This window comes from Callorhinus ursinus, unplaced genomic scaffold (assembly GCF_003265705.2).
Source record: "Callorhinus ursinus isolate GAN/ISIS: 27379988/994484 unplaced genomic scaffold, GSC_fseal_2.0 scaffold26, whole genome shotgun sequence".
NCBI lineage: Eukaryota > Metazoa > Chordata > Mammalia > Carnivora > Otariidae > Callorhinus > Callorhinus ursinus.
In genome coordinates this window covers 3672990-3744159 of record NW_027397088.1, presented here as the reverse complement: position 1 = coordinate 3744159, position 71170 = coordinate 3672990, and the positions used below count along the sequence as shown (strand labels likewise).

The following is a 71170-nucleotide window of genomic DNA, read 5'->3' as shown; positions in this document are numbered from 1 at the left end:
CTGTTGATGGGCACTTAGGTGGTTTCCAATTTGGGTCTCATATAAATAACGTTGTTAGAAACATTTTTGTACATATTTCCAGGTGCACACGCTCACACACATTTTCCTTGGGTATATTCCTGGGGTGAAATTGCTGGATCACAGTTAGGGTAAGCATGCGTTTGAGTTCAGTAGATATGCCAAACATTGTCCAAGCTGGCTGTGCCATCACCCATGTGCGAGGGTATCTCTGTATGACCTTTGATGTGGCCATGCACAGTTTAAAGCCACAAGTAGGACACTCCAATGTCATTCAGCCGAATAGTTACTTTGTCTTGACCTTAGACAATAAATGTATTGATTTAAGAAATGGTTTCATTTTATATTCGACCCAGATTACTAACTCCAGGTAAGCACAAATGCAAAATGTCAGGAGAAAAAAATAAAAATTCAGAACACTTTTCTTTTTTTGGTTTATGTGTCTCAGATTTTAATTTAACACATTTTCAGCGCAGCATTGTACTCTTGACTTTCTCACATTGACCTCTTAGCAGAAGCTACAGAATAGTTCTCTAGCTCTATGAGAAGTGGTGGAGAGTTTACCAGATTTGATCAAACCGCTTCAAGTTAATTGTGATTGGCTTTCCGTAAGTGTTGATTTCTTTATTTTAATAAACTGTAAAGCACTCTACAATCCTAGTTATTAAACCCTTGCTGCTTTTTTTTTATAACTATGGAGAGTCTTTTTATTACTCATTACTGTGCTCTTTTTTGCTCCTTTTCATTATAAATAAGTAATCACAGTTGAAAGAAATCCACTAATCCATTCACACTATATTATCCATACTAATAAAACAATAGGATTTTTTCCTTTGTCCCCCCCTTACATGTTGAGATTAAAAAAAAAAAAACAGGGGAGAAGTTTCATGGACTAAGAATTATTTCATACCCTCGAACACCATAAATTTTGGTGAAATTACATACCTGGACCTTTAAAGGGAGAAACAGACAAAAAACCCACAGAAATAGTTATTGCCTTTACTATTCAACCACAGTCATTCTATTTCAAGAGTACCGGAAGAAAAACTGGTGAGTCTACATTTTCGTCTAGTGGGTAAGCAATCTTTCATTGCTCACAGATGTGAGTTATCATGGCGTGTGGTGCGTGATTTGACTCAGCTGGTGTGGTCATCACCTGTGAGGGAAGTATTGGAGCGGAGTCCACTTTGGTACCTGAAAGATAGTGACGGCAAGGATGTTGTTTGGCAGGAACTTTGTTTTCTCTTATTCTGGAGGCCCTTTTGTGCCCTATGCAAGAGTCCCAAATTAGTTTCCCCCACCAAAAGATAAATAAACAACCTCCGAGTTTGGAGTATATCATACATAGATGGGACTCGAAGGGGCTAGTTTGCCCTGTAAGAGGTGACACTATAATCATAGCAGTCATTCACATCTTAGTAAGAAATATTCCATCAGATCCTTCCCAGGGATCTGACTTTGCCTAGAACTCAGAAAGGGGCTGAAAGGAGGACGCTGTGCGGAGCCCCCATTCACCTCGGCCTCACGAGGCCAAGCCTCCAAGCCCAGACTCCCAGGAAGTCCTGGGGGGAAGGGCCAAGGCCCTGCCCGCCGCCCGACCGCGGCCTGCGTGGGCGACACTCCTTTTCCGCAGCTATAAGGGCCTCGGGCCTCAGCGCTTCTTCCCACACCTCGCGCCACCCGGAGCTCGTCCAAGCGCGGAGCCGGTAAGGCGGGGCCCGGGCGCAGTGGGGAGGTGGGCCGGGCGGGACAGGCCAGCCGGGGCTCCATCGGCGGCGCCGAGCCGAGCCCCGAGTGCCGAGAAATCACCGCAGCCCCGGGCGGTGCGCGCGGACTGCTCCCTGCGCGCCCCCCCTACCCTGCGCAACCACCGCCCCCCCCGCCCCGCGCCTCGCGACCCGGACGCCGCCGCCTCCGCCGTGCGCCCCGCGTCCCCGGGAGCCCCGGATCCCCCGGCACAGCGTCCAGGGCGCTAGGCAGGGCGGGCCTGCGGGGGACCGAGGTCCCTCGGGGCGTGGCGCCTGGAATCAGTATGGCCCGGGATCAGAATGTTTTTCTTCCTGTTCTCCCTTCTTGCCTGAGCTGTTAGTGGCAGTTTCCAGGCAGCCCAGGCCCAGGCCGGAGGAGCCCGCTCCTCCTTTCTGCGATTGGAGGAAGGGAAAGGAGGCCAGATGAGAGAGAGATTTATCAGCAACAATAATGTAGCTTATTCCTTACCCGCTAAGTAGCCAGCCCAGCTAGTCGTCTTACCGGCCTCTCTGTGGGGACATTAATTAAGGCTCTGGGAGGAGTCACGAGGGGTAAGGGGTGGCTGAGCTGAGATGGAAGGCCAGGTGCACTTAACTGTTGCAGGGGTGACCGAGAGGATGCTGTCACCTTCTCCCTGTCGGGCTGCCCGGACCTAACCCTGGGACCTGCGTTGGGTTTTTAAGCTCTCACATCCAACACTAGCTAGAGAGACTTGGGACTCTTAACTTTGGGAAGGGTTAGACTGAATCTCAATAATGAGGACAACTGCATTCACTTTAGTGGAATTTGCTTTAGTGCCTAGGTAGGTAGTTATGATTTTCTAGTAGAAACATTCCTATTTCAGGTAAATATGGACAATGGATTCATTGCCCAGATGAATCATAGACTTAAACCAAAGGCGCACAGAAAGTCGTGTGCTCCTAAATTTAGCAGGGGAGGCTCAGTGTGGACCCCCCTGCGAGGTCAGAGCCCTTTAGGATGTGGTCCTGTGTCCCTGCTAAACCCTGGCCAGTCATTCCTAGTCCCACATTCGTGTGCATGGGAAGTGTCTTGCCCCCCTGAAAAGAGAGGCAGAGAGAGTACAAGTTCTAGGATGTTTCAGGGTGTTCAAGGGTGGCTGGCAGCAGCTGAGGAAGAGATGGGGACATGTGGGTTGCCTCGTTTGCTGGTGCGGGCAGTGGGCAGCTCGGGGCCTCTGTTCTGTGTTGTAGCCTTCACCATGGAGCAGCTGAGCACAGCCAACACCCATTTCGCCATGGACCTGTTCCGCGCTTTGAATAAGGACAATCCTACTGGGAACATCTTCATCTCTCCCTTAAGCATTTCATCAGCGCTGGCCATGATCTTTCTGGGGACTCGAGGTGATACTGCCGCACAGGTGTCCAGGGTCAGTAGAAACGAACAAAAACAGCCTGCTTTCCCTGTGTCTCCTTGCTAATGTCAAGTCTGTACTGAGAACTTGTGCCTTTGAGCTCTTATAGTGTGTGTGTGTTTAAGATTTTATTTGAGAGAGAGCGAGCGAGGGTGGGGGGAGGGCAGAGGGAGAAGCAGGCTCCTGGCTAAGCAGGGAGCCCGATGAACAATCCATTCATATGCAGGCTTTCCTTCATGATCAAGTCTTTACCGAGCACCTGCTATGTGCCAGGCAGTTTTTTGTGTGGCTGAGGGTAGGGCAGTGAGGAAAGCTGACGAAACCCCTGCGGTGTGCCTGTCGCTTGACAGTTTTCCTGTAAGCCATAGCATCTCTTCCTGGACGAGGATTTTCCAGTATCTGCTTTGCATGTGATGACCCGCCACTGGCAAATAAAGCCTGCCTATGGAATGCTACTTTTGAGCATAATGACACATAGGAAACGCACCACCGCGGAGAAGTTGGCAGTGGCGCCCTTTGGAGGGGACAAAGCGGGTGTGTGATTGCGAATTGCCCCCGCCTAGCCCTGGGCCTGGCACTGAGTGTGGTTGTGAGGGCTGTGACAGGGCGTGCCAGTGTGAGCGGGAGGGCCCCGCAGGGAGGGAGCGGTGAAGCCCGGACGCTGCGGGGGCGGGGCCAGGCCCTTGGGGGTGTGGCGGCAGGAGGAGAAGCGTGATGCCCAGCCTTCCTTCTGTCCTTGGTGGTTGTGGTGGGGTGGTGGTGCAGGGCACTTCTATGCTAGGTATTCTTTACTTCTGAGAGGAGAACTCTGGCTTTCCTTGAAATCTAGGGAAAAGGAGTACCAAGAGTGAAGGGCTCTCTAAGGTACCAGTCATAAAGTATATGGCACCTGCCACTAGGGAAGATCCAGACTTGGATTCTAGTTTATGGACTGTTCCAGGTGCAGAGCTTCTATTACTGTACTTGGTGGAGAACCAGCCCTTTTCATCATTGTAGATATGAAAGCATTTTAAAATTTTCAAGAATCTCTCTGTTGGGCTGCCCAGGCCTAACCCTGGGACCTGCGTTGGGTTTTTAAGCTCTCACATCCAACACTAGCTAGAGAGACTTGGGACTCTTAACTTCCGGAAGCATTAGACTGAATCTCAATAATGAGGACAACTGCATTTACTTTAGTGGAATTTGCTTTAGTGCCTAGGTAGGTAGTTATGATTTACTTTTTTTTTTTTTTACCCCCTGGTACTAATTGTTAGTTGCTCCTTGCAGGGTAATACCAGCTTCTATTTATTTATTTATTTGAGAGAGAGAGAACGTGCAGGAGCAGGGAGAGATGAAGAGGGAGAGGGAGAAGCAGACCCCCACTGAACAGGGAGCCCTACTTAGGGTTCAATCCCAGGTCTTCAGGATCAAGACCCAAGCCAAAAGCAGACACTTAACTGACTGAACCACTCAGGGACCCCCTATCAGCTCCTATCTTGAGGCTTTCTTTATGCCTTCAGCAAAGAATAGTTTTAAGGTCCTCCCCCACCCCTGTTTCCATTGAAGCAGATCAATCATGGCAACTATGCAAACATTCCATATCTTGGTGAGTAACTGAACTTTGTACACTGTATAGGTTTGTTTTTTGTGTCTTACAAGCAAAGAACCAGCCCAGGCCTCATAAAACCATAAAGGGACTCTTGGTTTGTAACTGATACATGAGGAATTAAACTTTTGCCAAATGTTAACTTTAAAGAAGTTATTTTTAAATAAGCGAGTTACTGATGCTAATAGTATAATAAAAAATCCCTCTACCTGTAATATCTTTGTGTTCCTGCGTAGGTCATGATTCTTATTTTTACTGTTTATTTCTGAGAACTTTCAGTGAAATTATCTTAGATGCAAGATAAGCACACGAACATACCATTTATGATTTTCTTTGGGACAAAAGCAGACTTGTATAAACATTTAGTTTATTAACCACTCATATTGTAGAACTAGAATTATAACAAGAAGTGGTGTAAAAGCAGTTCCTAATGTTGTAATTATTGTGTCTCACAAAGCTACACATTTTGGATTCTCTATTATTTGTTCACCTATGAGAAATTAATAAAATATTGGGCTACGGATCATGAATAATCGGTAAAAAAAAAACCACATTAGCTTAATTTGATGGAAGCCAATGCCAAGGAATCACCTTATAATTTCAAAATAAGTGGTTATAGAAAGAATGTTTTCTTTATTTTAGACTCTTCATTTTGATACGGTTGAGGAGATTCATTCAAGATTTCAGAGTCTGAATGCTGATATCAACAAACGTGGAGCTTCCTATATCCTGAAACTTGCTAATAGGTTATATGGAGAGAAGACGTATGATTTCCTCCCTGTAAGTACTTTGCACTTCCTGTTCAAAAACTCACTAGACAGCGCAGATTTTTTTTCTAGCATAACCAAGTCATAGAAATCAGTTTTAATTTTTATAAGAATTCAGAAAAATATTACAGAATGAAAACATAAGACAGACAGGACTCCCATTAATTGACGTGGCTTCATTTTATAGTCTTCACAGTGAAAAGATTGATCCTGGCTGTTTTACTAAAGCAAGACTGAATTCCATAGTTCATTTCCAAGTACAATCAGTATTTGCTTATTTATGAAAATGTTAGCCAAACGTTGGAAAAGAATTGGTAAATTTTACACCTAAACTACTGAACTATACATTAAAAAATGGTTAGGATGGTAAATTTAATGTTATATGGCTTTTTTACCATAATAAAAAAGTATAAAGTTAGAATTTTTTTGTTATCGTGCAATTTGTACCTTTTAGGACCATTTCTGCTTTAAAGAAACTATCTCTGTATGTAATAGGAGTTATTCATGACATTCCCCCCCCCCCTTTTTTTTAAACAGGAGTTCCTAGCTTCAACTCAGAAAATGTATGGTGCTGAACTGGCCAGTGTGGATTTTCAGCAAGCCTCTGAAGATGCGAGGAAGGTGATTAATGAGTGGGTCAAAGGGCAGACGGAAGGTAAGAGACCAGGTGGAAAGTAATTATTACACACTGATGTTCTCCTGCCGGGTTCCCCACCTGCATCTGATTGCCTTCCCCTTTTTCCTGTTTCCTCATCCTGACCCTGGGAATCCTGGAGTTCACCCTGGGAATGAACTCTGCACCGTCCAGTTGGACAGTGTTCACATGTAGAAATTCTTCACAGAGGAAACATCAGCATGATTTAACTGAAGCAGCTAAATATATTTCCCCCCATAAGTTCCCAAAACTACATTGTAAAATGAAAGCTCACCTTGAATGTAGAATAAAAGGAATAAGAAATTTGAGGGAAATCCAGCCTGGCCCCGATTATTTCACATGTTCATGGAAAGAAATACCCTAATACTTGTGAATGAATACTCATGAATCGCTGTAGTCATAAATAATTTTTGTCCACTTCTCATCTAAGCAATCAGGGATGGTAGCTGGGACTGTTGAGCACACCTGTCTCTAACCTAGTCGTGGGAGGAGTCAGGGCACCTGCAGAACACCTGTCTTCCCTACAAAGAATTGTTCATGGCCATGTTCTGGTCAAGGGTGGATCCCGTGTTTCAGGGGAGTACGTGTCCTACCTTTTGCATATTTACTAATTTTTGTGTGTGTGTGTGAGAGTAGGCTTCTACTTAGAGGATTTGAAAAAGTGATTTACTAGTGACTAAAAATATTTTGTATTTTTACAGGATATTTTTTTTCCTGAAAAAGAATGGTCATTCACAAAATAAAGCTCACTGTTTACCATACACTCCAGAAAAGGAGAAATTTCCTGTTTTAGCCCCTTGCCCTTTACTTGGATTATTTAAAGTAGAAACGCGCTGATAGGGCTTTCCTAACTTAATACTATGTGAAAGGAAAATTAAGTACAGAATATGCTTTTGGATTGCATTTCAGTGCTAATCAAATGTCAGTTCCAATTTGGAATTCTGATATGTGGATTTTTATTTTTATTTTTTTATTTTTTATTTTTTTTGATATGTGGATTTTTAAAAAAGCTAACTTTATCATTTTAGGGAAAATTCCGGAACTGTTGGCCACAGGTACGGTTGACAGCATGACTAAACTCGTGCTGGTGAATGCCATCTATTTCAAAGGCAGCTGGGAGGATGAGTTCATAAAGGAAGCCACTGCCGATACACCATTCCGGTTGAATAAGGTAAGGTGAGGTAAATGCCTAAACTTACTCTTCACTCGAAGAGAATGCAGATAAAAATGTGATTTTTTTTTTTATTCAACTGTTCAGAAAAACAAAAAAACCGTGAAAATGATGTATCAGAAGAAGAAATTCCCATTTGGCTACATCCAGGACCTTAAGTGCCGTGTGCTGGAACTGCCTTACCGGGGCAAGGAGCTCAGCATGATTATCCTCCTGCCGGATGACATTGAGGATGAGTCCACGGGTCTCAAGAAGGTAACAGCTCCCAGCTTCGCACTTCATGTCTTCTCCTGCTGTACCCATTCTGCCTTGTGTGGTAGTGGTTGGTGGTGCTAGTGGTCAGTACTTTGTATGTGTTTATGGATGTTACTTTCCTTTCCAATGCTCTGTCATTTTTTTGTCAAGTAGCTCATGGACATTACTACTCCAAAGCCCTAAGTTTACATTTTCAGCTACTGTCAGGGAACAGGTGTGGTAGAGAACATCTAAAGATGTGTGCTACATGTAACATGGGTCAGTGGCAGCTCATGGAAACTCTCTTAGAAGAACTTTAGGGGAAAGTGCAATAAAATGAAGACTATTTTATTAAAACAAATTTTTTTAAATTAAAAATCCCAAAACATTATAATATCTGAGTTTCATCGTGTACTATAAAACCCTATTACATTGCTCATCCTTGCTGCAATTCATATAGGTTGTGAATTAAATTTCCAATAGTTACAAAATAGAAAAAGACTCATGTGACATGTTGGCTTGAGCGCTCAGGCTGTCTCCTAACATGAGCCTTGTATGAGGTTCCTAGTCTGTGTCATTTAAGGGCTATGTCATCTCTTGCCAGGGCTCAGACTAGGGAAAACCATGAAGATTATGATTTGTCAGTGTGCCCAAGTGGCTCAGTCGGTTAAGCATCTGACTCTTGGTTTCAGCTCAGGTCATGATCTCAGGGTTGTGAGATTGAGCCCTGCGTCAGGCTCTCCGCTCAGTATGGAGTCTGCTTGAGATTCTCTCTCTCCCCCTCCACCCCAACCCTCTAAGTAAATAAATAAAATCTTTAAAAAATGATTGTGGTTTTTCTTCATTGTCTCTAGGCTGCTGAGTGTTTTTTCTCTACCCTGTCCCTGATCAAACTTGCTTTCAGGAAGGGGTCTGATATTAGCCATTTCCATGTATAGAGTATGTATTAGAATCAGTGTGTTCCTTCTCTTTGTCTCTTTCTCTGATTATAAAAAGAAAGTCTGTAGCCTCCTGAAAAGGAAACTCAGCATCAGTAGAGCAAGTGGGTAATGGTTCTGCTCTAGTCCGACAGCAGTAATGGTAAGAGCAATGAGAACAGCTGCTATTTATGTAGCACCTACTGTGTGCCCAGCGCTTTATATATGTCGACTAAGTTAATACACAGTGCGATAAGGTGGGTACTCATATTACTCCCTTTTTAATGAGGTACGAGGTCTTTGTTCTATTTTTACCTAGGAGCTAAGTCTACTAGAGATTTCTTCTGCTCTGTGAGGTTCACAGATAACCACTGTGATCAGTGGGGTTCATAATAAAAGGAAGAAAGCTTTCAAATTCTCCCTTGTACCCCTTGACTAATTAGGTAATACAGTCATCATGGCCTATCACAGTAAGCTGGTGTGGTAGGGGCTTAGTAAGTCCTGGGAAGATGGATCGGTGGGTGGATGAGTGTATGGTAGGGGGGAGGATGGATACTTCATGGACCCAGTGTCCAGAGTCCCTGCACTTGGGCCCTTGATGGCCTGGAACACAGCTCTGTTATATTATCACCAATCACTGGAAAGAAATGACATCTTCCAAATGGAACCTTTTTGGCACAAGACACAGAGGAGACTAATTAGCAACTGATATAATGGGTCCATTCATTTCAATAATCCTTTTTAGTTTACTTACGTAAAATTGTTTTCACCTCTTCTTTTTGCCCATTGGCATTCCAGATTGAGGAACAGTTGACTCTGGAAAAACTGCATGAGTGGACCAAAGCTGAGAATCTGGATCACATTGAAGTCAACGTCCACTTGCCCAAGTTCAAGCTGGAGGAAAGCTACGACCTCAACTCCCACCTGGCCCACCTGGGTGTACAGGATCTCTTTAGTCGCAAGGCTGATCTGTCTGGCATGTCAGGAGCCAGGGATCTTTTCATATCAAAAATTGTCCACAAGTCCTTTGTGGAAGTGAATGAAGAGGGCACAGAGGCGGCGGCTGCCACTGCAGGTATTGCCACCTTCACCATGTTGGTGCACGAGGAGAACTTTGTTGCCGACCATCCATTCATTTTCTTCATTCGGCACAATCCCTCATCTAACATCCTGTTCTTGGGCAGGTTTTCTTCCCCTTAGAGACTGGAAATACAAGGTCAAGCTTAGAGCTTTATTACCTGCACTTTTAATGGTGACAGTTTTCACACATCTTTGCCAATACCACTACCATCCCTAAGCAGATCTTTAATTTCCCTTGTAAGTTCAGCTCTTTACTGTTTACATACACCCATGATCTTTGGCACAGGTATCTATTTTCCTATTTTTTTTTATATTGACTAAGTCCAGTGATTTACTTTTGAATGCAAGTCAAAAAAAAAAAAAACCCAAGAAATCAGATGTGTAGATTCTTGACAACATAGTAGTGTATGAAGTAGCTATGCTCTCCTGATAGCCAAAGGAAACATGATAATTCTGTAATTTATTTTACAGATAAAATTTTGGAAGCCCAAATAGATATGATTATAGAAGGGAGGCTTAAAAACGGATATTCAATTGAAATATAGAGCCTCAATTAAGGGCCTGGGTTGTGAAGACAAACTTGCCTTGGCCAATATTTCTCATCCCTTATTCTACAAGATCAGTATTTTTGGTTGTTCTTATTCTTTCAAACTGTTGAAGAGCCATATGGTGATAGCCTGCCTTCCCCTTTTTGTTCTCCTTTATCCTACCTGATGTGGCGTTTGTGTGGGATCACCTGGGGTCAAGAAGTAGGTGTCTTATAATAAAAGATGCCAAGAGATGACAGAAAGAATAATGTAGTGGGAGAGACTGTTAAGCAAAGAGGGGGGTGCCAAGATCTCGCTTGTTAACCATCTTCTTGCATGTTTTCTGATGAAGGTTCTTGACTTCCATCATGTGATACAGGTTTTTGTGGCAATGGATGGCTTTATGCAGTGCTGTGGCGGGAGGTGGGGGGTGGACTCTGATTAATATACGTGTACTCCTTGGAATGAGGCTTGAAATGCTGCATTTTCTTGTTCCCACAAAACTAGTGGGCTGGTTAGTAAATTTTCCTAAGATTCTACAAGCCATATACTGGTCTCAGTTCTCTTCCTGTTCTCTTGGATCTTAGACAAGCCAAGAATAAAACAGGTAGTTCTTGGCCTGAGAGTACTGATGTCTGTGATGAGAGCAAGATAGTCCTCAGAATAAAAACAACATTTTGGCAAATCTGTTGTGGGAAAGCTTTTCTTCCTTCTTTTCTTCTTCTGGAAGGAAATAGGGTAAAAACTCTAAAGTCCTTGCCTTGTCTGGGAAGAGAAGGAAAGTACAATTACAATTACATTCTATTCTGATAAGCAAGGGTGCATGTTGTATAGTCTAAGGTAACCCTAGAAGAAGAGTGGAAGGATTTATAACTTTGAAAATAAACCAAAGAGAAAAAGGGAATACCAAAAAATAATCAATCCAAAAAGAGGAAAGAAGAAAGGGGAAAGGTACACAAAGCAGGCGTGACAAATAACCAAGATGGTATATTAAACTCCGAATATCTAAGTAACTACCTAAAATGCAAATTGGCTAACAGTGCCAGTTAAAAGACAAAGATGGTTAGGCTAGATTGGCAAAATACTATCTGGTATTTACAGGAAATATGTCTATAACATAAAAATAGAGTTTGAAAGGAAAAGACTGGAAAGGATATATAGTACAAATACCATAGAAACAGATATAAACTACAAATATTTTTGGTGGAACATGGTAAGTGGTTCTAGTATTTATACAACAATGTAAATGACCAAGAATATCTGAGACAGTCTTGCAGAAGAACCAGGTGAGAAGACATACTTCACTGAATTGAGACTTATTCTAATTAATATCAATGCCCTCTTTTACTCTGAAAATTGAATCAATTTGGATAATAAGTCATATGGTCATCATAGCTATAATGAACGTGGCACTTCAAAGTTGAGAGTGAAGGGAGAAAATTTTCAATCAGTTGTTCTGGGATATTTGGGAATGTACATGGAAAACAGTTCAAGTTGATTCCTGCCTTGAACCTAAACAAATATTAATACCAGCTGGACTTAAACTATGAGAGCAAAACAATAAAATTTTTAGAAGGTCATATACAAATATATGTTCGTGAACTTGTGATTTCCTAACAGGACACATAGACGCACACAATATTTTTTTTTAAAGATTTTATTTATTTATTTGTTAGAGCGTGGGTGCGAGAGAGTGAGCGAGAGCACAAGCAGGGGGAGCTGCAGGCAGAGGGAGAAGCAGGCTCCCTGCTGAGCAAGGAGCCCGATGCGGGACTCGATCCTCGGGCACTGGGATCATGACCCGAGCCGAAGGCAGCCGCTTAGCCAACTGAGCCACCCAGGCGTCCCGACACACACAATATTTGGTTAAATTCATTTCTAGGCACTTGGACATTTTTAATGATGAACTGGGCCAAGAGAAAATTAAGAACTTTAGTCCTGTATCATACACCACCGAGGGTGAAAAGCCAAGCCTCAAGATAGTTGATGTAGGCCAGTGCCCCAAGGAGGGAACATCTTAGTAGTGGTCAGAGAATGTCCCCAAAGGCAGGGTTCTAAGTCTGGAGCCTGTCCCTCTTTATCTCCCAGGCTAGAACTAAAAAAATACTGTTAGGGCAGCCAGACCTTGTGAAGGTACCAGCTTTGGAGAACAGGCTTCCAAGTATCTTCAGAGTTTTAATATATCAGAAATGCTGTCTTAGATTACCCAGAGAAACTGGCAGCCCATCTGGAGGAAGGAAAGAAGGGGAATCTGGTTGGATATTATAGAATCAAGAGGGCTTTTAACATCATTAAAAGTCAAATCGGTCAGGTGATTTCTACACTGGTCTGTTTCTTTAAACAGATTACTGCCCTGTTCTTGCCACCCTCAATTCTTCCTCACTCAGAAACAAATCATAAGATTGTAACCTAGAACTCTCACCTGCCCATAACTACTCTTCTAGTTTAGGTCAGGGAGAGACTCACTTAAACTTCATGAGGAATGACATGGGGCAGCCTCGGTGCTCCGTACATGACATTCGTATTAACGCCACCCCCGTGAGATAGGTGTTACTGCCTTCGTTCAATAGACAAGAAGCAGAATGGGGATTGTGGCTCAAAGCTCCACAGTGCTGAGATCACCCTGATTCATCATGAGCTGAAAAGTCCCATCGAGTCTCACCCAGAGGGATGAGAAATGCATTCTAAGTGAGATTTAGAGATTCTGCCTTTCAATATTAATGTTACAATTCCACTCTCAGCTGCCAACCTCAGCCACTGAAAAGGAAATCTCCAATAATTTTACAGTCTCAAATAAACTCGCTCTTGAAAAGGCAGAATATAACCTGGAATTGCTTGGAAACAGGAGTTAAAAGGCATTTCGGTAGAATGTGCTGAGTTACCATTTTTCCATGGCAGGAATTCTGTACCCTGTTCACCTCCAATGTCACTGCCAAAAGCTGAGATCACTACAAAAAATGCTCTGGTTGGGGACAAGAAATATACTGGAGGAAGAATTTGTCATTTGAAAAAACAGTTGGGGACTGAAGAAGCATCTGTTACATTTCAACGTGGAGAGGTGGATGTCTCATAAACATGTACAGCTATAAAGCATTTCTTCATCTAAATGCTCAGGGTTCTAATTACATAGAACTTGACATCAGACACTTTCTGATCTGAAAAAGATAAAGTGCTCATCAGCTGTGGTGACAAGGGCCCAGTCTACAGGGTGTGAATGGAGAGATGTAGGGTGAATGAATCGGTTCAAAATTAGACTGCCAAAGAATAATCTGTAGTGTGAAACCGCATGTGTGTCATGGAACAAAGGTGATTTTCTAGTACACAGGAGGGACAATAAAAAAGAAAAAAAGCAATGCATTGCAAGAACAAGAGGAAGTTACTGAAAGAGGTTTTCAAAGAGTTCTTGCACAAGAGCCCTTCCTTCATTTTGTAACTATGTTATAACAAATCCTGGTAATAAGATATTTTGCTTCAGCGGATAAATGAGTTTCCCTGTTAAGTGAACAATTTAAATATTTTATCGCTGTACAATATTTTAAAAGGTCGGTTTTCAAAGACTGAATATGCACTGCAAATTTTAGTTTTCTATGCAAAATTTGATATATTAGCTGAAATGTTTAGGAAACTGGGTAAGATTTTCCCCTCTATTTTCAGGTAAACCTAGGTGTTTTCTTTCAAGGCAAAATAAGAGATATTTAAAAATTTCAATTACTTTCACATGACATAACTATATCACTGTAAGGACTTATATACTTTTATTATTATTATTATTATTATTATTTTAGAGAGGGAGAGAGTGCAAGTGGAGGGGTTGGGGCGGAGGGACAGGGAGAGAGAGAATCCTAAGCAGGTTCCACAGGGGTTCGATCTCATGACCCTGAGATCATGACCTGAGCCGAAATCAAGAGTTGGATGCTTAACCGACTGAGCCACCCAGGTGGCCCAGGACTTTTATGCTTTCAAAACTCATTACTTTGTTATTATCATTCATGTCCTACATTACTTGCTGAACTACTTTTAAAAAATTAATGTTTTTTGGGCGCCTGGGTGGCTCAGTTGGTTAGGCGACTGCCTTCGGCTCAGGTCATGATCCTGGAGTCCCGGGATCGAGTCCTGCATCGGGCTCCCTGCTCAGCAGGGAGTCTGCTTCTCCCTCGGACCCTCCCCCCTTTCATGCTCTCTCTCTCTATCTCATTCTTGCTCTCAAATAAATAAATAAAATCTTTAAAAAAATAAAAATAAAAATTAATGTTTTTTAATCATTGTGGGTTTTTTTAAAGTAAAAATATATTAACTCCAGAAAAATTATTAGTCTAAAACAGGTAAAGTCCTTCATATTCAAGGTTCACCATCTTCTACTGAACCACGACAATAGCATGACATATCTCTTAAGAGTGTTCGAATCAATTCTCTTTGCTCTAATTTCATTCACTCATTTTTTGAATTAATTTTCCTTCTCTCTTTATTATGTGCTAAGCTCTGGCCTAGGCTCTAAGGATGCAACAATGGACAACGAAGCCAGTAAGACCCCTGCCCTGGGATAGTTTATGTCTAGTTCATATAAGAGTTCTCCAATAACTCATTTGGTTAACTGACCCACTGGATAGCAATGGTACCAATTGGGTTGCTCGCACCTTAATCCTGTGCTTTTGCTCATATTTTTCCCTTTATTGCAACCCAAGGGGTTATCTTTGATAGAGAGTGCCAACATTCTGGGAAGCTTTTTCTTCTACATTATTTAGTAAACTGGTAATTGGCTGGTCTGTACTTATCTTGTTATCAGTATATGTATTCTGGTATCTACTCCCCCTTCTGGATATACTTACCCCTGGGCGTATGGTCGAAACAGAGGTGTGGATACCCAAAGCACAGCTATTCCAGGAGCAGGTAGGTGCTCCCCTTGCAAAGGGAATCAAAGGCACAAGGTTAGGGAAACAAAATCAGGATGGTGTGACTGGAGACGAACAAGTAAAGGGAAGAGCAAGGGGGATGTGTCTAGGGAGTGGAGAGCTTGGATCATTCAGAGCACTGAGGGCAAGGTGGACCTGGGGATTTCTATCCTAAGTGCAACTACTCCATTCACCCTAGTAGGTCCCATACCCTATTTTAGGTACTAAAGACAAAACGATTAAAAAACAGAGTGAAAAGTCTATGCCCTCATGGCTATTGAGGTGTTTTAAAGCAGATAGGTCATGAGCAACATTTACTGTGCCTGGCATGTGAAGACACACTGGAGGGTAGCCAGGAGTGGGAATCTGAGGGCTACTTAGGGGCTCTTCCAGGAATGAGAGATGAGGGTGTCTTCTACCAGGGCCAGTGCGTGGGTATCAAGAGATGGATTTGAGACATACTTGGAAGAAGCCACTTCTCAGGAGGTAAAGAGTGGAGGGTGAGAGAAAATGAATTATCACAGCTTTCTTCCTGTTTCTAGCAACTGGGTGAATGGACAGAGATGGGAAGATGGGAGGAAGAACAGTTCTGGTGAGAAAGCTGGGAGTCTAATCACGGAGGTTCGATCCATGTTTATCATGGATGAGGCTGCCTGGTGTGAAGCGAATGGAGAGGAGAGTGCCTGAGGTTGGGGGTGAGCCCAGAAGTGCTGACATTCAGGGCCGGCCAGCAAGTGAGGACGAACAGGGGTTGCCTAAGAGAAGGAGCCTATGAGATGGGAAAGAACAGGCGAGGGAGTGGTCAGCAGACCCGCAGGAAGGGAGAGCTTCAAGGAGGAGGAAGTGGACAAACTGCATCCAGTTCAGGAGAGGTCAGGGAGGTGAGAACTGAACTGCCCTTGTGATTAGCAACATTGAGGTCCCTGGGGACCCTAGCAAGGGCATGTTGACACAGTGGTGACAATGGAAGCCAAAAGGAAGTGGCTCCTCAGGGAGTAAGCAGCACAACTTTTGGCTGCAAGACTGCAGCAATAGCATAGATTTTTTTTTCTTATTTATCAACCTACTGAAGCATAGTTTACATATAATCACCTGCTCAAAGCATAAAGTTCAAGGAATTTTGACAATGTATATATACATGAAACCACCACCCCATCAATAGATAGAACACTTCTGCCACCCCAGGCATCCACTGATTTTTTTTTTTATGTCACTATAGATTACTTTTGTCTGTTCTAGAATTTAAAATAAATGGAATCATACAATAGGTGCTTTTGGCTCTTTGACTTTTCACCTGGCATGATTTGGGGATTCATCCATGTTGTCACATGTATCACTTCATTCCCTTTTAATGCCAACCAGTATTTCATTGTATAGATAAACTACAACTTAATTACCCACTCATTTTTTAATGTACATAACTAAGGTGGATCTATGCTTATGAAAGCAAGAACACTTCAGCATTAGACAACCTAGTAATACATGTCATAATGACTCAATTACTAATCCCAAGAAGAAAAATAATATAAGAAGAAATATAGTAAAACTGGTATTAAATCAGAATAAACAATTTAAGAGAAAACCTACAAGAATCCCAAAAAGAAAAAAATATGTATACTTATTTTGATAAATAGAAAAAAGCATTTAGTAACATTTAAAATCCTAACTTGATAAGAAATTTCTGCTAGAAACCCACAACATCATGCTTAGTGATAAAATATTATAAGCATTTCCATTAAAATCAAGAGCAAAGCAAGGATACCTACTACCACCAGTGTTATTGTACATTTTTCTAGATATTCCAGTTAGTAAAATGGGTCAGGAAGGAGAACTAAAATATGATCAGAAAAAGAGAAAGAAAATATCTAGAAAATTAGAGAATCAATGAGCAAACCATGGTAACTTCTTAGTTATAACGAGACCAACAGGATAGCAAGATTCCAGGTAAATTTACAAAAATTAGTAGGTTTCTATTTAGCCATAAGAGTAAGTTAGAAATTATAATAAAAAATCCCATTTACCATATCAACAAAATTAGAAAATATCTAGAAATTAATAAAGGTGCCAGAGTAGAAAGAAAACTGGGGTGCCTGGGTGGCTCAGTCGGTTAAGGGTCTGCCTTCGGCTCAGTTCATGATCCCAGGGTTCTGGGATCAAGCCCTGCATCCGTCTCCTTGCTCAGCAGAGAGCTTGCTTCTCCCTTTGCCTGCCGCTCCCCCTGCTTGTGTTTTCCCTCTCTCTCTCTCTCATTCTGACAAATAAATAAATAAATATATAACTATCTTAAAAAAAAATAAAGAGTAGAAAGGAAACCATGAAACTTGAGTGAAAGACAGGAAAATGATGACTTATAGCAACCGTATTATAAGACAGAATTAATGTGGTAAATGCGTTGAATTTCCCCAAATTAATCCATAATTCCAATCAAAACCCTGATTTGACAACTAACTCTAAGGTTTTCCTGGAGGAGTAAATGAGTAAAACAGGAAAATTTTTTTTTTTGAAAAGAGGAAAAAATGAGAGAAAACTCGGCCTATAGTAAAGGAAACAGTGTGGCTCTGGCTCAGAAATAGACAAATAAATCAACAGAATAAAACAGAGTGTCGAATAATGAATCTGTGAGAATATGTGGGAGTTTGTTATACGATTAATGTGGTGCCTTAAATCAAAAGGATGGACTAAATGGGTGTTGGGACAATTGGCTGACCTTTGGGAAAAAAATGCATTTCCACTTCATACCTGAATGAATCTCAGATTAAAGGCCTAAACTGAAAAAATAAAACTATAAATTAAGAAGATAAAGTAATAAAAGTACTGGAATAAAATATCAGAGAACATATTTAAAATCCTTGAGTGAGAAAAGACTTTGTAAGACAAAAGATCCAGAGTCATAAAGTAGAAATCTACATATTTGATTTCATAATTTTTTTCTACCTGTAGAAAGTATTTGCAACATATATGACTAAGGTAAAATATCCCTAAGATGTGTGCCACAAGAGGTAGTTATGACGTGTCCAGGCATCAGGGACAGAAGCTGGGTGAAAGACCTGTCAGGTGCCATTGGCCCTGTGCTCCTACAATTCTACCAGGACTGGAAATCTCTCCCACCAGGACCCAAATGGAAAGTCCTCTGTCCTCACAACCATTTAACAGGTGGAAAATGAGCACCGTGCGTGTGTGTGTGTGTGTGTGTGTGTGTGTGTGTGTCATTGCCCTAGGTGCTAAAGATTAAAAGATAAATAAGACAAAGTGATTCTTTTGGAAGGTGACTATCTATTTGGGAAGACGAGTACCAGAAGCAAATTACCACAATAAAGCATGAGAGGTGCAGGACAGAGGGAGGGACTAAGCATTTTCAAAGAAAGAACTGATTTATTTTGGCCCAGGGGGCCGGAAGGGGGGTGTGTGAAAGGAGGTCAGTTAATCCTGGAACTGGGTGATTTTTCCACACATTATCATTCAGTTCTCTTTTGGATTATATATATATATATATATAATATATTTTATTTTATATATATATATATAATAATATATAAATATTGGTTCAATCATTGCAACCATCAAATTTCCTAACTAGGGATCACCTTTATTTGACTTTATAATACTTATAAAACTCTTTAAAAAGTCTATATTTTGATAAATGACACTTTCTAAGAACCAACTAGTGTTTTATTTTTTTAAGATTTTATTTATTTAGTTATTTGAGAGAGCGAGCATGGAGCAAATGAGAGAGAGAGAGAGAGAGAGCGCAAGCATGAGTGGGGGCAGGGGCAGAAGGAGAGGGTGAAGCAGACTCCCTGCTAAGCAGGGAGCCCAGTGACAGGACTCCGGGCTTGATCCAGGACCCTGAGATCATGACCTGAGCCAAAGGCAGATGCTTAACTGACTGAGCCACCCAGGCGCCCCGATAAATCTATTTGAATGACCAACTTATCTTGTGAAGAAAGCAAAATCCTTTAGGACTGAAGCTCTGTGTTTGGCTTTTATGTGTCCAAGTGATAATAAAGATTTCTCACCCTATTTGGATTTTTCTTTCTCTAACCTGCTCTTTTCTCTTAGGATGTTAAGAAAGCCTTCTAAATATGAGCAAATTTGTCACCCGTTAAGCAGGAAAGCTTTCTTTTTCTGAGCAGTTCAACCACTTTTGTTACAACAATGAGTACAATTCTTGGTAAACTTCTTTGCTGGCTACTCTTTAGAAGAAATAAAAGTAAATCAAAATCAGCATTGACATGGAAAATCCAGTGAGGAAAAGCCAAATTATCGCTTAATTTATATTGCTAAGAATCACCAACCCAGCAATCAAGTGGCTCATGTAGTAAATTGAAAACGCTAAAGAAAAGAAAAGAAAAGGTGCTTCCCTTCCCACCACGGCCTCTCCCAACCCTGCACCCTGCCCATTGGCACACCCCTTCTGGGTTCCAATCCATAACCCTGGGAGAACTGGCCTTGCAATGGTCAACGATATTGACATAGATCCAACTCTAAAAAAAAGAAGGTAATATCTCATACTACAAAATGTTTATGTGACAGGAACTTTTCTAAACTTACTTATTTACTTAGAGCTTGTTTACTCCTTTCAACAATCTGATGAGTTTAGGTATAACCAATATCCTTGGTTTACAGATGGCAAAACTGAGGCACAGAGTCAAGTTGTCAAGGGTCACAAAAAGCCAAGGTTCAACCTAGACAGTTTGGCTCCAGAGTCTGTGTTCTTAGCCATGGTATTGCATTCAATAGAATATAGGGATGGGCATGTGTTTAAGACACCCTCTGGCTGATTATGATTAACTCCTTGTCTTGAAGATCATTGCTCAGGTTGATATATCAATACTCCTTTGAAATGATGTGTTAATGTGCTGTGCCAGTGACTGGCAACCAGGGATGAGTAGAGCAGAATCTTCTGTCAAAGAGTCCTTTCATGGAGGAAAATGACAGGATGGACACATCTGCAGAGGACTCTAAACATAAAGACCGGGTTCTATTTGGAATGGTAGACTCAAAGAGCAAAAGGAGATGGCCATTAGTATATCAATCATAGAAGCCACATTCCTCACCTGCGAAAGTGAAGAATGTGGCTCCAATGTCTTATAAGTTTCCTTTAAATCCTAACATCCTACAGTCTTCCTGCCTGCTCATGGTCCTGTTTATGAATGGGACTCAGTGGCCACATGTTGGTGGTCAAACCAGCAAGACTTTGCCAGGCTTGCAAAACAAGATATTGGGCACAATTTGGGTGCATCTTGTAACTGCAGTTCATTGTGCTGAGTAAAAATATTGCATACAGCTGGGGATACAACCATAGGAAAAAGCCACAAAATGTTCCACTTACCAAGGACATTACACTCCTCAGATGTGCATAACCCCAGGGCCTTATATTTACAGCATGGTTCTTATTATGGAATGGAATGGAATAGCTGGATGCTTTGGTTCTTTGGAAAAGTATTTGCCTTAACCCACTCATGACATCGACATTTTCTAGCTCAGAGATTTATGAGCCATTATTGAAGATTGCTCATGGGTTATTATGGAAGAACATTCTATCTCTTTGACAACCAAGCATGTTGCCTGGCAACAGTTTCCTTGTTGATTTCATATCTCCTCTTATCATTGTTTGTATAACTTCAGCAAATCTATCCCTATTTTGTTCCCTCCTACACAGAATAAAGTCCCTTTATGTTCCTGAATGACCAGGCAGCAGAAATAGAGTGATAGATCATCAGGGTTTATTATAAGATAAGGGGCTGGGTGTTTCACTGTTATAATTGCATCTCAACTTTGGTTTACATTTGAAGTATTATGGGACAAATTACTGTTGAATTTAAAAAAATACAACCTGTAAGGCCTACAGAGCACGTGGTTATATGGGGAGAAAGCACAGGTGAAAAACTTCAGATTCACATTCATATGCTGTAAAGAATTTGGTCAGAATCGGGTTTTCCTGGAGAGCAGGAAGAGTGTGGTACTTTGAACACAAAGCAACAAGGCATGTTTCCTTTTTTAAGTTGTAAGAATGGTGGAAGATTCTTAAATAGTTGTAATTCAAACGTGGAAAACACTTAGCACTTACTGTACTTGAAACCAGGCTGGTGTAAGCCAAGTAGAAACGTTGATAGCCTACAGCTGTTCCTTGAGGATTCCAGCTCCTCTGACTCCAGATTGCTTATCCCCTGATTAATGCCTGAAATTCCATGACTAAGCTACATCCTGTTACCTTAAAAATTTAAGTCCTCTTTAAAATAAAAATCCTTACTAAAGGAATAATAGTCTTTAGCTACTACCATTTACATCTTAGTGAAGATCAGTCCTTTATATCTTTGTTGGATTGAGGACCTGAGAACAATATATGAGTGGGAGAGAGAGCTTGGGAACACTGGGCTCTGAGTAAAATGAAAGGACAATGGACCTGAATCACAGACTTCAAAGAAACATTGGCCTGGGGTTGGTCCTGACTATGGTGCCCTTGTCCAGTGACTTACATAAATACCTGAATGTACAGATACCAGACAAGTACAGGCTTATTCCGATTCCTCCTTCTTCCTCACCAACTCTCCCACCTTGACTCGCCACAGAGTTGTAAAGAATTATAGATTTCCCCCCAAAACCCATTTCTGTTTATGCACATAACAGAAAATAAAAATACATTGAACAATAATAAACTATTGTAGTTAGAGGTTGTAATAGAATAAGTATGCAGAAAATCAGTAAAGATACAGAAGACTTGAATAACACTATGAGCCAAATTGACCTAGTTGACATTTATAGAACACTCCATTCAACAACAGCAGAATATACATCCTTTTCAAGACACAGGACACATCGATCAAGATAGACCATATCTGGAGCCATAAAACAAGGCTCAATATATTTAAAATGATATAAATCATATAAAGTTTTTTTCTGACCACGACAGAATTAAATTAGAAGTCAATAACAAAAAGATATGTGGGAAAATCTCTAAATATTTAGAAATTAAACAGTGCACTTGAAAGTAACCCATGTGTTAGAACAAAAATAAAAAGAGAAATAAAAAAGTATGTTGAACTGCATTTCATTTTGAAACGGAAAAAAATGATGTATTAAAATTTATGGTATGCAACCAAAGTGCTTAGAGGGATGTTAATAGCATCAAATGCCTATAATAGAAAAGAAAGATCTCAGATTGATGACCTAAGCTTCCATCCTAAGAAACAAGAAAAAGAAAAACAAAATAAACCCAAAGTAAGCAGAAGAAAAGCAATACAAGAGCTGCAGTCAATCAAACAGAAAATAGAAACAAAAATAGAGGAGGGGTGCCTGGGTGGCTCAGTCAGTTGAGCATCTGCCTTTGGCTCAGGTCATGATCCCAGGGTCCTGGGATTGAGCCCCGTGTCAGGCTCCCTGCTCAGCCCCCTGCTTGTGCTCTTTCTCACTTTCTTTCTCAAGTAAAATAAAATAAAAATCTTAAAAAAATAGAGGAAATCAATAGAGCTAAAAGATAACTCTCTGAGAATATAAATAAAATTGGTAAATCTCTAGCCAGGCTGATCAGAAAAAAAAGAGAAAAGATGCAGATTATAAATACCAATAATGAGCAGAAGACATCACAACAAGCTCTACAAATAATAAGGAAATACGAAAAATATTGTATTAAAACATTCAATCACTTTGATGAGATGAATAATTTATTGAAATTTTAAAACTACCAAAGCTCATCAGTAACAAACTGATAACTCTACTACACTGTGTCAATGAAAGGAATTGAATTTGTAGCTCAATACTCTATCCCCAGATGGCTTTCATTGCTGAATTCCATCAAACAATTATGGAATAAAAAACACTAATTATATACAAACTGCCCCAGAAAATTAGAAAGAATAAAACACTTCCCACTAGTTCTATGGGACCAGAATTACTTTGATATTAAAATCAGAAAAGAAATTCCAAGAAAAGAAAATTAGACAAAGATATCCCTCATGATGTAGATGCAAAAATGATTCATCAGATTTTAGCAAATCAAATCCAGTAATATATTAAAAAGATAATATATCATAATCAAGTGGGGTTTATCCCAAAAATGTAAGGTTGGTTTAACATTCAAAAATTGATCAATGCAGGGCGCCTGGATGGCTCAGTCGTTAAGCGTCTGCCTTTGGCTCATGTCATGATTCCAGGGTCCTGGGATTGAGTCCCACATCAGGCTCCCTGCTCAGCGGGAAGCCTGCTTCTCCCTCTTCCACTTCCCCTGCTTGTGTTCCTGCTCTCTCTGTCTCTCTCTGTCAAATAAATAAATAAAATGTTTTAAAAAAATTGATCAATGCACAATAAAAAAACAATGTAATTCAGCATATTATCAGATTAAAAACAAAATACTATGTTCATGATCATCTCAGTAGATACACAAAAAGCATTTAAAAATTAAATATCTATTCATAATAACACACAACTCTCAGAAAAATAGAAATGGAAGAAAACATCTTCAACTTGATAAAGGGCATCTACAAAAAACAAAAACAAAAACCCGTACAGGTAATATGAAATGAAAGATAATAATAATGAAAGAGTGAATGCTTTCACCCTAACATTGAGAATAAGACGAGGATGCCTGTTTGTAATCACTTCTATTCAACATTTTACTGGAGGTTTTAACCCATGCAATAAAGTCAGAAAAAGGAATGAAGGCATCAAAATTGGACATAAAAGATGAAAATTGTCTTTATAGACAATATAACCATCTATGTAGAAAAAACTAAGGAGTATGCAAAAGCTACTTGGAACTAATACTTAGCAAAATTTCAGGGTACAAGGGCAATACACAAAAATCAATTGCATTTCTATATATTCACAACTGAACAATCAAAAATAGAAAATTTTTAAAATACCACTTATAATAACCAATACAAATTACTTATGGATAAATTTGACAAAATATGTGTGAGATCTGTATACTGAAAACTACAAAACACAGCTCAAAGAAACTAAAGAAAACCAAAATAAATGGGGAGACCTACTGTGCTTATGGATCAGAAGATTCGCTATTATTAATATGTCAGTTCTCCCCAAATTGATGTATTGATTCAATACAATCCCAATAAAAACCCCAGCAGGTTTCCTTGTTTGAAAAGCTAGCCAAGATTTATATTGAGATGCAAAGGACCTAAAATAGCCAAAATAACTTTGAAAAAGAAGTACAAAGTTGGAGAATTTAAACTACCTTATTTTAAGACATGAATAAAGCTCTAGTAATAATCAAGAAAGTGTAGTATTGAGATCAAGGAAGAAAAAATACATATTTATATCATATATATATCTTCCCTGTATATATGTATTTAATACATTTAAATAAATAATGTTATATGATAGGTATCATGTCTCTACATTATACACATATATGAAACAGAATTGAGTCTAAAAATAGACACACACACATATGATCAATTGATTTTCAATAAATGTGCCAAGGCATTTCATGGGAAAAGTACAATCTCTTCAGCAAATTGTGCTGGAACAATTTGACAGTAATATTAAAAAATATGAATCTCAACACTTCTTTCTTATATATAGTTTTTCAGCTTTATTGACATGTAATTGAACATAACATTGTGTTAAAGTATACAATGTGTTGATCTGATACACTTACATATTGTAAGTGATCTGATACACTTACATATGATTACCACAGGAGGATTAGTTAACATCTCCATCACATCACATAATTACCATTTCTTTTTTGTGGTGAGAACATTTGAGATCTGCCTTAGCAATTTTCAAGTATATCATACAGAATTAACTGTAATCACCATGTTGTTCATTTGATCCCCCCAAATTATTTATAACTAAAGGTGTGTACCCCTTAAATAGCATTTCCCATTTTCCCCACCCCCCAGGTCCTGGTAAGAACCACTCTTCTTTCTGTTTCTATGAGTTGAGCTTTTTAGATTCTACATGAAAGTGATATCATACAGTACTTGTCTTTCTCTGTCTGACTTATTTCACTTAGACTATTGTCCTCAAATTCAGTTCATGTTGTCTCAAATGGCAGGATGTCTTCTTTCTCATGGCTGAATAATATTCTTATATGTGTGTGTGTGTGTGTGTGTGTGTGTGTGTGTGTGTATCCATTCATCTTTTGACTGACACTTAGGTCATTTCCATATCTTGGCTATTGTGAATAATGCTACAGTAAACATGGGAGTGCAGTTATCTCTTCAAGATCTTGTTTTCACTTCTGTTGGATATATACTAAGAAGTGGGATTGCTGGATCAAATATTTTTAATTTTTAAAGGAAACTCCATACTGTTTTTTCATAGTGACTGCATCATTTTGGATTCCCACCAACAGTGCACAAGTGTTCCTTTTTCTCCACATCCTTACCAACACTTGTTATCTCTTGTCTTTTTGATGACAGCCACTCTAACAGGTGTGAGGTGATTATCTTGTGTTTTTTTTTTAAGATTTTATTTATTTATTTGACAGAGAGAGAGAGAGTGAGAGAGAGAATACAAGCAGGGGCAGAGGGAGAAACAGACTCCCCACTGAGCAGGGACCCCCCCCCCCCCATACAGGACTTGATCCCAAGACTCCAGGATCATGACCTGAGGCAAAGGCAGACACTTAACGACTGAGCCACCCAGGCGTCCCGATTATTTCCCTGATGATTTGCATTTCCCTGATGATTAAGTGATGTAGAGCACCTTTTCATGTACCTATTTGGCCATTTATATATATATATTTTTGAAAAATGTCTGCTCAGTTTCCCTACCCATTTTTATGTTAGATTGTATTTTGGTATTGAATTATTTGAGTTTTTAAATATATTTTGGATATTAACCCTTTATCAGATATATGATTTTTCAAACATTTTCTCTCATTCCCTAGGTTGCCTTTCCATTTTGTTGTTTCTTTTTCTGTACAGACTTTTTACTTCTTTGTAGTCCTACTTACTTATTTTTGCTTTTGTTGCTTGTGCTTTGGTATCATACCCAGGAAATCACTGCAAAAACCAATGTCAAGGAGATTTTCCCCTATGTTTTCTTCTATGAGTTTTATGGTTTCAGGTCTTATATTTAAGTGTTTAAACCATTTTGAGTTGATTTTTGTGAGTGGTGTAAGATAGGGGTCCAATTTCATTCTTTTGCATGTGGTTACCCAGTTTTCCCAGTACTATTTATTGAAGAGACTAACCTTTCTCCATTGAGTATTCCTGGCTCTCTTGTCAAATATTAGTTGACTGTATATGCAAGAGTTTGTTTCTGGGCTTTTGATTCTACTTCATTGGTCTATATGTCTGTTTTTATGCCAGTACCATACTGTTTTGATTATTACAGTTTTGTAGTATATTTTGACATCAGGAAGTGTGATATGTCCAGATTTGTTCTTATTTGTCAGGACTACTTTAGCAATTCAGAGCCTTTTGTGGTTCCACACGTATTTTTTTTTTCTTCTATTTCTGTGAAATATGCCATTGGAATATTGAATTTTGATTGATCCAATGATTGAATCTATGGATGGCTTTGGCTATTATGACCATTTAACAATATAAATTCTTCTGATCCATGAACATGGATATCTTTCCATTTGTTTATGTTTTCTTCAATTTTTTTCATCAAAGTCCTGTAATTTTCAGTGTATAGATTTTTCACCTCCTTGGTTAAATTTATTCCTAAGTATTTTATTGTTTTTGATGCCATCGTGAATGGGATTGTTTTCTTTATTTCTTTTTCAGATATTTTGTTGTTAGTGAATAGGAATGCAACTGGTTTTTGTATGTTGATTTTTTTAAATTTTTATTTATTTATTTGAAGGGGAGAGAGAGATAGCGAGAGAAAGAGAGCACAAGCAGGGGGAGAAGCAGACTCCCCGCTAAGCAAGGAGCCAGATGTGGGGCTCAATCCCAGGACTCTGGGATCACCACCGGAGCTGAAGGCAGCTGCTTAACCGATTGAGCCACCCAGGCTCCCCTGTTGATTCTTTATAACTTTACTGTAGTCATTGATTAGTTCTAACAGTTTTTTAGTTGAGTCTTTAGGATTTTCTCTATATAAGATCATATCACCTGCAGACAAAGAAAATTTTCCTTCTTCCTTTATGATTTGAATGGATTTTTTTTTTCTTGTCTGGTAGCTCTGTCTAGGACTTCCAGTAATATGTTGAATTGGAAGAGCTGAGAGTGGGCACCCTGTCTTGTTCCTGATCTTAGAGGAAGATATTTCAACCTTTCACCTTTAGAGTGATGTTAGCTATGGGTTTGTCATACACAGTGTTTATTATGTTGAAGTGTGTTCCTTCTATATCCAATTTATTGAGTGACTTTATTATGAAAGGATGTTGTATTTTGTGAAATGCTTTTTTTCATCTATTGAGATGATCATATGATTTTTACCTTTGATTCTATTAATGTGCTATATCACGTTTATTGATTTGCAGATGTTGGTTCCTCCTTTCATTCCAGAGGTAAGACCTACTTGATTGTTGTGTATGATCCTTTTAATATGCTCTTGAATTTGGTTTGCTAATATTTTGTTGGGAATATTCGCATCTATGTTCACCAGAGATATTGGTCTGTAGTTCTCTTTTCTATAATTTTTTTAAAAGATTTTATTTATTTATTTGATAGAGACACAGCGAGAGAGGGAACATAAGCAGGGGGAGTGGGAGAGGGAGAAGCGGTCTTCCCGCTGAGCAGGGAGCCCGGTGTGGGGCTTGATCCCAGGACCCTAGGATCATGACCCGAGCCGAAGGCAGACACTTAACGACTGAGCGACCCAGGCGCCCCATCTTTTCTATAATTTTTTAGAAAGATTTTATTTATTTATTTATTTGACAGAGAGAGAGAGACAGAGAGATTGAGAACAGCAAGAAGAGGGGCAGCGGGAGAGGGAGAAGCAAGCTCCCTCCTCAGCAGAGAGCCAGACATTGGGCTTGATCCCAGGACGCTGGGATCATGACCTGAGCCCTAAGGCAGATGCTTAAGTGATTGAGCCACCCAGGTACCCCTGTAGTTCCCTTTTCTTAGAGTGTTCTTATCAGGCTTTGGTATTAGGGTAATGCTTGCTTCATAAAATGAGCTTGGGAGTGTCTCCTCTTCAATGTTTTGGAAGAGTTTGAGAAGAATTGGCATTAATTCTTTAAATATTTGCTAGAACTCAGCAGTGAAAACTTCCAGTCTCATCTGTGGGTGATTGGTCTAAGACAGTGTTTTCCAGGGGTTCCTGGACCATGGCCAAGAGGGGCTGGAACTGGTTCCTGGGCCATTTCAGGGTCAGCAGTAGGAACCAAGGTCTTGCTGCCTATTACTTAACTGACAGGTGGGTGGGACTTTTCCTGGGTCCCTTGAGTATGGTCATGGATCCCTAAGCTCCTACAAAGCCACTTTTGTTTGTGGATAGATGCTGATTTTTTTGTTGTTGAGAGGGGAACAAAATGAGGGTCGGCTTATGCTGCCATGATGCTTATGTCACTCCTCTCATATGTAATTTTAATGTGCAAAAATTAACTACAAACAGAAACATAGACCCAAATGTAAGAGCTAAAAAGAAAATAACATCTAGAGTAAGACATAGGAGAAAATCTTAGTGACATTGGGTTTGGTAAAGGTATCTTTAAAAATACATAAAAAGATCAAAGTATAAAAGAAAAAAATCAATATATTGGATCTTATCAAAACAAAACAAAACAGAAAAACCTTGCTTTTCAAAAACAAACCATAGACCAGGAGAAAATATCTGTAAGACACATATTTGACAAAAGACATTATCTAGAATATATAAAGAATACTTAGTACGTAATAACAAGACAAAAACTCAAATTTTTAAAATAAAAGATTTATACAGATACTGTGCCAAGAAGATATATGGATGCTAAATAAGCACATGAAAAGATGTTCAACATCATTAGTCATTAGGGAGATGCAGATTTAAACCACAATGAGGCACATAGCCACTAGATTCGTTAAGTAAAAAAGATTGATGGTACTAAGTATACACTGCTGGTGGTGATGTAAACTATGACACCAGTTTGGAAAACAATTTCTCAAAAGGTAAAATATGTACCTCACAGAGGACCCAGCCTTTCCACTTCTAGGTATTTACCAGAAAAGAAAGCACATGTCCACACAAAGATTGTATGCAAAAGTTCATAGCAGTTTTTTTTTTTTAAAGATTTTATTTATTCATCTGAGACACAGAGATAGAGAAAGCATGAGCAGAGGGAGAGGGAGAAGCAGGCTCTCCGCTGAGCCAGGAGCCCAATGTGGGGCTGGATCCCAGGACCCTGAGATCATGACCTGAGCCGAAGGCAGACGCTTAACCATCTGAGCCACCCAGGCGCCCCAGTTCATAGCAGTTTTATTTGTAATAATCAAAACCTGAAAACAGCTCAAATGTCAATCAACAGGCAGATGAATGTACAAGTTGTGGTATATCCGTATGACAGAATACTACTCAGCAAAAAAATATCAAATTATCGATACAATCAATAACATGGATGAGTCTCAAAATGACTCTGTTGAATGAAAGAAGCCAGACCAAAATAAAAGCACACTCTGCATGATTCCATTTCTATAACGTTCTAGTAATTGTAAACTGATTTAAAGCGACAGAAAGCAGATCAATGGTTGCCTGGGGCAGGACTAGGGGTAGGGAGAGAGAGCTTGCAGAGAGAATGAGGAAGTTTTGGGGGCCAATGGATACACTCACTATCTTGATTTGTGATGGTGATTTCTCAGGTGTATATGTACTTCAAACTCAGCAAATTATACCCTTTAAATAAGTGCAGTTTATTGTATGTCAATATAGCTCAATAAAGCTGTTTAAAATCTCTCTCTCACGGCCATTCCTTCTTTTCCGCTCTCACGGAACCACCTATGGTCAGGTCCTTATTATATTTTGCCTGCTCTACAGTTACGCCGTCAGAGTTCTCCCTGCTTAGTACCCTCCAATCAACCCATTCTTTGATGCTAAAAATAATAAAAAAAAAATCCAGCTAGAACATACCAACTTCTGCTCTAAAATCCCATGACCAACTGACTTAAGGAACGATAATAACGATGTGCCAAAGACTTGACATACATTATTTAATCCCAGCAATAATCTTTTAATGCAGACATTATTACCTTCATTCCCACTTTCAGACAAGTCGAAGGATGTGACTCAGTCCAAACAGCAGCGTAGGACAAAAACTGTGTATGTGTGTATGGATGTGTGCATCTGCATGTGTATATATTCCCCACCAGGGTTCTCAACGGAGATGATTTTGCCCCCCATCCCCGGAGATATGTGGCAGTATCTGGACACATTCTTGGTTGTCATGACTGGGAGCAGGTGCTGCTGGGAGGAGCAGGGGGAGGCCAGCGAGGCCGCTAAACGTCCCAGTCTGCACAGGACAGCCCCCACAACAAAGTTATCTGACCCCAAACGTCAACAGCGCTGAGGCTGAGAATCCCTTTTCTACACTGAAGCAGAACGTGTGTGCCCCTCCCTCTTTCTGGAATGCTGATTTCTACCCTCTGTACCTGCTGAAATACTACTTAAACTTCAAGTCTCCTGTCACCTTTGCCTCTGCCCCCTGAATCTTTTCCTGGTGATGCGGTGTTCTTGCGCACACCCTCTCTGTTCCTCTTTGTGCGGACCTCCTTTAACACTTACCAGATACGTCTTGGAATGAGTGCTGGTGCCCTGTCTGAAAGCTGGTCATAGACTATAAACAACTTGAGAGCAAAGACCCACTTTCTGCTTATTTCTTTTTATCTTCTTCAGATCATAGTCATTTCACTAACATACAAAACAGACCACAGAAATTACTATCTTACCAAGGATGTTGTACCAGCCCTGTTAGAGGGTGAAGAAGAGAAAGATGAATGCAGATTAAGAGATTTCCAAGAGAGGGCATCAAACCAAACTTGCCTGTTCCTAGCAAATATCCTATCTGACACAAAGTACCAACTCTTTTACAATGATATATGAAAGTAATTTAGTTGTGTGTATATTTATTCTGCCAGGTTAACTTGGAAGTTCTCTCACTGATTTTTGTATTCCCAACATTGAATCTTTGTTAAACCAGTGAGGGAGGAAATGAATGAATGAATGAGTGAGTGAGTGAATGAATACAATGAGGTAACCGTGTCCAGTGACCAGATAGGGATTTAAATGGAGATGCTATGCTGTCAGGTGGAGCTTCTGAAATGACATGGTGACCTCCCACTTCTTCCTTTTACATTCAGTTCACAGGAAAACTTTCTAGACTGTTCTCCAGCAAACCTGGAACATCCATAAAAACTAGAGAAACGGAATGATGTCATGGGCATTTGTCTAAGTGCACAGAGCCAGTAGGGGAGTTAACTTGGCCTGTTAAGCACATACTCACCGAAAGGAGTCAGGTCTTAAGTAAAACTCTCCCTTACGATAGCCTACTCTTTTTTTTAATGTGTTATATTTTGCTTGCAGGAGCAAGTATTATCAAGATGATTAATTAGGGAATGGTGTTTGCTAGGTATATTAATGGAAAAGTTATGATTGAGCAAATGCTCCATCAAAATAACTGTGATTTTGATCTTTTCTTTTTCTACCACAGTCAAGTGTCTGTCACATGGGCAGTGGGTGGTGCTGTAGGACCTGGATTAAATGACTCAGAAGTTCCTTTACAGTCCTATGATGCCATGTGAGACAGCACTGATTATCTATAAGTGATCTATCCTTTTTTTAAAAAAATATTTTATTTATTTGAGAGAAAGAGAGCACGAAGGGGCAGGAGGGAGGAGGGGTAGAGGGAGAAGCAGGCCTCCCGCAGAGCAGGGAGCCCAACTCGGGGCTCAATCCCAGGACCCTGGGATCATGACCGGAGCTGAAGGCAGATGCTTAACCTGAGTCACCCAGGTGCCCCTATAAGTGATCTATTCTTAGGGCCGAATCCGAGATGGACATCCAGCTCAATTTATTTGCTCTAACAACACAAGGAAAAGGATCCCCAGGAGTAAATCACAGAGGGAATGTCTGGCACACCTGGCTTCACGGGTCGAAGGGAAAATCATACCTGGACTGGTCCTGGCACCCGGAAACAATATTGGCCCCTTTTGAAAATACCCAGGATCAGAAAAAAAAAAAAATCTTTACTTTCAGAAAGGGTATTACATAGGGGTCTTTCAAGATTGATAACAAAACACCTTCTATATGCCGGGCATTTTATAGGCATGATTTTGACTCCTCTCTGGCCATAGAAGTAGGTGTCATTAGCTCAATTATACCAGTGAAGAGACCAAAGTCCAGAGCGTAGGTCTAATGAGCCAGGATTCGAACCAAGCTTGACTCGAAGCCCCGGGCTCTCCTCACCACCCCTGGGCACCTGTCAGTGAACAACTGTGGCAGCAGGGCATGGGGTAGGGACAGATGAACAGGCCCGGGGCGAAGAGGGGCAGGTGGGAGAGGGGAACAGCCGACAACCCTGGCTGCTTTTGATCTCAAAGAACCATAAAGGACAAGGATGTCCCCACCAGACTTCGGTAGCTCTTGGAGACAAAGGTCCTCTCCTTTACCTCCATTTCAAAATAAAGTCGGAGCTTTTTCAGTAGGAAATCTGACAGAGCAAGTTACCCATAAAAACGGGCGTGAGGTTTCGAGAGCCGCCCTCGACCCGCCCGTTGCCCGCTGCCTCTGGAGGTCCACTGAGTCACAGCTGAGTAAGGCCTCCACCCCTCGCTCCAGCGCCCGCAGCCCAGGGCTTGAGCCCGTGCTGTCCATTAGTCAGCAGGCTGTAGAGGTCCAACCTGAACCGGATGAAGAGCAGAGAAAGGGGGGATTACTGGGAGCTTGAAGCTGCCCCCGAAAGGACAGAGGTGTGGAGGCGCTCAGGAATGTTCTCACCGAGGCCTCTGAGCCTCCGGGCTTGTCTCTGCTGGCGTCTTTCCCTGGGTCAGCCTGATTTCCTCATACTGACTTGCTTCACAAAGCAGGAAAGCCATTTTCACATCTCTGGGTGCCACGGTTGAGGAGGAACCCGGGCTCGCCTCTCTGGTCTCCGGGAAGAACCGGGGCCGAGAGGTCAGGGCCTGAAGGTCAGGCGCCCCGTGAAGCCAAGTGCACGGAGCTGGGCTCCCCGGCTGGGGCGGGGGCTCCCGGGCCTGTGGAAGCCTTAACTTGCCTGCATGTCCCATGCTCGGAGTGGAGCAGCAGGACGGCCCCGAAGACAGCAACGGCCAGTCTGTATACATAAGATTCTAGGTGTCCCCCGTCACTGCCCAAGAAAACCTCCGGGAGTGCATCCCCGGCACCACCAGGGAGAGGGGGCATGTGGCTGGAAATCCAGCTGGTAGCTATCCCTACCACGACGCCTTATACTCAAGGATTAGAAGCCAATCGAGGGTTTTACGGGAATTTTGTGTTCAAAATATTATTTACTTATGCACAATCTCACAAGTGTGTCCTTACACCTTAACAAATATCTATTTAAAAGTATCTTTTTGATGCTGAAAAAACTGAAACGAGGACATTTAAACAAAATTCGGATGCCGGGGGTGGGGTTCATTTGAAGAAAGTGGGACGCATTAGCTTGAAGTCGCAGTGGAATCTGAGTTTTTAAAAGATTTATTTATTTATTTTGGGGGGAAGGGGCAGAGGGAGAGAGGGAGAATCCTGAAGCAGGCTCCCCGCTGATTGCAGAGCTTGACTCGGGGCTCGTTCCCACAACCTTGAGATCATGACCTAGGGAGCCTCAGGGGCTTCTGTCACATAGAGGATGAGCTCATGGATGAAGGGGGCCAGGGTGAAACCAGGTCTGCAAAACTGCAGGAATGGGTTTGGTGTTGGGCTTCTGGGCCCTAGGGCCCCAGAGTCCCACGGAGCCTGCCTCCTTCTCTCTCCTCTGAGGGCCCATTTTATCAATTCACACATACCACTAATGGTTCCAACTGGGCCCCCTCTGTGTGCTCGGTCCTGCAGACGTGGCCAGCCCCGTGCCAGCCTCGTGGGGCCCAGCGTGGGGGCTGTCCCATATAGCTCTTTCCTCTGCCAGGGCCTGTTGGTATCTTTCCCCCAAATCCAGAAGGTATGGGTGGGCCACAGTAAGTAATAGGGTGGGCTTTAGACATACCAACAGCTGAGTAAAAGTCTTACTGTTGAGGGACATCCAGCCTTGGTGTGGCCTGGACATATCTTTCGAGGAAGAGATTTGGAGTTGTGGAAAAGGAGGGTTGAGACAGAGTGGATCTGCCAGGTTTTTGGCCACTGATTTGAGACGGGTGTGGGGTGGGTGATAGAGCCATCTGTCTTCTCCTTCTCCCTGCCCTTTAGGGCTCCACTCTGGAAGCTTTCTAGAACTGTGGGAAGATGAGCAAGATCTCTGGGTTCTAGGTAGACAGAAAGGGAAGTCCCAGGGAGGCTCCTGAGAAGATAGAGAAGAATCTGGAGAACCTGATTGGCTATTTGATATTATCTGACTGTTACTGAGCCACAATCCCTTTCCCTAGTATTATGGGACCAAAGTCTCCTAGAATAACTTAGAACATTGTTTCTTAAATTTTAGCGGGCACAAAAATCCCTTGAGACTTTGTTAAAACACAGACTCCTGGACCCTAGCCCTTCGGCTTGCACCCTGCATTTCTCACACGCTCAGGGGCCTGCTGCTGGGTTGGGAACCCCACTTTGAGTAGTGTTGACTGAGAAGACAGAGTTGGTTGTCCCGCAGAACCCTACAAGATTTATTGTCCACCCCGGAGTCAGATGACACTCCCAGTTCAAACATGACTTGGGAAAACATTGGCAAAGATTTCCTAAACGTCAGTGTTGTAACACCTGTGGTGTCTTCCCCATTCTGCCCCCTGTGCTGCTGGGACACTCATATGACACAAGACACTCGAAGAGAGGTTCCTGATATGATGCTCAGGTCTCATCTCCTTTGATCTTTCATGATTTCCACACCATCACAAGGTTCCGATTCTGGGAATGGGAAGGTGGAAGCAGATAGGCAAGGAGAGATTGGGCTCATGCTGTCATCGGGAGCAAGGACAAGGAAGACCAGAAGTTCATTCCCACCTGTGGCTGCTCAGGGCCGTTAGGGGGAGGAAGTGGTCGAGACCGCAGGGTGACAAGGAGCTGAGGACATGCGAGTGGGGGCGTATTTATCAGTTTTTCGGAGTTCCTTCCATTCCTGTGTATTAAGCAAGCTGATGAAAACAATCTGACTGTCATGGCATTAGGCCTCTGAAACTTGCTAATATTTCTTAAGACTTTCATCTATCAGTGGCCAAAAAAAAAAAAAAAAATAACAGTCCCTCATTTTTAGAGTTTACTGGCAGTTGATAAAGTACCCATGTGACTTATGTTGTCTTAATGACTTTCGTGAGAAACGTCCAAGGTCAAAGTGAGCCTGGCAGCCACTGTTACCCTCACTCTAAAGCTGAGAAAACAGAGGCCCAAAGAATTTATGTGACTTGCCAGAGATTGGATAATGGCTTTGTCTCCAAAGCTCATTTGCCCGGTATCGAAGAGTTCTAGAAAGATCTCAAACGTTCACTTTGTTTGAGTGACTCATCAGCAAAAGGAGGAATTTCCTTTAAGTGGACAAGCACGTATCTGCAAACTGTATGAGTTTTTAGAGATTATTATAATCTACTCTCCTTCAAGAGATAAGGAGACAGAAGTTTAGAGAGGCTAATTAATACTCTGTGATTCTGGAAGTTGTCCAAATGTGTTTTATGATTTACCACCTTAATCATGTTAATTATATCGTTTTTATTCTGCTCCTTTAAGACATCGTGGAAAGGTCAAGAAACACTGACTTTGCAATCAGGTTATTGCTTCAATAAAGATATTGCAAAAGGGACATGCATTCTGTTTTTAGTGCAGAAATGGAAAATTCATACCTTATCTTAAACGACACCATCACTCCCAGGCATTCTTCAGGAGCCCAGCAAGCCGGACGCATTGCCCTGAGCTAGGGCAAGTTCATACCTGCACCACTGGAGACAGGGAGATGTCTACTCTTGGATATCACCATCTTCTCTAGCAAATAAAGGCAACTAAACAAATGCTTGCTGAAAGCCTGCTAGGAGCCAGATGTTGTGAGGTTAACATGATTAGTGCTCCGACTGCCCTCAGCAGGCTTCTCGTCCATCACCCAAAAGACAGACTCTAGGCAATGTTGGCGGGCGGGTGTGATGTAAGCAGAGGAAAGAGCAATTTATTCTAGCTGGTTGGTGTAGTGAAGACTTCACATTTCTGAGGGATCTTGGGGCAAGATTTCAAAAAATTGATAATGGAAGAGACGTAGGATTCCAACTCAAATGCTGTCTACTTCAGAAAATCGTTGTGTGGTCATAAGGCTGCGGTTATGTAACTTCCACTCACAGTAAAGCAATACCAGCCCTACAACTTTGCAGGTTGCCCAAGCAGGTGGCCACATGGACCCTGGCTTCCTCAGAGCTGCTTTTAACCGGGGCACAACCCTTCCTGAGGCACAAGGCACCTCCCCCATGTGTGTGCGCACTTCCCATATCCATGCTCAGTCCTGACTGTCTCCATGTTCTCGGCCCAATGAGAGATTCTCTCATCACAATACCTGTTTCTGCTCATTGTAACAGTGAGGAGGTGGCCAGCCAAGTAGAGAATTTGCTGGCTGCAGGATGTAGTCCATACATCTCATTCCTCAGGAAGGAGCCAAGTCAGGGAAAAGCCGTGTTTTCGGTAGAAGCTAAAGGTTCATCAAGATGAGTAAGAAGCACAACGATCATCTTGTCCCCAAATCCGTCTTCCTTCAAAGGTCTCACCAGCCCATGTGGTACCCTCCCTGAGAATCAGAAACAGAGGCCCTTTCCTCTGGGTTTCAGCTGCCCTGCCCCTGAGCCTGCCTGGCTGGCACAACGCATAGCAGCCCTGTTCCCCACTCACCTACCGATTTCAGGTGCGGATGACTTAAAGCAGCCACACTGGCTTTTTGAAGGAGCTGAGGGAAAAGTGAGGGGGGAAGGAAGGCAGGCCCATTTGGCATGGGGGCTTTGGACAGGGCTCGTGGCTTCAGAAGTCACCAACTGGGGCGATAAAGGGAAGATAAATGGGTATACAGTTTGGGGGAAGACAAACATGGCAATTTTACCCTCCGTCTGAAAAGTGTGTTTGCCACTGAAAAACCTAGAGGATTGATGGAAGGGGGCATGGCATAGTGCAACAGCTCTCAAAGTGTGGTCTGCCCAGGAGTGTCGTGAGAGGTCAGATTGTTGTCAGACATGGCCCACGGACATGGGCATGAACACGGCCCTAGTAAACTGGAACTTCCAGATTATAAACAATGGAAGATAGAAGGGACACCATTAGCCGTTGTCCAGGAGAGGCTGGCTGCACGAGGGCTAAGAGATCCATGGGGCCGCAATGAAGCTTGGAGATACATGGGTGGCTTTGCAAACAATGTTTCCTTTGTTGGTGCATTACTAAAAGGATTCAAATGGGGATTTGCAGCATTTGTGGTAGCTGTAGGGGCGGAATATTACCTGGAGTCCAAGAATAAAGATAAGAAGCATCACTGAAGATAATACCTGGAAGTATCTTAAAGGCTTCTTAATTCTCTTATAAAAATAAGATTTCTTCAATGTAGCCTACTGGTCTGTTTTTCCCTTAAAGAATACTAGTAAGATTCAATAAAGTAAGAATACATATGCTAAAAAAAAAAAAAAAAAGTGTGGTCTGCCCGGACCAGCAGCAAAAGCATCGCTTGGGGACTTATTAAAAACAAATTCTTAGGGCTCATGGAGGACTGACGGAAATAGAAATTCCGGGGTTTAAACAAGAACAGCAGGTGCCTCTTCTGAGGCACAGGAGAGCTGAGAATCCCCTGAAAAGTGGCTGAGCAGGCCACAGACCACATGGGTTCCAAGCCTAGATCCGTCACCCTGGGACAGCCACTTAACCACCCCAAGTCCCAAAGTTGTCTTCTTCTTCTATTTTTTTTTAAAGATTTTATTTATTTATTTGAGAGAGAGAGAGCATGAGAAGGGGGAGGGTCAGAGGGAGAAGCCGACCCGAGGCGGGGCCCGATCCTGGGACTCTGGATCATGACCTGAGCCCAAGGCAGACGCTTATCGACTCAGCCACCCAGGTGCGCCCCCCTACTCCAAGTCCTCTTCTATATTTAAAAGACGTAATAACACTAGTAGCTCAGCTATTTTGGAAATTGAGATCATAAATGTAAAACACTTTGAATAGTGTCCAACACAGAGCAGTCAGTACACATGTTTGCGATTATTGACACCAGCCAAAAATAAGTGTCAAGTGTCCTCAGAAGACTGCAACCCTGCACTGCCCCTGGGCTAGCTCCCTAGTTGAGCGCAGCCCCTCAGGGAAGGAAATGAAAGAGGAGGCCAGCCGCTGGGCGGGCACCAGCCTCTGATGTTACACAGCCCAGAGGAACAGGGTGACGTCCAGCCCACACGCGGCAGCCCTGGAAAAGCACAATTGCTCACAGAGCGACGGGCGAAAGTACCTGGGCTGTGGGAGCCTCTCCTGGACCTCACTGGACCTGAGGGGTCCGAGGGTTTTCCAAAGAAAGTGATGTTTCAGCTGAGATCCGAATGAGTGAGGCTCCTAGCTAGCTCTTTATGAGCACCCACCATGCTCTCAGCGATATGTATTTTAAATCAGGTGATCCCCGTCCTGATTAGATAATATTTTAATCCCTATTTTACAGAGGAGGAACGTGAACAAGATAATAACCTTGACCCAGGTCACATAGTGGAGAAGTGGCAGAGAGAATTCGAGCCCAAGCAGACAGGTCCCTTGGGTCACGCTCTTCACCCTTGTAGTTGGAGGAGGGGCGGAAAGAACCCGGGGTGGGGGGCTGGGGGCCAAGAGTGTAGGGCGACGTGGAGCTGGGCGGGAGGTCGGGGTCAGATCATGGACTTGTTTTCACACTGAGAACAGAGAACCAGCATGGAAGGATTGTGAGCACCAGGTAGGGGGTGCTGCTGGTGCGCGATCGGACCATTGCTCTCCTCCCTCCCTCCCTCCCTCCCTCCCCAGCCGCGGACTGCGCGGCCCGCAGGGCCGGGGGAGGAGCGGGCGAGCCGGGGGTAAGGAACCCGGGCCGAGAGTCCGGGGCTGGCAAAGGTCTCCGAGGAAGTGGCTGGAGGCCCGCAGGGTATGTTTCTCCGGGGGTTACTTAATCCCGTTCCGAGGCGCCCACCGTGTCATGGCCTGCGTGGATGGCACAGCGGCGGCGGCGGGGGGCACACGCCATGTGCGGCCCCCGGGGGGCTCTGTAGGCAGCCATTAAAAGTCAGATGCTAAGAGACTAATTTCGAGATGTGAAAAATCATGTGGTGAGGTGAGAGAAAGGCAAGCTGTAGAGCAGATGACGTATGCTTCCAGTTCTCACGCGCACATACACGTTGGAAAAATACCCAGAGGACGTCTACTAAAATGTTAACACTGGGGATCACTGAGGAAAGATTGAAGGTGATTATTATTATTATTATTATTATTATTAATTTTTACTTGCTTTTGCCGTCTCCCTTCTTGTACCTTTTTTGCAGTGATTACTGGCTACTTGTATAATCAGACAAATAAGTTCTTTTAAAACCTGTTTATTAAAAACAGAAACAAAAACAAAAAGACCCTGTTTATTAGTGTATGAGGCTAATCTCAAATAGTGAGCCCAGTCTTGGCTGTGCGGCCACCTGTCCCAGGGGAGAGCTTGGAGGAGGTGCTGAAAGGTTGGCTCATCTGTCACGGCTGAAGCCTGACTCCTGGTGGACGGCAGTATCAAGGACAGACCTCTAGTTGAAGACATCGACATAAATGGCTTGGTGAAAGTTTATTTATTCACTCTTATCATTTGACAAATATGTACTGATCACATTCTAAATGCCAAGCACGATGGGAATATGGAAACAAGTAGTGTTTATAAGTTATATTTATGATAAAACTATGTTAAGGAACAAAGCTTGCCTCTCCTTTTGTTTACCTTTTCTCTAGGTCTCATTCTTCACTCTGCTCCTGCTCCTCAGAGACTCAGGTCCAGTCCCAGGCTGTTACTTAGACCAGGGTGTTTTTCTTGGTATATTTTCTGACTATAGTTAACCATCCGGAATCTACTAATTTTCACGTATTGTTAACATTGGACCGTTTTCCTGGACTTCATTATTAGTTTTTCAAACTATTCTCTCTGGTTCTCAAGACATATATATAATCACACAGAATTTTCTTTTTAAATACAGTAGTTGTATCTCTTATTTCAGAGATCTGTCCGTTCTAAGTGTTCATCACTTATTCCTTTAAATCGGCTCTCCACCCTTCTTGTGCTGCTTTCCTAACCAGGGAAACTTTGGTAGGTTCTGCCAATGGGAGGCACCGGCAAAGGATCAGAGGGCAGGAGAGAGGTCAGGCTATTCATTTCCTTTTCCCACCTTTTGCTCCCCTATTTCTGCCAAGACGTACAGTAGCTGCTGAGCCGTGGTCCTGGTCATAAGGCAGTCCTAGCTCCCTCCCCTTGCCTCCTCAGGTCTTGAGTAGGAATTGCTTCTTGTGGTTGTGAGCTGTTAATATCTTCATTGAATTATATCCAAAATATCCATAAAGATGGATCAAACCCATGTCTAATGTTTTTCTCTCAAGCATCCCCACTCCCCCAAAACACTACAGTAAAGGAATCTTTAAAAGCCATCGACCGTTAAAATGGCAGAGAACAAGCGATAATGGCAACACAATTTTGGAGGCTGGGAAGATGATGGGCAAGTGGTAACTGACTCGGGAGATCCCAGTGGGGAAAGGCAAGAACCCACCTGATCCATGTGGCAGATGTCTCAAAGGCTTGGATAATGGCAGGGCTCTCCTATTCCAGGTGATTGGGGAATCTCTAAACTAGACCCCAGATAGAGCTGGGGGCCTGGCTGATTCATATTCAGAGATCAAGGGGACATAGGTACACCTATTGCTGTATGACGACCACCTACATGGCATCCAGAATGCAGGGAGCCAACCTTGACCTACTCAGCAGAAGAGAAGAGTTTCTCTGGGGCCCTACCTAACCAGCTTAAAGACACGGACTTTAAGGATTTCCAACAAATGCCTCAGCAAGAATCAAAGTCCACTCCCACCAAAGGCTCAGAGCTTTCAGTCTGAAAGAAAGCGATTAAAAAAAAGAAAAAGGAAGAAAGAAAAAGAAAGAAAGAAAAAAAAAAAGAAAAAGAAAAAGAAAGAAAGAAAGAAAGAAAGAAAGAAAGAAAGAAAGAAAGGAGTAACAAGGAAGAGAGTATGTAGGGAGAAAATTAAAAACAAAATATCCTTAGGGAGGTAAGATAAGCAGTCTTCACACAAACGAGTAAGCAAATAAACCATCTACTCTAAAAAAAGGGGGGAGGACATTAAAAGTGAGCTCTTGGAAACTTAAAACATGATGATGGTAAAAGTTAAGGGATGAAAATAAAGTTGAGGCATCTCCCAGAAAGTAGAGCAAAAAGGCAAAAGGATGAGAAATAAGGAGGGAAGACATAGACAAAGACCAGTTCAAGAGGGCCAACCAGCCTCAGAGAAAATGGAGGTAAGGAAAATGCACTCTCCCTTCAAGCATAATGCTAATCACCCCCCTCCTCACCCATGCCTGCTCCCACCAATCCTGTCACCTCCTCCACTAGAGCGCTGCAAATTCTGATTTACCCTCTCCTTGCTCGGCCCTGCCTTTCCTCAACAACGCAGGCATGGCTATCCTTACAAAATACAAGTGCCACTGTGACACTCCTTTGCTAGAATCCTTGAGTAAAAACGAATCTTTCCCAGGACTGGAAAGGTCCCACACATTAACCCAAACCCCCATCATCTCAACTTCCACTACTTCCTTCCCTCCTCCATTCCAATTAGACTCACCTCCTTTGTAGCACTGAGCAGGCCAGGCACCTTCCTTCTTCAGGGCCTTTGTACCTGCTGTTCCCGCTGCCTGGAATGATCTCCCGTATCTTTGAACGGCATAATCACTCCTCTAATTCTTGACTCAAATATTCCCTTCTTGATGAGGTCTACCTTGGCTACTCCAAATAAAATCATGACATCTCCCCACCCTTTCTAGCTCGGTTCCCTGATTATTTCCCCCATGGCACTCATCATTAGCGAACATATTAAAATATGATTTTTCATACCATCTTTTTCATGAGCACAGGATATTCTTCTTACTGATGTATTCCCAACAAGAGTGCTTAGCATGAGGCAAGTACCCAATACTTATTAAATGAATAAAGAAAGTTTCCCAAAACTGAAAGACATGAATTTCTAGACTGAAAGGATCCACCGAGCTCCTGGTAAAATCACTGTGAGCTTTTCAAACACTAGAACAAAGAGAGAAGATTCTATCAACTTGCTGAGGTCACAAATCAGAATGTCTTCAAATTTCTCAATAGCAACATGGGCAAGAGGGAGACAACTGATAAATAACTTCCAATCTAGAATTTATTCCCAAACTGTCAGGTAAGTCTGAAAGTAGACTAAAAGCATTTTCAGACTCTTAAGATCTAAAAATACTTTGTCTCCCATGCACCCTTGTTCCATAAAGCTCCTAAAGCATGTGGATCCCCTCAGCAGAAAAAGGCAAGCATTGGACCCTGCAACCAGAACCTGTGAGGCAGGTACAAGGAAGATATCCAGACTGAGGAGGGGAGTTTGCACACCAGGCCTGCTGAGTGTGAGGTTATTGTTGCTCCAGCCTGGTAAAACTAGCAAAGCATGTGTTGTACAGAAATGATGGAATAAACCCAGACGGCAGAGTATTCTATGGAGAAAACAGGAATCCTCATGTAGGAGAAAGGCAGAGCACGTCCCAGGGCATCAGCTGTGTGTGTGTGGGGGGGAGGGAAACAGAACTGACACATTACTGGATTGGACAATCCTTGTGGATGACTATTAAGTAGTTTGGAAAGAATTAGCAGTAGCTGCAAAGGAAACAAAGCTGTGTGTGTGTGTGGTATTTATGTTTAGGAATCACAAAAGTAAAACAGGAGGGTATCATTTAGAAACACGGACCTGCAAGAAGAAACTGGAGGAATGAACAGACTACTGGATTCTTCTATAAGCCATTTAAAACTCTATGTATTCCTTTAAAAATTAAAATGGATTTTTACAAAGATCCAGATTTCTCACTAAGCTTTCCAACCTTCTCACCTATGGGCAGTTTTCTTTCACAGTATTTACCTACCAACATGTGACGGTGACAGATGTTGGTAGCTAGGATCCCAGGTGGGAAAGACGTCAAAGAACTGAAGAGTACTTTGAAATAGTTTTATTGGCTCATAAGACCTTTGCATATAAAAAAAATACCCAAAACACTATGCAGTATTAAATCACAATTACATTTTTTTACCAATTCAAACTACCCTGAATATACATCTTTTAAAGAAAAAAAATCCTACAGAACTGAATTCTGAAATGACATTATGACTTAAATACTATGACAAAATAGATAATTCCTTATAACATTAATTCATTGCACAAAGCTGCCAGATATTTTCATAAGCATAACCATTGCACAGAGTGCAAATGAACACAATTTCAATGTTACACATTTAGTTGAAGTACATGTGCCTCCACCTAAGGAACTCTTGACATTTCTGGCACAAAATGTTGGTCTCATTTAACTTCCACCAGGCAACCGACTTCACAATTCAGTTACTCTTGCTCTCCTTAAAAAAACAGACCTATCCATCTGCTGTCAAAGCCTACGAGAGTCAGCATCGCCTTTGCTTAAAGAAATCAACTCCTCTCAATTCCTCCGGCAGGTATTCTTGATCCACAGGCTCGCTGTACATGGGGTTGTACTTGTAGCCCTTGCCGTAGCCCAAATCCTTCATCAGCCTGGTGGGCGCGTTCCTCAGGTGCAGCGGGACAGGGGGCAGGGGCCCCTGGTGGTTTCGCAGGCATGCTTTGACGTTGTTGTAGGCGCTGTACACCTCAATGGACTTGGGGGCTCTGGCAAAATAGACTACACACTGGGCCAGAAGCACCTAGGACAAAAAGGAAACATTATGAAGGTGCCAGAAAGTTTCTCTCCTGTAGGATATCTTATGACATCTCTACTTAATTCTGAAAAGATTCCCAATATGTTTTTGTTATCCCCCTTTTATGCCTATAATCAAGATAACCACTTGTGATGGAGAGAAGAAATTCCTACAGGAGGCAAGAGGTTGAACCAGACCAATGATTTATTTATTTTTTTTGTTAAACAGAAGAACTTTTATTAAATGAATTTTTTCTTAAAACCCCAACATATAAAACATAAACACGAAGCTGCTCTGTTTGTGGGTGAACTTATAGAAACTTCCTGTTCAGCACTTCAATACTTCTGCCCCCAGGAAAGGCTGAGCACTTCCTCTGAAACCACAACTACTGAAAAGTTTCAAAACATGACCTTGTTGATACCTAAGGTCTCCCCTCTCTCTAGAGTCTAAGCTTCTAAAATGGGAGTTAAAAAGCCAAGCAGCTTCTTTGGTGGGCCCGGACATTAAAGGTGATAGCAGGACATGTGTTCAAATCCACAAAGGGACATGGCACAAGAAAAAGGAACTGATTTGCAAGGAACTGAGCTGATTACTTTACCTCACATTCGGGCATGCCTATAAAATGACAGCCTTGGTAGGCAGCAACTGCTTGTGTTAATGCAGAAGGGTCTGCCAGACCTGTCACACACACGGAAAGACAAAGGAAAGTTTAAGTCATAACGCACACTCCCAGCCTGACCTGTCTACGAGCTGCTGAGACCAGAGATCACCGCTGCCTGTAGACGTTACTGACCACAAAAATCCCATTTAGCAAAACGGACTCTTCTCTGATCTCACTAGCTTATTTGATATTTACTGAGTGGTGTCAAGAACTCTTTCCTCATGGATAAAAACTACACCTAGCAGGAAAAATACGAGAGTATGAATGACAAACGTGAGGAGCCAAGGCCATACGGACAGGCACAGGGACACATTAAAAGCAAAACATCTACTACACCAAAAAATGTCTTTCTAATGTTTTTCTTTATATAGTGTCCAGAATCTTCCATTTCTATTTCAGAAGCTCTCCAAAGCTGTCCAATGAAAACCTGAACATGTGACTGCAAAGCATTTAAAGTATTTTTTATTTCAATGCCCATGTTAGGAAAAGCACTCCTGAAGAGGAAACAGATAATGATGACTTCAGGAATACAACCCCTCAAAAGCACATACACAATGCCGAGAAATAAACCAGTGAGTTCATACTTGTCTTCTTCTCTTCTCCTTCCCTGTCCACATGGTACCAAGAAATTCCTAGGCCCCAAAGCAGTAGCATTCCTGCCCTCCCCCCCCCCCCCCGCATGCAACCCCACCGTCTGTGGACACAGGGTCTGGTCCTTCCCAGAACACTCACCTATGTCCTCACTGGCAAACCTCACCAGCCTCCTGGCCACATACAGCGGGTCCTCTCCTCCTTCAAGCATGCGCGCGAGCCAGTAGAGGGAGGCACTCTGGTCTGAGCCCCGCATTGACTTATGAAGTGCGGAGATGCAGTTGTAATGCTCTTCTCCTAGATACCACAAAAAGGACGTGCTCAATTACGGCCAGAAGAGGGAACCCAGAGATCTCACAGGCGGGTCATCTAAGCCATAGGTTTGTTTCACTTGGCTGATTTTAAGGAAGCCTGAATAAGGGACCTAGGAAAGCCAGGGGAGAGTGAGGTTTGACCGCTGTCCTCAAGCTGCTCAGTGGGCGCGCACGGTGCCACGGCTGCGGGATGCTGGGGAGACCAGAGCAGCTCCATGTGGGGCCTGTGGGCCTATCTAGTAACCCAGTCAGCCTGAGAGCAGGAGGCTGCTGGAGCACCTGCGCGGCCCATGCTGAACCCGAGCCAAGACCCGGGGGGTGGCGGGGGAGGCAAGGAGAGCCTCATGTGGAGAGCTGGTTCTCCTGGACCTCGGTGGGTTGCCACAGCCAAGAGATGGAGGGGACTGATCTGATGTTCCGTTTCCATGTGCCCCTACTGTCATTTTGAGGAAAACTGTCCCGGGGCCCTGGCTGGAGCCATGAGGATGGAGAGTCAGTGACAAGGACAGCTATTACGGATGGTCCATTTGTTCCTCAGTGTCCTTTCCAGCGGCCTTTCTGGTATCTGAAGGCTGCAGTCACTTAAATCTGGTGTGGGGACGTCCATGTGGCAGGATCCCAGAAGGGCCGACACAGGAGCTAACAGCTCTCACCTTGAAAGCTCTGGCAGCCCCTCCCTCACCACTTGGGTCTCCCCTCACTTTTCACCCAGGATTCACATGCAAGCAAATCAGTGAAATGTGCTTTAAAGAGAAATTTCATGATTTTCTGATCACAAACTCTTTCCTAAGTTTGAGGAGAGAATAGTCTCTTCATGAAAGAAAGCAGGGGAGTTACTCTTATTCGCATTAGTCCTTCCTAGAAAGCACCAAGGTGGACAGAGAGACCATGACCTGCTTTGCACAGCATTTGGGCCCCAGGAATGAGTCCCAGCAGCTGACCATGCTGGTAAGACCATCCTTGGCCTTCATCTGAAGACAGCATGGGACAAGATGCTGGCCTGCCAGGGAAGAAAGACCCAGGAGGCTGACTGCAGGGGCCTGAGCACCTTCCATTCAGGAAGAGGGCAGATCAGTGGTTTTCAGTCCAGCCAGCAGATTCCTGTAGACAAGTGGACTTGTCATCTATCTCCGGGCTTCCTAGCTAAGTCACAGTGTCATGGAGACAGGCTAGGAAAGGGTTCCAGGTGAAATCCACAAGGTCCTGGCCCCATTCACAGGCCTGGCCACCTTGTAGATATATGGGAGATGAAAGAAGCCATTTCTGCTCCACTTTCTGTGAAATGTAAATAAGGAGGTGGCAACAAATCTCCCCAACACAAACATTACTGTCTCATACCTTTCCTGCAGGTCGACACTGAGAGGCAAATAACAGTGAAGAGCATGGGCTCTAAAGCCAGGTAGCCTGGGTGTGAGCGCCAAACTTCTTAGCCACGACACCAAGAACACGGTACTGATCCTCTCTATGCCTCGGGCAGCTCATTTGTAAAATGGGGATTAAAGACTAGCTGGCTCTTAGGATTCTGAGTCTCAAATAATGTATGCCTGGTATGGAGTAAGCACTACAGAAACATGTAAGTGTTAGATATTACTCTATGCTAGCTTCCATTTTTGCTTTTATCATATAACTTTTTTATAAACCTAAAATTTCACATTATTTACATAGAACCCTGACCTCAATGCAAGGCAGAGAACCTGCTCTCATTTAGAAATTTCTTCACTCTGATACAGAAATACGTGAGCTAGTTACTGGATCCTACAAGTGGGTAACTATATCCTAGATGACATTAGAAGAAATAATTAAAATCTTGGGACTGGGGATTTTTGTCTCACCAGAGTTATAAAAAGACCCAGGAGTATAAGCTAGCAGGTTTCCAGGGCAATGCTTCTATCATCCCTATTTATAGAACACAGCTTGGAAGAGAACAATTCTCTAGGATCTGAACTGTATTTATGAGTGTCTACAGATCCATGGTTGTACTGCTACACAACAGTAGGGTAGTGTGGGGGGGCACAGTCACATGAAATGTCAGACTTGTAGAATGTGTGGGTTCTCAAGGCCCGACCCCAGGCAGCCTCCACTGTCCCCAGCTCTTCCTGGGGCAGTGCAGGGCTATAGAGAAAGTGATCCCCATTGTGCATGGTTCCCCTGGATGGAATGTGAGCCTCGAGAAGCAGAAACCCTAGGACTAGACATGTCCAATATCCACTGTGTGTGTATGGGTGTCTGTGAGTACACTCACGTGAGTGTGTGTTACTGTGTGTGAGTGAATACGCTCTGGTGGGAATCTGGTGACTTCAGGCCGGGGCTGGCGTGGAAGCAGCACCAAGAGTGGGGAAGGACGCAGTCCTAGGAACCAGTCTTATACCTGGGGTTTTATACCAGTTTTATACCAGTTTTATACCACTTATACCATGAGTTTTACCACTTGCTTTGTGAACTAAGGCAAGCTTTTTATCTGTGAAATGGAGATAATATTAATAATTACCTCCTAAGGTTATTTTGAAAATTAAAAAAAAGGACAATATATGTAAAATACTCAAATATTCAGTATTACTTGATGTTATGTTAAATGGTAGCCTTTTGATTTTTAAATGACAGTCTGATAAAACGTGAAAGAACAGTTCCAGTCCATCTAGTCAAAATGAAGAGTCTCCTTTAGGACACGTACAAAGGAAAGAGACAACTGTTGCTGGAACCCCCAGAAACAGTGGAGAGTCCAGCACATGGGAGTTATTTTTACCTCTTAAAATTTTACAATTTTGTTCATATCCTCCATTCTTGTATTTGGCCAAAAGTAAAGCAAAGCTCTATGTCCAGAACGCTTTACTTTTCAGACTTTCCCAGCATTCCTGACATTCAGGGGTACAGATAGCTGGCTACCTGGGATCTTTGGGCTGTGCTAGGAGAGGTCCTGCCGACTGGCACGTTCACATCAGAAAGGAGCCAGGACTGTTTGTTATATGCCTTTAAGGAGTCCTTGCTAATGTGTCCGTAGTACTTACTAGTACCCTCCACCTACCCAGCTCTCAATCAGCTGAGGCACACTAATGCTGACAAGCTTCTGCCACTTCCCCAAAGTCACAGAGTGTTCTGTTCAACTCATCAGGAGGCAGTGCCTGGAACCCAAAGTCATTCTTAAGCTCCCCCACCCCCTTCTCTAACCAGTTAAGAAGGATTCTTCATCATCAAAAAGCATTTCGGAATACTGTAGACAAAGTACTGCCTCTGTGATATCTGGAATGTTCAATGATCAGCTTCCTTTTCTGGCACAGCTTTTAAAGATGTGGAAATTGGGGCGCCTGGGTGGCTCAGTTGGTCAAGCAACTGCCTTCGGCTCAGGTCATGATCCTGGAGTTCTGGGATCGAGCCCCACATTGGGCTTCCTGCTCAGCGGGGGGTCTGCTTCTCCCTCTGACTCTCTGACCCTCTTCCCTCTCGTGCTCTCTGTCTCTCACTGTCCCTCTCAAATAAATAAATAAAATCTTAAAAAAAAAATAAAGATGTGGAAATTATTCCCGTTACTGCAATATGACTCTACCCAGAATCAAATACTCAAGCCCCAGAGTCCAGCCCAATCTACCATACGCTAATCTTCATCACCCATCCCTCTTATAAAAATTTACAACTGTGCTGTGCCTATGACATTTAATATTGCCAGGTCATGGATCTAATAAGAGTTTGTTTCAAATCTGTTACCTGTAAATGCAGTTCTACAAAAACAGGTAAGTGTACACAGCAAAATTAATTTTTTTAAAAAGCTATTACAACCAAAAACATCACATCAAGATCCACATAAACTTCATTTTTAGTTGGGACTGTAGAAATCACGGCCTTTAATTCTCATTCAACTAATAGAAATAAGTCACTTATTGCAAAAGTCTTCTTGTTATTACTGCCATTATAAGTGATCACGAAGATTACTGTCAACTGTGAATGCAGGGGCTTTCAAAAATGTGTGTATCTTAAAAGGCACTACCAGAGAGTAATGGAAAAAATACCTATCTACCTTACAATAAGTTTGAAGCCTGCAGTTTTAAACACGAAAACTCCTCTCAGTTCTTATCAGGACAGTTTCTGCTCTGTGCCTCTCACAAGAAAGAGCGCTCAGGAAGCTAGGTCTTTGAAATCAGGCTCTGAGTTGGAGGTTTAATTCAATTAACAATATGGAGATCCAACTGAGAATCAAGTTCATGTTTTGAATTCAGGTGAAAGTCAGAAGCCTGGGATGGGAATGTGTGGACACAACTTACTAAAGTTCCCCTCTTTTCACTTTCCATTACTTACCTGCTCGGTCATATAAAATATGAGATTGCTGGAGGCCTTCCTTCACATCATTTTCAGTGATCAGAACTCTACTGGGAGAATAGGTTTGCCCACTTTTCTTACAGAACATCTTCCTCGAGCTTAACCTGGCCAGCACTGCCAGCTGTAGTCCATTCAGTCCAGCTCGGGCATCCCCGTCGCTAAGATAAGCCAGAGTGTCTACTGCTTTATCCTCTATGAACACGGACGGCCTGCAACACAAACAGGGTTAGTTACCATCACTTTCCCGTTCGACACTTCTTGTGCTGTAGCACTTCTTACAGAACAGCTCTGTCTTAGCAAGGTCATTAAAAAGCTACCTTAGGTTCAAGGCTTCTGCCCTTGCTCCCTAACTCCTGTTGTCAACATGGTTAAGCATTATCAAGACTGGGAACTGACCTGACCTCGAGTCATGAGATTATTTTACTGTATAAGCACACATACATTAAGCATGCATGAAGGAGACATGGAAAGATACATACATGGCTTCTCTGGTTCTATCCTACAAGAGTGAAAACTACAGAAACACTAGGGCTTCATTACAGTATCCAGAAAACATACTTCAAACACAGTGCACATCCTGACAAGACAGGTATGCTCAGATCACTTCCCAAACAGGGAAGGGCCAGGATTTTTACAAACAACCCGAGTCCGCAGTTACTCTGGACACAGCAGGGCCTAGAAGCAAACCTCTGAGATTTTGGCCTGAGGCATGCTCCCAAGAGGGTATTAATCACACAAAGCCTGCACAGAGTAGTGGAGAGGTCACTAGCCTGGGTATCCATCAAAAGACTCTGAGAGAACTTGGCTGTAAGACCTGAGGTAAGTCACCTACCATCACATTTCCAAATGTGGACCTTCATGAAGGTCTAATTAGGATTGGTTCTCAAGTCTAATTCAGCAAACTTTTCTATTTCTAGTCTAGTCAGACAAAATATCTCACACATTTAGTTACTTAGAGGGGTCTTACTAATTCTTGTCTAGCTGCTAGCTGCACATTTGCAAAGCAAAATATAATTTTTCAAAGGTAAACCTCACCCATGTCATTGCCAACCTTCAGCTGAAAATGTCTCTATAGTAATTAATAAGCCAATTAGGACTGTCCAAATCAGCTACCTAGAAAACAAAGCACAGGCACCAACTGGGTTGGGCCAAGGCAGGGTGGTAGCGGTCCAGGCCATGAAGGGGACCCACCTATGAAGGTCTATGCATAATTCCGTACCATATACCTACCTGCTACTTCGCTTTAGTGACTAGGTTGAATAACACTAATTTGCATTCAATTCACTAATAGATTTGTTTCTAACATCTTTTTTTTTTTTTTAAGATTTTACTTATTTGAGATAGAGAAAGAGTGAGCACAAGAAGGTGAGGGGGGCATGGCAGAGGGAGACAGAGAAACAGACTTCTGGCTGAGCACTGAGCCTGACTCGGGGCTCGATCCCAGGATACTGAGTTCATGACCTAAGCCGAGGGCAAAGGCTTAACTGACTAAGCCCAGGTGCCCCTTGTTTCTAACATCTTAAAGACTGCCTCATCCCACCCCTTATTTACCAAAGCCAAGACTTCCAGTTTCTCATCTATCACTACACATAAGGCACCTGTTTTGCCTTAGCTTGATAATGAATGACTCTCTCATCACACTCCTCCTGACAGCTGCCTGGGCCCCAAGAACCATGGTTACAGTTCAGAAGCCCATTCTCCTCCCTTCCTGGCCAGATAGATATTCAAAACATACACCAAACCCATATCACTGGCACTTTTTAAAGCCAAGGAAGCATTTCTCAAACAGACATTATTTAGCAGATTCTAGATGATTTGGAAGAAAATGACAGACAATACATACTCAAGAAAACGTGTTAGGAGGGACTAATGTCAGAGCGGGTGAGGTAGCAACCGATGTGCCTGAAAGGGAAGGGCACTCCTGAGGCTAGGTTACAGTACGTTATCTCTGAGTGTGTGCATGTGTGTGCAAACACGTGTTATGTGGCGGTGGAGGTGGGTAGAGAAAACCAAAATTGCCTGAACATCTCATTTCAGCCCCAGAACTAATAAAAGCAAAGCCTTCCATCTCCTTGGAAAGCTTCCTAGCAACAAAGAGCCTACAGGATCATTTGCAGAAAGAAAAAAGGAGTAAAGCAGGAGCCCTAATCAATCCTAACTAACTGAGCCATCACAAGGAGTGAGGCCATTTGCTGATCACATTTGTCATCTCCCCATCCCCACTAAATGTTGAGGCCTCAAGGACATGAATTATGTTATATTCCTTTTTTACATCCCTTGTGCCTGGGAGAGAACAGGCATTCAATATCTTCACAATAAATAGACTAATTTCAATTCTCCCCACAATCTCAGAGTGAAATGTCTATTTTTTAAAAATTGTAACATATGGGAAAACATTAAAAAAAAATCCTTTTCTGCGCCACCTAAAGATGAACAATAGCTACTGGGTCATCTGTCGAATTTCCTTTATGATGTAACCATCAATCTTAAAACCTAATTTTAAAACAAAATTTGGATCATACTACAGATAGTTTGCATCCTTAACAAATACTCAGAACTCTGAATATTACTTTATTTTAACAAAATGTACAAATCACCTATTGCTGTACTACCTTAATGTTAGCATTCTCGTATATATGCCCTTTCTATGGACTTGTCCACTGTGTATATTTAGCGGCATGGAGAGCTTTAGGGACAGAAAAAAGACAGGTGTCCTTATACACCCTAGCATTGACTCTATGGCCTCATTTCCATTGGTCCTCATGCAAAGGCAGCGAGCAGGCCTTAATAATTATGAGAGAAGCCAACTAACAGACTGTGCCACAGATTTATGAACAGCACAATGTAAACAGGCCTCTCAATGGATGTGGTTGGAAAATAGGATCTTTCTTTGAATTTTTAAATTTTTAACCAAAGTCCGAATTATTCTATTGTTACCTTTTTAATCAGGTTTGGAGTCACAGGGAGCGGGAGAGCTGCCACAATAAAACCTGAGCTGAGAGCTTTCACCCAAGTTCCCACTGTTCCACTCTCCCTCCCCCTTGATATGATCCACATTCCAAATTTCACCCCCGCCCAAAATGAGGAGTATTTTTAAACACAAATGAATCTGTCAGCAACTCTGTTCAAAGTAGTAAAAGGTGACTGCTGACGGCACTCACAGTGGTCACACAATTTACCAAATGGAATTTTGCTTTTAAGAACACTGTACAGGATGTTCAAAAGGTTCTACCTATCCTCCAATATATCCTGAACCCCAGTTTACATGACCTTGGTTCTGAAAAGTGATAAAATGTGTTAAGATACCTTGAGATCTTAGAAGAGGGAGCACATGAATGCTCATGCCAAGAACAATGAAATAAGGAATACTATACTGATATTTGCAAAACTCCTCAGCAAACAGTAACTATTGCACACATTATCTTGGAAGAGTGCTCCTAGTCCAGAGGCATTATTTTAAAATTTAAGCATAAACTTAGAAAAAAATGGTTAAAATAAGTGCATTGGAAAAGATCATATTCCCAGTTAACAGATGTGGAAATTAAAGATTTAGCCTTGTTTCTCTAACTGAAGAGAAACGCTTTCATCTTAGCAGGAATATGGGAAGCATACTGTAAAGACAACTTCTTCCTTTCCTTTTCATTTCCAAGGGCCTGAATCTTTCTGCACACTGTTTTTGTCGTGGATGATACTGGGATTTGGAGAATTCTTTTTAGATAGTGAGCTGTTTAAGCTGGAAGAGGAGTGAAAATAAATGAAAATATACCTGTTACTTCATGGCAGAACAAAAGAGTATGTATGGCTCAGTTAAACTCTCTCTTCATAAATTACAAAACTATACTCTGTGAATCTTTCACTAAAGACAAGGAACATTCCATGGTCAGGGTAACAACTGCTCAACAGTGGTCCTCAACCAGGGATGTGCATCAGATTACAGAGAACTACCTTAAAATACAGATATGTAAATCTAATCACAGATTTACTGATTCTAAAATCCCCAGGGACAGACTCTGGGCACATGTAGAGCTACCCTTCAACAATGTGGGGGTTAGGAGCAATGACCCCCAACAAAGATGAAAATTCATGTAAAACTTCTGACTCCCCTAAAACATAACTACCAATAGCCTACTGTTGACAGAAATCTTACCAATAACAAAGACAGTCAATTAACACATATTTTGTATGTTATCTGCATTACATGCTACAATCTTAACGATAAAATAAGCTAAAGCAAAGGTCATCAAGAAAATCATAAGGAAGAGAAAATCCATTTACACTACTGTTCTGTAAGAAATATGTATATAAGTGGACCCCATGTAGTTCCAACCCATGTTGTTCAGGGGTCAACTATATTTTCAAAATGTATTCCTGGTAAATGTGATGCGTAGATGTGGTTAAAAGGTAATACTGCTAAATTATAGATAGGAATCTTTTATTCGTAATCCTTTACAAATTAAAAGTATTGTTCTTACACGAAGAAACGCAGAGAAAGATTTGAATGTTAATATTCACCAGCAGCATTTTAACTTGGTTCTAAGTGAAAGCAAGTGACTCACTTAACTTGGTACCTAGATCCCTTCTAAACTCAGTACAGGCTCATCTCCCTTACCTTGCTTCATTTTATTGCACTTCGCAGACACTACATTTTTTACAAATTGAAGGTCTGTGTGGCAAGCCTGCACTGAGCAAATCTATCGGTGCCATTTTTCCAATAGCATTTGTTCATTTCATGTCTCTAGGTTCACATTTTTTGATCCTTGAAATATTTCAAACTTTTCATTATTATTTGTTATGATGAATTATGATCAGTGATCTTTGACAGTACTATTCTAATTGTTTTGGGGCACCACAAACCACACACACATAAGACAGATAACTTTTATCAATTGACAAATATTTGTGTTCTGACTGCTTCATCAACCAACCGTTCCCGTCTCTCTCCCCCTCCTCAGGCTCCTCTATTCCCTGAGACACAATGATATTGAAATCAGACCAGTTAATAACCCTACAGTGGCCTCTCAAAGTTCAAGTCAAGAGTTGCATGTCTTTCCTTTTAAAAACTGGAAATGATTAAGCTTAGTGAGGAAGGAACGATGAAAACCAAGACAGGCCAAAAGCTTGGCGTCTTAAACCAAACAGCCAAGTTAAGAACGCAAAGGAAACTCTCTTCCATTCTGTGGAGGCTGAGAGAGGTGAGCAAGCTGCAGAGGAAAGTCTGAAGCCAGCAGAGGTTGGTTCATGAGCTTTAAGGCAAGAAGCCTTCTCCATGACATTGAAGTGTAAGGTGAAGCAGCAGGTGCTGATGGAGAAGCTGCAGCAAACCAACCAGAAGATCTAGCTAAGGTCAGTAATGAAGGCGGCTGCACTAAACGGCATATTTTCAATGTAGAGAAAACAGTCTTCTATTGGAAGAAGATGTCATCTACGACTTCCATAGCTAGAGAGGAGAAGCCAAAGCCTGCCTTCAAAGCCAGGGTGGTCTGACTCTCCTGGTAGGGGCCAGTGCAGCTGGTGACCTGAAGTAGAAGCCAATCCTCCTTTATTATTTTGAAAATCCCAGGGTCCTTAAGAATTATCCTAAATCTACTCTGCCCTTGCTTCATACATGGAAGAACAAAGCCTAGATGACCACACATCTGTGGACAACATGGTTTACTGAATATTCCAAGCCCACTGTGGAGACCTACTGCTCAGAAAAAAAGATTCCTTTCAAAATATTCCTGCTCATTGACAATGCACCTGGTCATCCTGAAGTTATAGTGGAGATGTATAAAGAGATAAATGTTGTTTTCATGCCTGCCAACACAACATCCATTCTGTGGCTGATGGATCAAGGAGTCATTTCAACTTTCAAGTCCTATTATTTAAGAAATACATCTTGTAAGGCTAGAGCCTCTGATGGATCTGGGCAAAGTCTACTGAAAACCTTCTGGAAAGGATTCACCATTCTAGATGCCATTAAAAACATCTGTGATTCATAGAAAGAGGTCAAAATATCAACATGAACAGGATATTCATGTCAGGACATTGGGAGAAGCGGATTCCAATCCTTATGGATGACTTTGAGGGGTTCAGGACTTCAGTGGGGGAAGTAACTGCAGATGTGGTGAAAATAACAAGAGAACTAGACTTAGAAGTGAAGTCTAAAGATGTGACTGAAATGCTGCAATCTTGTGATAAAACTTGAATGGGTGAGGAGTTCCTTCTTATGGAGGAGCAAAGAAAGTGGTTTCCTGGGATGGCACCTACTCCCAGTGAAGATACCGTGAAGACTGTTGAAATGACAACAGAGGATTTAGAATATGACATAACTTAGTTGATCAAGCAGTGGCAGGGGGTGAGAGAATGGACTCCAATTTTGAAAGAAGTTCTGCTGTAGGTAAAACGCTATCAGACAGCATCACAAGCTACAGAGAAATTGTTTGTGAAAAGAACAGTCAACTGATGTGGTAAACTTCACTGTTGTTTATTTTAACAAATATGCCACAGCCACTCAACCTTCAGCAGCCACCGCCCTGATCAGTCAGCAGCTGTCAACATCAAGGCAAGACCCTCCACCAGAAAAAAGATTAAGACTGCTGAAAGTTCAAATGATGGATAGCATTTTTTTATCAGTAAAGTTATTTTTAAATTAAGGTATGCACGTTGATTTTTTAGACATAATGCTATTGCATATTTAGCACACTACAGTATAGTGTAAACATAACTTTTATGTTCACTGGAAAACCAAAAACTCATTTGACTCACTTTATTGCAATGGTTTAGAACCAAACCCAAATTACATCTGAGGTATGCCTATGGTTAGAAATATGCCTCACAAACCGGCCCTCCTGCAGTCAAGCTGGACGATCTTGAACACATTCTTATACCTTTTTGTGCCTCAGTTTCCTCATCTAATAAAAGGAAGTAAGGATACCTATATTGAAGAGAATCATTCTAATTAGCCCATTCAGTAACATACTTTCTAGAATTGCAAATCTTCAAAGCAGAGCCCTCAACTCTGCTGCTTCCAGGATAACCAGACTAAACAGAACACAAAACAAAACTACTTTCTCCGAAGTGAGAGAACATCAACTTCACAGATGATGCCCTGTTTGTGTTTAATTCCATGGCAGCACACATTCCCAATTACACTATACCTTACACCTGGTAGAGAATGGTGGGATGAATGGTGGCCTCCAAAGATGCACCTAAATCCTAATCTATGAATTTAGCCATATTAAGGATTTCAAGATGAGATCATCCTGATTTAGTATGAGCCCTAATCCTAAACGTCCTCATAGGAGACAGTAAGAGAAGACGGAGGCACAGAAACAGCCATGTGAAGATGAAGGCAGACATTGGAGTGCTCCTGCCACAAGCCACCAGAAGCTGGAAGGACAGACCCTATCCTAGAGTCTTCAGAGGGAATGTGGCCTGCTGACAGCCAGATTTCAGACTCAGAGCCTCCATAACTGTGAGAGTAACTGTCTATTGCTGTAAGCCACCTAGTTTGTGATACAGGTTTTCCCCACTATCCAAAAGTAGAGGGTTCCCTTGAAATCTTTTGCAAGCCAAAATGGCATAAAGTGAAAAGACCATTACCATTAATTTATAATGGAGATTTTTTTAGTGTTCCCAGACCCAAAAAGTGACCTCTGTTAGGCTTTTCTGAGATCTTAGGACACATCTTGCTAACAGATACACAAAATAAATTAAGATAAAGCACACGCTCACAGACATGATCCAAAGCTATGGTGGTGTGATTCGCGATGTTGAGTGTAGTTCCCGGGGAAGGAGCTGGGTGGGCGCTGCCCCTATAGAGGACTCACTGAAAAACAAGTGTCGAATGCTGTTTTTGCTTTTTGCCTTTTTTTTTTTTTTTTTGGGTAAGAGGGAAAATCCTCTTCTGATTTCCTCCATGGATGTGAAGTGGTATAATGTGAACTTTCAGAAAGTAGGGGATACCCATAATTTGTGATGGCAGGAAGAGGAAAGAGATGCAAGGTCAGTGAGATTGATTGGTGTTTCTTTCCGGTTGCCATTATTTTTGTCATCATTTTCATAACATATCCTTATATACCTTTTTTTCTTTATAGCAAACCATTTTTAAGGAGAATTATTAAAGTCTACTCTAACTAAATCCACAACTCATTCCGATCAGTACTTTCTATTCTGGTGTTCCACTACCTTTCTCTCCATTCAGTGTTTAGAAAAGATTATTTTTGAAAGGCAGGCCATAGTATTAATATTAATAATATTAATTAATAAAACCCAACCAAACCAGCCTGCAGCCAGTCTGTGCGGGCGGGCTCCCCTCTCCCAGTGATTAGAGAAAAGCCCCAGTCTCAGAGTCAAGCTGCAGCACCCTCACTCCAGCAGGACAGAGCCATTTTAACTTCCAACCAACTGCTGGAACTGCCTCGTTGGACAGCGACAGGGCAATCCCGGCTCCTTGCTCTACTCTCCTCATACCCACAAACAAGCGCAGTTATCTAGCCCACAGACAATGGATTAAATGTTTTTGAATATGTGTGTGTCTTATTATCTGGAATCTATAACCCTTCAAAGCAGCAAGTTCTCAGAGTGACTAAACACTAGTTCACTTTCTTACTGCCAGCAGCACAAGGTCACTGGATGACAGACCATGGATTTTTTTTTTCCTGGTCTCCGAAATTAACCCAGTGCACAGACACCATGCTTCACAGTTTGTACCATGTGACCAAGATGCTTAGTGAAGTATATGAAAACTGCTGATTACCCAAACGGACCAAAAGAACTATGGTATGGATAATTCAACATAAATTACCAGCTTACCTCTATCTTTCTCTTCACAATCAAATCACAATTGAGTACAGAGTACTACTTTGCAGATGTCTCACTAAAGCTGTGAGGTGGTAAATAAGGGAGTAGGGGTGGGGCAGAAACTGTTCTTTGGCTCTTCTTCCTTCCTGTTGCCTGGAATGCAGATATGATGGCTAGAGCTCTAGTAGCCACCTTGGGGCATGAGGTAGAAGTCATGTGCTGAAAGCGGTACAGCAGAAAGATAAGGGTCTGGGTCCCTGATGATACCATGAGGCTGACTAGCAGCTGCATTTTTTTATACTTGTCTACCTTCAGACTCTTTTACATGAGAAGGAAAGTTCTATCTTGTTAATGCCAGTTAATTTGATTTTTTTCCTGTTATATGCAGCCAAACCTAATCCTAAATGGTTCAATAACGTTGAGTACTCCCTCCCTGCTGAAGCTCTTCTCTGTGGAGCATCCTTCTGGTTTTCCTACCTTTCTAAACGTTGTGTCTTCTACACAACAAATGCTGACAAGTCCTCAACTTATACCCTTAGTTCCTGGCTTTCTTCAGCTCTCCTATTCAAACACATGGGCTTTATGTTCTCTGAAGTGCTGGTGGCTCCCAAATCTCTGGCTCAAACATCTCTACTACTCTCCTGACTTCTTTACCTAACTGCCTAGAAAACCTCTCCATATGAATCATCCAGAGGCCCCACAAACTGAGCAAGTCCCGAACTGAACTCCACACCTCCTCTGCTCCTCTTCCTTAAATCCTTCCTGTGAAAAATGCAACTATTTGCCCAGTCATCCTTTTTCCTCCCTCCTCACACCCACGCTCACAACCCAACTGTGCAACTTCTCAGACCAGCTCCTGCTTTTGTTCAAGTCACCTGCATTTGTTATTTGTCTTCAGCACCACAGCAATAGCTTCCTAACTGGTCTTCCTACTCCCTGGTGAGGGGTAGGGAAGATGGGACTTGACTCCCTCCAACCCACCCTCTCCAATGCTATTCTCATCTTCCTAAAACGTAGAGCTGTTATGTCACTCCGTTGCTCAAAATCTATGGTTTCCCATAGCTCTCCACATCACTTACCTTATCTTAGAACACAGGTCTTTCATAAATCTGGCTCTGCCTCCCTCCCTGGCTTCACTGACCATCACTTCCTCACGCCCCCTTTCCCACTCACCTATAATGAATGGATCAGACTATTTATTACTACCTTGGACTTTTAGGGGCCATATTTCCTTGCCAAAATGAGCTTTCCATTTTATCTAAATTCTGCTTATCCTTCAAATTTCAACTCAGCACCGCCTCAGCTGCCAGGTGAGATATCTGATTTCACATATTCTAGATGCCTCCTCTCTATCCTCTACCACTCCTTGGTCATAACGCAATCACAGTATGTTCCTGGAAGCCATTTACCTACCTTTCTCCTTATCATAGACTAAGCTCTACAAAGGCACAGGAATGTGCTTTTCAGCATTCAGCCAATGCCTAGCATATGTGGGGCCTTCAATTAACGCTGAACAAATAAAACACAGAAGGAAAAACTTAGAAAGAACACTTTTATCTTACTCTAATGGGAATCTGTCATGTACAAACATATACTAGATGAGAACTCACAACTCCTCCAGAAAAATCAACAATTAAGGATCAGCTTGACTAGTGTCCAGACCACTACCTGCTCAGCTCCTCTCATGAGCAGCCGTAAGTAGTCTAGATTTCTCTGTAAACTAGGGCACCAACACACAAGACTACAAATGCACTCATGGTTTCCCAGAGAAGTAATTATTTGGGGTTTAAAGTCTTTCCTTCCAGCTAAATTAGTGTAACCAAACTAATTTATGTCCACAAGAATGTATATACATTTGAAGACAATCAATAGATGTGAAAGTACAATTTTACCTAAAATTGAAAGAAAACAATATCCATTTTTAATTCTCCATGGCAACTGGGGTGGTCAGATGCTTCTGTTAGGAAATCACTTATAACGTAAGAGTTCTTTTTGTGGCCTATGGCATCTCCTAACCTAACTTTCTTGTCAGAATTACTAACAAGTAGATCAATTAATGAAGCTTAATAATCTTTAATTTCATTATGTTTCTTAGGCAATAGTATTAAAGACAAAGGTTCTTGATACCTGGGCAATGGGACAATCATCCCTTATGCTGGACTACCCAAAAATAAGATTAAACTATTTTTCTCATATTGAAAGTTAGAATTTATTCATTCACAAACCATTTACTAAGCATGTATACACTAGGCACTGTGCTGGGAATAGGAACAAGGAGGACAAGTTTTTATCCTGTTAGCCCTCCCAGGAAGGGGAGGGGTGGGAATTAGAAAGGAAACAAGTGAATAAAAATAAGTTATAATTAGGATCAATTCCAAATGAGTGGTAGTGGAAAAAGCAAACATCTATTGGACATGGCAGGTTTTCTCTGACTCAATGGCAATTTTAGCAGATGAAGAGTCATTGGCTCACTTTTGTATCAGGCTCCCAGTCTCAGTAATAAGAGAAATCTTAATTCTTTTACTTGATCCTCTCAAATTTTACTGTGTATGCAAATGATTCGGGGATCTGGTTAAAATGAAGAAATCCTTTTTAAGATGAGCTCCATGGTTCTTCCACTGTCCTTCTCATTTCACCTAATTATGGCATGGCAGTGATTGGGGAGAGAAAAAACCTGAGGGTACCTGAATAACAATTCCATGAAATCATGACATGACTGAAATCAATAAAACTACCCTAGATTAATAAAAATGCAGGATATATAGTTGTAGATATGTTATGATAACCAGTACCCAGAAAAAAAAAATACACAGGAATATGTTGGGATATTTGTTCCTCTGTCTTCCCATTTTTATCAGTTGGTTATATGAGTTTTATAGTGAAAATATTGTTTATAGGACAGCTATACTAGATGTGAGGGCTGGCTGTATGTAGCCCGTTTTAACCCCGACAAGTGCCAAGCACACAAAGGGCTCCTAAGTATGGATACACTTAATGGATACCAGCAAATTCCATATTTCTTTTAGGCCACAATTTTGATGGCTATGCCATCACAACTCTACCCTAAAATGATGTGACTTTGTTGTGCCTGGGGGTCCTCGGCCATGTTTCAAGGCTTTGTGAGGCACAGCATAATTTCCCCTGCATGAGAAGGGGCAAATGGGAGAGGCCAGACACACAAGGAGAGACTCTTGAAACTTAAACCCTGAACCTAAAACTATGTCTTGTTCTTTAATCCTCATAGAAGAGTGGCTCCAGAATTTGGCCTCAGGGCAGGAACTAGCAGCTGTGGGGTCCACAGCATGAAGAGGCAGGCATTAGTCTCTCATCACACCAGATTATGTTCCACTGTGTTATTTCAGTTGACACATGAATAAACGACATCTGAAGAATATATCTGAATATAAAGTTAATCTCTAACCCAAGTAATCTAATTGATTATACACTATATATATATATACTCTGTGTATTAATGAACTCACACAGTACTCATGATACAGAAATAGGTTGCCAAAAGGAAAGAGAGAACTTTTAATGTGTCATTTTCAGGTAAAATTTCTTTACTTTTATAGAATTGAGCTTGACTTTTAAAATGTGCAAAAATAATTCTAAAAAGATTTAAAAATTGTTATGATAACATTTATATTAATTTGTAGTTAGTACTTCTAAAAGAGGAATAAACTGCAGGAAAAAAGAAATTGGAATCTGAATATAAAGCTCAAAAGATTTGTAGGTTAAGCCTATTCCATGAAAGAAAATAATCCGTAAGGCTTCCCATACATAGTCTTCCAAGCCTTATAAAAAAAAGTGTGTTAGGAAAAAAAACAAAATCCTTAAGCACAAAAGCAAACACCCAAGGACTGAAATAATGGGCAAAACAATGTTAAAGCTTGAAGAATTAGACGCACCCCTTATAGGGCTATAAAATCCATCTTAAAAAAAGGAAATGTTTGCAGAGATACATTTGGTACAATTGAGCACTTTCCTCCGTTCTTGTTTTCATTACGAGATCATTTCTTCTCTGTCCCTGCCCTCTCCTTACTGCCGTCCAGCCCTTTCTGGCCCTCTGCCAGGGGATTCTCTGAGAGGTGTGTGCCCCCATGATACTGCCCGCAGTCAACTTACTCTGAACTGCTGTTACTGCTGTGGCTCAGAGGGTCAGTGGGACGGCTGGAGTCTAGGACGTGGATTCCCAGTGAGTTGATCGCCCGCATTAAAATAGTCACCATTGCCTCTACGGGAAGCTTCTCAAGAACAATAACCCGACAGCGGCTTAGGAGGGCAGCATTGACCTGGAAGGAAGGGTTTTCCGTGGTTGCCCCAATCAGAGTGATCGTCCCACATTCCACGTGAGGAAGGAAAGTGTCCTAATCATGGGAGGAAAACAGAAGAAATTGATTCCAGTCAACAACCTGCAGAATCCTATGTAAGTTGCCCATTCCTTCCTTTTCCTAGTTTTCAGTTCAGGAACAACAGCTTTATATTCATTGGAGACGGATCCACTGTTGGGAGTGGAAGCACTCATGCTTTTTAAGCCAAAAACACACCTTTTGGACTGTGAATGTCTAAGCCTGGCCACCTGCTGGCACACTAATAGCTCAAAGTAGAATTCTAACGTAGTTTCAACATAAATGATTTTTTTACTTAGAAAATTATCTTCTAGTCTAAGGCTTCTATCCCAACTGGCAGATAGCTTAAATACAGCAGCTATTTAAGTTTAAGAAAACACAAAAACATTAGTATTTCTAAAATTTTCCTCTGGAGTACTCAATCATAATAGTTATTCTTCCTAACAAACTTGGTAAATATGCCTTGGTGAATATGTAACCACTGGATGTTGTCTTACAGGGAAGAAATGCTAAGATGAGTCAATGGTCTAATGAAACTGAAAGTGATAACATCCTGTCAGAACTCTGAAGAGTCTATTTAAAAAGAGATTCAGATAAAAAAATAAAAAAAGAGATTCAGATCAGGAACAAAAACTTATCAGTAAGGTTTTGTAAAATATTTCTATCTCTGATTAAAAAACATTAACACCTATATCAAAGAAAAAAGTGTACTTGAAGAAAAAAGTTAATGTTTACTTAGAAAGGATACAAAAGTGACTTGGCTTTGTTTATAAAAATAAACTGTCCTTTTATTTCAGAAAGCCATTTAAATAGGAAGTGGTGATTAGATCTTGTAACATTCACCCTGCTAAGTGCCTGAGGTCACAGAAAAGTAACACTGTATAGGGGAGAAGTTTAAAAATATTAAAATAAGGATCTTAAAATCAAGTTAAATTGCTTATAGCTCAGGGCCATACTAATAATTTCATTTATCAGATAGAGAAAAGCATTTTTTTGTCACCAAAAAACACCAAGAAAAAGTGGGGAAATAGGCTCAAAGGAGATGGGCTAACAATCTATACCTCTGTATACATAGAAAATTAATGATTACAACGGTCCTTACATTTGCATAGTGCTTCATGCTTTTCAAAGTAATCTCACATACTTTATATTCACTGTAATGTTCACAATGACCAAAAGGTAGAAGGAGGTTAATATACCTGCTGAGATTTATTGAACCGATGAATCTCATCAATAAAAAGGATGGTTTTCCTTTTGAAAAAGCTCTTTTCATTCTGAGCTTGTTTTATGACATCTCGCACATCATTTGTCTTGGCATTTGTTGCAGACAATGTCACAAATCTTATGCTATGTTTCTTGCTGTTGTTGGCTATGATGTGAGCCAGAGTGGTCTAGAAAATATGACACACAGAGTTTGGAAAGCTGATCAGACACAGAGAGAAAAGCACCCATGGGCATCAACAACAAGCAGCATCAGCACTATTTATCAAGCAACTTGAACTCTAAAGAATGCTCAGCAGCACAGATACAATCCGAAATACCACAGCACATTTTTAAAAAATTTAAAAAAAAATGTTAAAACAGGAAAGTAGCTAAACGTTAGTCTAATCCTGATCTTTTCTCCTTTATACCTAACCCTGTTTGATTCCTTTTTTGGGGACTCTAAGATCTTTGGAATCCCCATAAAGAGCGGCTGTCTTGATTTAGCAGAGCTTGAGTGACAGCTGTGACCCCTTGCAGCCAAGAAAGCATTACTGTTGAAGGACTAGTTGTAGAAATGGAGTGCAGAACCACAGAATCAATCAATTCTACAACCGGAGGCTCATCAGTGCAGCTTAGAAAAGGAGTGAGCCTTTGAACTGAAAGACCAATGACAACTACCTAGCATTTAAGATGACTGCATGCTGCCAACTCTGAATGTCTACTTTGGAAGGAGATTAAACAATAGCACTTTGATCATGTTAACAGTTACGAGAAGACAATGGCGAGATCCAAGGAAACCACTGCTCAGTGCCTGGCATTTACCAGGTGCTCCATAAATGTGCATATGCTGTTATTAATATCATTATTGTTAGCAGAAAAGTATAATAGTAAGAACGAATATAAAAAAAGTGTTTAATGAGAGAGACAAATTTGGTCCTGAATGAATGGAAAGGTGCATTTTATTTTCTAAAGTTTCTATAGTACCATTAAGATACTGTGGCTGCTTCTTCATCAAATCTCGGCCTATGGGCTCCCACACCCATATGCCTAGGCTTGTGACCACCAACCACTATGCTGAGCCGCCCATCACATCTCTTGTGTGGCATCTTCTATTAGTTCACCCTACTCATTTTCCTCCGGAGTTTTTTCTTGCCATCTAGTCGGCCAACAGCTGATTAGCCATTCTCATGACCTTATGTAAAGATTTTGTGAACAATTACTAATAATGCTCTTGCTCAATCTCCTAAACGGGGTAGCAACTAAATCTACTACCAGGTAAATTATTTGGGATAGATATGATTTATTCCTGGCCAAAGGGAAAGTATGAGTGTGAACAAGAAGGCACAAAATGCGCAAGATGCATTCCGGGAGCTGGAGCAAAGGAAGGTGTGATTAAGTTGGCGATGAAGTCGGAAAGAAAACTAGGAAAAATCATCAAAGCCCTTGTATACTAACTAAGGAGTGTGAATCACAAAGCTAAGAGGGCCCCTTTACATTCTGATACTGAATTTTGCCTTTTACTCACGGGTGCTCATCTTCCTCTCTCTTCCTGTGGATAGAAAAAAATCATATTTAAACACCTCTTAGCCTTCTCTGTTTTGCTTATCTCTGCCACTGTTTCTCAAGTGTTCTCCAATGACATGTTTTCTAGACCCCAATATCTGAACTACCTTCCTCTGGACATGTGCTAATTCCTAACAAGGTACATACAACTGGACACCAAAATGCATTGATGTTTCTTCCCTCAAGTAGAAAGCATAGTGAGGATAGTTATGGAAATGCTAGATGAAAACAACTTGGAAAGGGAAAAGAGTTTTCATATTAGTCTTGTTAAATGAACATATTCTCAAGGATAAATAAACATCAGTCTGTTAAAATAAACCAACAGCTAGAGGGAGGGAAGAGAAACACAACTGAAACAAAAAAAATTTTGATCTTTTGCCCCCAAGCTAAACCCACGTACCTACAAATCGAATATACAAATGTTCCTCTGCAATTTGTAGCATGTCATTTCCTTGAGAACTGGGTCATTAATGGGAGGATGGGGGTACACGTTGGAACACAAAGATCAAATCTAAGAGTGCAAATATTTTTGTAAACCTATGAATTCAGACATCTTCATTTTGAAAATGACCGGAAAACGTGTCTTACAAATCTGGCGGGGTGTGTCTTTTTCACACCCATCACTAACTCCACCTGTGGACCTGGTGCTGCCCCGGCTCAGATGGTATCTGAAGCCCTGCCCTCAGGTCTCAACATCCACGGTGGACGCGCGGATTCTTCGGGGACGGCCTCCGCCACGGCTCTCTGACCGTTAGATCCACGCCCGACCCGTAGAGATCAATACTCGGAACCCTCCTGCCAAGGCGGCACTCACCTTGCCGCAGCCCGGCGGGCCCCACAGGATGAGGGAGGGGATTTCGTTCGTCTCCAAGAGGGACCGGAGCAGCGTCTCCTGCCCCACGGCTCTGCTCTGCCCGATGTAGTCCTGCAGCGTGTCTGGGCGCATCTTATCGGCCAGCGGCTTGCCCTCCAGCATCTGCCGAATCTCCTCCGCCGCCAGCGCCCGGGCGTGCGGGCGGCCCCCACCGCTGGCCCCGAAGGCGGCGGCGTCGGCGGCGTCCGCATCCCAGTGGCCCGGGTCGTCCTCGCCGTCCGCGTCGGCGTCCCCGTCGCCATCGCCCACCGCCTCTTCCTCCTCCTGCGCCTCCGCCTCGTCCCAGCTCCGCGGAGACGCGCTGCCCGCCGCCGCGGCCGCCGCCGCCGGCCTCTTTCCCGAGCCCTTCCTCCCGGGACTGCTGGAGCGGGCCACGGGGAAGTCGGGGATGAGGCGGGCGCCGCTGGGCGTGGGCGGCGCGTCGTAGCTCTCCCGGCTCTCGGTCTCGCCGCCGTCGTCGCCCTCCTCGCCCTCGCCCTCGCTGCTCTCGGCCGCCGTCGGGGTGGCCGGCTGCTTCAGCGCCGAGCTCTCGGAGAGCCGCCGCCTCTTGGCGCTGGGAGGCGAGAGCCCCTTGGCCCGCTCCCCGGAGCGGTGCGGCCCGGCCGTGGGCTCCGCGTGCCCCGCGGGGTTGAGCAGCAGACAGCGGTCCAGGTGCGAGTTGATGTGCGCGGCGGGCATCATCTGCTGGCACACGGGGCACTGCACCTGGTGCAGCTGCGACAGGAAGGGGTCGTCTTCCGGCCCGCTCACCTCCATGGTGGCCGCCGCCCTCGCCGGCGCCCGGCGCGGCCGCAGCAGCCCCTGCGCACGCGGAGGGCTCGAGATGCCCGCCGCTAGGCCCCGCGCCGCGCGACCCTCGCTCGGGGAGGTAGCAGGACGCGCGCGGGCCGGGGGAGGGCGCCGCTCATGCCTCACGTCCGGAGCTTCCCGCGTCGGCCCGCCCTCGGCCGGCCGCCGGGGGCGCCTCGCGCGGCGCGTCGGGAAGAGTAGTCCGCAGCCGTTTAGCTCAGCCGCCGCTGGAAACGTCTCGCGCGGCGCGTCGGGAAGTGTAGTCCGCGGCCGTTGAACCCAGCCACCGCTGGCCTCGCATCCCTCAGCCTTTCGGGAAATGTAGTACACACTACCCCGCCCTGGCCGCTACGCGTCCACTTCCGGCCGGCCCCTAGAGCCACCTTTGTGAGGGGCCGTGAGGCCGGCGGGTTGCGCGTGCGCAAGAGCGCGCGGTGGCGAAAGCGGCGCCCCTGCGAGCTCTTCGGGGCCTGTGACACCGGGGCGGAGTCCGTGACAACGCGCCGAGATTGCACCTGGGAAAGCGGCTTTTCACACCCAGGGAACTGAGTGGGCGTGTGGGGAGGGGTGGGGAGGCCCACGACAGGTTGTTTCTAATTAAAGGGAAATGGGGAAAACCCCCAAATCCTGCAGAAGAAAACTGGACAAAGGATGTGAACAAAAGAAAACAATGCAAGCAACTACACGTCTGAAAAAAATGTTTACGTCAGAGAAATGCAAATAAAGAGAACATTCCCCCACCTCACCCCCTTTTTGATTTTTGGCCTTTTCATCCAAGGGCTTTTCACTTGAAGCACAAACTTAGATGCTTGTCTCAGTCTGCTATTTAAGAGTTAAAAATTAAAAACAGACTTAACTCTAAATGAGGGTTAGCCAAGTCAGGTCTATTTACCCCCACAGCAATAAAATGTTAGGCAATCAGTTAAAATTAACGTTATAGGCAGTGACAGATAATGCCCGCCATAAATGAAAAAAAAAATGAAATTAAAAACTGTGGTATTACACATTTTCAAATGCTGGGATTACCATTTTCTGTGATTTTCTACTTTTCTGTAAACCTCTCCTTTAAAAATGTATCATAAGCATGCATTTAATTTTTTGGTATTTTGGAAGAAAATAAATTGAGAGAGTGAAGAATGAAAAAATAACGAATTTTAGGAAAGAACGAACTTTTCTAAAAGTTGACAAGAATGGGATTTTTATTTAATCTGCACAAGAACATCTCCATGAAACTTATCCCAAAGCAAATACCTAAGGATTTTATGTCTCTTTATGCAAGATGTTTTTCCAAATAGGGGAATGACTCTTGAGGAACTAGAAGTAGACAAAGAATAGTAATCAAAAGATAGGGTAAAGGAAGCATTGTTTCTGTTGGTACTGGATGTCAAGTGTGTGGCCCAGCCTCCTGGTAATTGTGAAAAGGTGTGAAATCTGATTTTTTCATGGTTTTCTGACTAGCTATGTTAGGCTCAAAAATAAAATTAATAGAAAATGTATGCAAAATGAGTTAAGAATCTTTATTCTTTGGTCATCATAATCTGAAACTGCAAAAATGAAGGAGCATGACCTCTTATAGCCTCTTACCTATTGCCAGAGCAACCAATACAGGAACATCACAGAAACAAGTACTTTGAGGTTTATTAGGGCGAGAAAAAGTCTTTTCCCCCTACCCATCTTAAGTTTATTGGCCCCCGTGAATTATATCTCCAAAAGAGACTAAAAAGAGAAAACAAATTAAAAAAAGAAAAACATTAACATGTTAGGCACTGATATACATGGAAGTACTTAGTGATGAACTTGGGCTTACTACATCTTAACCGAAGAATAATTTGTAGAGGAGTGACAAGACAAAGGAAAAGAACTGAGTTTCAAGAATGGCAAATAGTGGAAAGGTAAATATATGGGAAACTAATGGAAGATAAGGGCCATTTAAGTTTGGGATTCCTCTGGTGCCATCTGTAGGCTGATAAGGGTCTGGAGTTGTCTCTGAGGGTAACTAACTTCTTTTTTTTCCTTAAGATTTAATTTTATTTATTTATTAGAGAGCTAGTGCGAGCAGGGGAGAGGACAGAAGGAGAGGGAGAGAGAGAATCTCAAGCAGACTCCATGCTGAACTCGGAGCCTGATGTGGGGCTTGATCCCACAGCCCCGAGATCATGACCTGAACTGAAATCAAGAGTCAGAGGCTTAGCCCACTAAGCCATGTCCTTTCTGGTAGAGAGGGGAGGAGGGGCGTCTTTACAAATTTACGTTCTGCTTTTAGGCAAATGGGGGGAGAGCAGAGAGCTTTTCTTGTATCTGCTGCTTCTTAATTGCTTTCAGGTCAAAATACAGTTAGCTGACCCTCATACAATTGTGGTGTTAGGGGCAGTGATCCCCCACCCCCACTCAGTTGAAAATCCATATATAACATTTGACTCCCCCAACACTTAGCTACTAATAGCCTACTGTTGATGGGAAGCCTTACCCATAACATAAACAGTTGATTAGCACATATTTTATATGTTGTATATATTATATACTGTATTTAAAGTAAGTTAGAGAAAAGAAAATGTTATGGAGAAAATCGTAAGGAAGGGAAAATCCATTTACAGTACAGTACTGTTTTTATTTTTATTTTTTGGCAGTCTCAAATATTTTATTTTTAAGTTTTTATTTAAATTCCAGTTCATTAACATACAGTATAATATTAGTTTCAGGTGTACAATATAGTGATTCAACACTTCTATACATCACCCAGTGCTCCTCAGGACAAGTGCACTCCTTAATCCCCATCACCTATTTCAACCGTCCTCCAACCCACATCCCCTCTGGCAACCACCAGTTTGTTCTCTATAGTTAAGAGTGTTTCTTGGTTTGCTTCTCTCTTTTTTTTTCCCCTTTGTTCGTTTGTTTTGTTTCTTAAATTCCACATATCAGTACTGTTTTTATGATAAAAATCCATGTGTAAATGGACTTGCCCAGTTCAAATCTGTGTTGTTCAAGGGTCAGTTTTAATCATTATGCCAAAGTGGTATATTTTGGTGTGCCAAATTCTGCCACCCTTCAGGTTCTAGGGCTGTCCTCAAAACAGGTTGTGAAAGAAGGTATTACTAAATATGGAAATGTAATATATTACATTAATTTTAAATGATTATAGAAAAATAGGGACTTATGGTCACCCCTAACACAAGCAAATTATTTTAATTACAACAAATTAGATAACTGTGAAGTTTCTTGAATGTCTTTTCTTTTGGTAAATGTAAGGCTTAAAATATATATATTTTTAGAAATAATACATGTTATTATGGAAAATCTACTCAGACAGAGATCAGCATCATTAATATTTTAGCAGCTTCTTCCAATTTTTTAAAATGCATTTCGAGATTACACTGTATATGTACATATAAATGTGATTCTATATCTGTCTTTATTGTTACCTAATATGTATATGTATATATGGGTAAAATCAAAAGTATTTATTATAATTGAAAAGTATTTATATAATATGGAGTAAAAATTAGAATGCAAACTATACGGTATTTTCTTTATAATACATGTGCTTTGCCCATATATATATTATATATAAGAAAAAATAAGAAAAAGGAAAAAATATAAAGAAAAGACAAAATTCTCCATATATGTATGTATATTTTGCATCCATGGTCATATCCATGAATAAAGTTGAGGTATTTGGATGTACTGTGAGGTGAAATTGGCATTTGACATGGACTTTAGGAATCTGGGTTTGAGTTGGCCACAGCATGACCTTGGGCAAGATACTCAACTTCTCAGACTCACTTTCCAAATCTAAAAGAGGAACAACAATGCTTATCTCGATGAAGCACTAAATGATC

The 71170-nt window shown here is 42.1% G+C and overlaps 3 protein-coding genes and 2 long non-coding RNA genes across 7 annotated transcripts in view; 3 read left to right on the top strand and 2 right to left on the bottom strand.

Moving 5' to 3' along the window:
* LOC141370082 (uncharacterized) overlaps positions 1–2275 on the bottom strand; it is a 7195-nt gene extending 4920 nt beyond the window's left edge. Inside the window, exon 1 of the long non-coding RNA XR_012373787.1 lies at positions 2236–2275. This is a non-coding gene — a long non-coding RNA (uncharacterized lncRNA). The remainder of the gene's footprint in view (positions 1–2235) is intronic.
* Positions 1574–10621, top strand: SERPINB1 (serpin family B member 1). Of its 2 annotated transcripts, none has more exons than XM_025891006.2 (7): positions 1574–1724; positions 2979–3154; positions 5367–5504; positions 6029–6146; positions 7175–7317; positions 7405–7572; positions 9267–10621. In XM_025891006.2, the coding sequence occupies exons 2-7, from the start codon at positions 2987–2989 to the stop codon at positions 9666–9668; spliced, it is 1137 nt and encodes a 378-aa protein (XP_025746791.1). In that variant the 5' UTR covers positions 1574–1724; positions 2979–2986; the 3' UTR covers positions 9669–10621. The 2 variants fall into 2 exon arrangements, with proteins under 2 accessions (XP_025746791.1, XP_073733612.1); XM_073877511.1 differs by lacking the exon at positions 1574–1724 and adding an exon at positions 2138–2318.
* A 26507-nt stretch (positions 10622–37128) lies between these two features.
* LOC112838214 (NADH dehydrogenase [ubiquinone] 1 beta subcomplex subunit 3) lies at positions 37129–37589 on the top strand. The gene has a single exon (XM_025891007.2). The coding sequence runs from the start codon at positions 37155–37157 to the stop codon at positions 37449–37451; it is 297 nt and encodes a 98-aa protein (XP_025746792.1). The 5' UTR covers positions 37129–37154; the 3' UTR covers positions 37452–37589.
* A 4707-nt stretch (positions 37590–42296) lies between these two features.
* On the top strand, positions 42297–46981 carry LOC112838160 (uncharacterized). Its single transcript, XR_012373786.1, has 4 exons — positions 42297–42375; positions 45043–45131; positions 45452–45530; positions 46814–46981. It is a non-coding gene; the product is annotated as an uncharacterized lncRNA (long non-coding RNA).
* WRNIP1 (WRN helicase interacting protein 1) lies at positions 43169–67693 on the bottom strand. Of its 2 annotated transcripts, XM_025890893.2 has the most exons (7): positions 66486–67689; positions 64105–64296; positions 62682–62923; positions 49752–49981; positions 45292–45447; positions 44497–44576; positions 43169–43904 (listed from the first exon to the last, which is right to left on the bottom strand). In XM_025890893.2, the coding sequence occupies exons 1-7, from the start codon at positions 67299–67301 to the stop codon at positions 43629–43631; spliced, it is 1992 nt and encodes a 663-aa protein (XP_025746678.1). In that variant the 5' UTR covers positions 67302–67689; the 3' UTR covers positions 43169–43628. The 2 variants fall into 2 exon arrangements, with proteins under 2 accessions (XP_025746678.1, XP_025746679.1); XM_025890894.2 differs by lacking the exon at positions 44497–44576 and having other exon boundaries at positions 43720–43904; positions 66486–67693.
* Positions 67694–71170: the final 3477 nt, after the last annotated feature.

Bases quoted from the DNA above. Each gene is read 5' to 3' on its own strand.
- SERPINB1 (XM_025891006.2), top strand. From the start codon at position 2,987: ATGGAGCAGCTGAGCACAGCCAACACCCATTTCGCCATGGACCTGTTC. The intron at 5,505-6,028 runs GTAAGTACTTTG...TTTTTTAAACAG, and splicing joins AGACGTATGATTTCCTCCCT to GAGTTCCTAGCTTCAACTCA. The intron at 6,147-7,174 runs GTAAGAGACCAG...TTATCATTTTAG, and splicing joins GGTCAAAGGGCAGACGGAAG to GGAAAATTCCGGAACTGTTG.
- LOC112838214 (XM_025891007.2), top strand. From the start codon at position 37,155: ATGGCCCACGGACATGGGCATGAACACGGCCCTAGTAAACTGGAACTT.
- WRNIP1 (XM_025890893.2), bottom strand. From the start codon at position 67,301: ATGGAGGTGAGCGGGCCGGAAGACGACCCCTTCCTGTCGCAGCTGCAC. The intron at 62,924-64,104 runs GTATATTAACCT...TCCCATGATTAG, and splicing joins GGTTCAATAAATCTCAGCAG to GACACTTTCCTTCCTCACGT. The intron at 49,982-62,681 runs GTAAGTTGACTG...TTTGTGTTGCAG, and splicing joins AGCAGTAACAGCAGTTCAGA to GCCGTCCGTGTTCATAGAGG.